Raw genomic sequence first — 63,464 nt, 5'->3', positions numbered from 1 at the left:
CCTCACACCTCCCTCCCAGGTAGGCAGAGGACAGAGAGGGATAGAACAAAGGAGAGAGAGAGAGAGAGACAGAGTTAAAGAGGGCATAGTAGGGAGGAGAAGAGGGAGAGATGACGGGAAGGAGAGAGAAATGGTTGATTCAGAGGGATAGGTCGAGAAGGAGGAAGAGAAGGAGGAGGGGGATGGGGGGGAGGGGTGAATCGGTCTTCCCTGGGATGTGGATTTGCGGTTACCACGGAAACCCAGCCTCCACACTGCACGAGGAGACACACAAAGAAAAACAAACACACACGTGCACACACAAACACACACGCGCACACACACACACACACACACACATACGAACACACACAGACACACACACGCACACACATGCACACACACACATTAGAAGCCTCAATGGGTCAGCAGTTTATGCGTTTACACATTCATGAACATTGCACTAAGAAGGTTGCACAACATACACAGGCCAGGGGAATAGTCCTATAGCATGTGTGTGCAGTGGCTTGGGCATGGCCGGATGCTCTGTACATTCACTGCAAGCTGGCCAGCTTTAATTATTCAGCTGATGTATTCTGTGGTGGTTCTGTGTTAGAAGGGCATTCATGCAACATATAGAATGAGAAGATTGTGACGAGGCTGCCTACTGCCCAGTCCCAGCCCTGCCGCTTCACATGACCTGGTTCAGGCTAAACTGCAATAAGTACGAGAACTGCAGTATTTCTTTGAACTATAAGTACGAGAACTGCAGTATTTCTTTGAACGCAATGCTAGTGTACACATCTGTACACTAACGCTAGTGTACTACACAGCTGCAATCTTTCCTACACGGACAATCTCCACTGAGACAAATCAGTCCTAAGAGACGAGAGAAAATAGGGACACATATGCAAGCATACCGCACATGTGCACACACACACACACACACACACACACACACACACACACACACACACACACACACACACACACACGCAGAAACACATACAGAAGGTCCTGCATCATACAGCCAAGGCTCCAGCTGTGGTCTATAGGGGGGAATCATTAATCAACTCAACAACAGATTTCTGCACGTTCCTTTGTCTGCACAGCCCAGTGATTCTGACCTGAGTCTGAATGAATCTGGTGTGTATGTACTGCTAAAGGGTTGGGTTAGTAGGGTTAGGATTTAACACAACACAGTGATTCTGGCCAGAGTCTGGATTGATCTGGTGTGTGTACCGCAAAAGGGATGGGTTAGGGTCTAACACAGCCCAGTAATTAAGGCCAGAGACTGGGTGAATCTGGTGTGTGTGTACCATTAAAGATCTGACGCTCACTGAAGTACAGTAAGACAGATGGCATGGAAAGTGCTCAGGGCAACGTAAGGTGCAACACAGTGTACAGTCTGCCTGACCGAGCTCTCTGAACCGTGTGGTCAGTGGACTCCTCGCTGTGGGTGTGTTCTGTGGCTAGCTGTATACTTGGACAGGTTTAAAAAAAGGTGCACTTTAAACTGGCCTAATAAAGCTATAATTAATGTCCACACGCTGTAAATGATGCTCACCAGAGCATTGGCAAGCTAATGTCGAGCAATACAGTATAATGCTTGGCTTACTATTTTTTTCTCACATTAGTCACGATCTAAGCACAAGAGCCAAGGACACACAACAGTCGTCTAGAAGGACATTGGCTTCACTGACTAAACAAGGACTGTTATGCTTTCTAGAGGCCATATGCAGAGGCTGTTCAATAAGCCCTGAATGTCTGACTGTGTCTCCGCCAGCAGGTGACCTGGTCTCAGGTCTTTATCTCCCAGCAGGTGGCCTGGTCTGCTCATGAACAGGGTCCAGGTGAGCAGGGCTGTCTGGGAGATATGCGAGGCCCTGTGCGAAATAGGCATTGCGAGGCCTTTATGCACTATGCATGCACATATGTTTTCCCCCACATGGCACAAAATCACAAGCAACCCCCCCCCCTCCCGTCTGACGCGAGGCCTTCTAAAGCGCGAGGCCCGGTGCAACCGCCCCTACATCTACATCTTACCACAGGAGGGTAACCTATTGTAGCCTACATTTTACCACAGGATAGGGTAACCTACATCTACAGCATAGAAGGCTAGGGTAACCTACATCTTACCGCAGGATGGTAAGCTACATCTTACCACAGGGGTGGGGTTCTGATTGGGCGGCGCTGCCATTGAAGTGGTCCCGGGAGGCCGTAGAGGGAGATGAGTGACAGGTAGCCTACAATAGGCTAGTCAATAGCCAACCTGCACCTCAAAGTACTGGCGGGAACACCACGCACTGTCTGTCCATGTTGGAGGAATAACAAGCAGCAAACACACATAAACACACACACACACATACACACTGGTGCAGTAATTACCACCAAAAGCAAGCATGTTTGGGCTGATAGAGTGACACACACCGGAGGGAAGTCTGTCCTCAGTCCAGGCTGGCACACAGCGCAGCCCCTCTGGATCACACAGCCATCCAGCCCACCTGGGACACCAGAGCATGACGCAGGGGCTCAACCATTGCCTTTTATTCTTAACAGCCATCATTAGCTTACAAAGGAAGTTGTAAAAGCATACATAATTTAATATAGGCCTAGTTTTTGTTCATTTTTGGCATCTGGATGTCATTTAGGCAATTTAACTGTTGGTCGGTCCTAAAGCTGCAACCTCACCTCCTTTCACAATCTATGGTGAAACTGTAACCGCTTTGCTTAGGGATTCACTACTAGGCTATATAAAATGGGCGACCTGTCCTACCGTAAACAGAAAACTTTAGGCTAATCTAAAAAAAATCGTTTCCTAAACCAGTCGTGTTGTGGTGGGCGGATGAAACGGCACGAGCGCGTTCCTGGTTAATGTTTCCCACGGAGGCTCGTGGACACTGGGGCGCGCGCAGCGCTGCGGTCACTCCCACCGACACCAGCTGCATCTGGACGAACTTCAGCACACTTTTCACACTTTTCACCAGTCAGTTTTCACCAGTTTTCGGCCACAGAACCTCGTAGGAAAGCCTCCGAGTGCAGCAAGGGCTAACTAGAGCCTAATGTGAATGTCACAGCAGAGCTCTTAACTTTGTCAGTTCGAATCCCCGGGGTGCAATTTACATTCCACCGACGTGGTTCGCAGCCTTACGCCAGCTGAAATCACATTACGCAAGGTAAGACCCGTCCTGCTTTCATTCTTTCTATAGCCTATTTTATCATAATTTTGTTTATAGCAAGTCTAGTTACCTCCCATTCCAACTGGCTGAGACACATCCCATTGTTGTCACACGACTTTGACTTGACGTTGACTTCACTGACACTCGTTGTTCTGCCCCTCTGAAGCTGACAGTCAGCAGTATGAGCAGAGGTGTAGTGGAGAGGAGCTACACGTATCCAACCACCACTTATGTAAACTGTAGCATTTCATCAGAGTAGCCTATCCACTTCTTTTGTCACCACTGCACCCCCGGCTGTAAGATTCTGTCTTCAGTGAACGAATACAGGTAGCCTACAGGCGTTATAATAGACTGATATCAAGATTTAAGATATCCGATGATCAAAAACACATTCTGGTGTATTTGTATGCACCAGTTTGTACTGGACTAGCCTGTCTGCTGCTAGTTAGCTATCTTGAATGCCAACATGACCATTTATTTAGCTAATAAATACATGTATTTAATTGTATAAATGTCCAAAAGCCAGGGAGCCACTGCAGAGGAGCTTAAGAGCTGCAGGTCTATAGGCTAACCCTAATAACCCTATAGCTGATACATTAACAGGCCTTCCTCAATGCTGTTAAACGCTCTGTCAGTCACAGATAGCTTGAAATATATTGTCTACACTGAGGCTCTCAAGGTGGTCGATGGCAGCACAGCCACAGCGCACACACACACACACACACACACACACACACACACACACACACACACACACACACACACACACTCACACACACACAGTTGATGACAACAAAGACCACTGAAATGACTGAACTGCTTAAGGAGACAAATTGCGGTGGGATCCTCCAGCCAGCCAGGGCACGAGAATCCAATTTAGTGTCATTGGTGTTATTAAGACCTGACACACAAACAAACACACACACACACACACACACGCACACACTCATTAACTGCAGGCTTCTGCAGGGGCAGGGTTGCAGGCAGCCCATCTCAGCCCATCTCTAATAGTAATACACAATATATATATATATATATATATATATATATATATATATATATATATATATATATATATATATATATATATATATATATAATATACATCCTAGTTGCTGGGAGGTAACAAAGCAAAGCAGCCAGTTAAAGGACTGTAGGCTACTGCGAGTGAAATGCTAAATGCTAAATAAAACCCGATCGGAAGCATTCTTTGTGGTGATTTTTTTGCCAGAACATCAACGGACACTAGAGATCACGCGGTGAGTTTCCTGTCTTTGAAAACAAGAATTTATGGTGTTTTTGAGGGATTTTGTCTAGATGCACCTATGAATCCATTGAGTGTGCTGGCGGCGATGGGCTATATTTCGAGAGTGCATCGTTTGACAAATTTCTTATGTCGGCCATTGTATATGATCGTAAATAACCTTATAACATGGCTTATAATGGTAAATTCCGAATCTGTCTTTTAACATTAGATATAACTGATCTTGTTAGATAATATAGTCTAGCTAGCATAGTCTACAGCCAAACGGCTGACTAACTAGCTAGGTGTAGCTGCTTAAGGCTTAAGCTAGCCAGCTATTCTAGCTACTAGCTTGCTACCTTCTTCTTTGTTGTTTGGGCAGTTGTTTCTCCTCTCCCCCCCCCAGGCTTGGGGCCGAGGGGCTATCCTTTTACCACCCTGAGCCTGGGTGAGGGATCACCCGGGCTATATATCCGGGCACACCTCCAGGAGCCATGTCACCGTTTTGTCATCCACAACCGTCAGGCCACGCATTCCATTGGGTGCCCGATATATCGGACAGTCCTGGATGACGTGATCTATGGTTTGTTCCTCGGTGCCACACTTGCATGCCGCACGGGATGCCAAGCCCCATCTGTGCATTGATGAGCGGAAGCGTCCAACGCCGGTCCGGAGACCATTAAGCCTCACCCACGCCGGCCTGGGTAGGTCCATCCCGGTAGGGGAAGCACCGGTAGCCGGGATAAAATCATGGAGTCTGGAGGTGTTTGCCTCCCACTCCACACGGCAGGTTTGGTCAGCCCATCCTGCCTCACTGATGTTAAGATCTCTGCATTGCTGCAGGAGATCCCGCGTGGCAGACATAAATGGGTGTCTCGACTTGAGACGCCGGGGAGGCTCCGCTGTTGCAGTGAGTCTGTCATAGAGCAGGTGGCTAAGCTCCACGGCCCGGTAGGCGAGACATGCAGTGGTTCCTGTGCAGTGGAGGCCAGCGGGCTGCATGCCTGCATGGATGGGAAGGTTGTCCACAGGAGTGGGACGCAGGCATCCTGTCACAATGCACAAGGCTTCGTTGATGGGAGGATCGATGAGGCGAGTGTGAGCGCTGCAACACCACACCGGTGCGCAATATTCACTGGTTGAGTAGACCAGGGCTAGGGCTGCCGTACGCAGTGTTTTTGCGCCGGCACCCCAGCCTGATCGGACCAGTCGCCTCATCAACGCCACACGAGCTGTTAACTTCTTTCGCAGTGACTCGAAGTGTCGGCGGAACGTGAGCGACCTGTCCAGAGTCACGCTGAGATAGGTTGGTTCAGCGCAGCATGGCAGGAGTGTTCCATCGATGTGCACTCGGAGCTCACGTTTGGCTTCCTTGTTGTTAAGGTGGAAGTCTGCCCACACCATCTTTGCCTTGCTGAGCTTCAATCTCCATTTCTGGAGGTATGTTGCTAGTGTCTGCATGTCCTGGCTCAAGGTCTCCTCCACGGCCTGCCAGTCTCCAGCGGAGTACACCAGCGCAAGGTCGTCCGCTATCGGTGGTGAGGGTGAAGCTGCGGTTTCGGACAAACTCCATGATCATGCTGACCATGTGCCTGTCCGGCAGCAGGCGGAGCAGCTTGCAGGTGAGGCCGCGGTGCCATACGGTGTCGTAGGCAGTCATCAGTTCTATAAAGACAGCTCCGGCCTTCTTTTTAGCCGAAAAGCTGTCCTCGATGTCTTGAGTCATCAAAGTGACTTAATCTACGGTCGAACTCCCACGTCGGAACCCGGCCTGCTCCTGTGGGAGCAGTGGGTCGATGATTGGTTCGACGCAGGCGTAGATTAAACGCTTGAGGATCTTGAATGGGATACATAACAGAGAGATGGGGCGGGAACTCTTGGGGTCCCCTTCAGGCTTGTTCGGCTTAGGGATTGCGACAACTAGGGCTCTTCTCCAGATTTTGGGGATCTTGAATTGGCGCAAGCAGGAAGAGAGAAACGCTAATGACATTCACAGGAACATGGAAGTCAGGCCATGCATGTAATCACATGTAATTAGTGTGTAATAGTGGTACACGGCATCAGACTGTAATCAGACTTCAAGTCACATCATACGACTGGCATGCATTGGTCTCTGAGTGTGTGTGTTTGAGTACGTGTGTTTGTGTGTGTAAGTACTGTACAGTACTGTAGGTGTGTTTGTGTGTGTGTGTGAGTATAGCAGGTGTGTATGTGAGAGAGTAAATGAAAGTGTGTGTGTGAGAGAGAGTAGGTGGGTGTGTGTGTGTGTGTGTGTGTGTGTCTAAGTGTGTGTATGTACGTGTGAGAGTGTGTATGTGTGTGTGTGTGTGTGTGAGAGTAGGTGTGTGCATGTGTGTGTGTGTGTATCTGAGAGAATGATGTGGAGTAGGCAGCAGTCTGAGGGGCTGCAGTGTTATGAGGAGCCAGATTGGCCCTGAGGCTGAGAGCCTCTCTGAGAGACACCCACATGCTGCAGCACAGAGTTGCATTAGACACGACACAGGGGGGAGAGAGGAAAGGAGGAGAAGAGAGGAGAGGAGGAAGGAGGAGACGGCGATTATGGGAAGGAAAAGGGAGGAGAAGCACGAAGGAGAAAGGGATGTCAGGTTGCAGCCGATCACCCTCTCAGCAAGAGAAGGCATAGGGACAGGGGGAGTAGGGATAGGGACAGGGGGAGTACGGTTAGGGATAGGGTTAGGCTGGGTAGCTCAGGTACAGTCCCTCTGATACTGATCCAGTTCTACTGAATATTTGATATTAACCAGTTGCATTAGATTAGAGAATGACTCCAGATGCCTCTGGGTTCGTGGCTTAGACCTCCTTCCCTCTCATAAGAGAAGCTGTGTTGTCCCTTCGGTCAGGCAGTCAGTCTCATGTCGTGCTGTCAGTCAGTCTCATGTTATCCTCTCAGGCAGTCTCATGTTGTCAGCATAGCCAGTGAGCCTGCCGGTCGACGCCCTGCTATGACAGAGCCATGCGTACCAACACTGTGACCTCATCCATGTGTTCCGCCCTGACAATCTAAACAGTCTGGACTCACTAAGAGGAGGGCAAGGATGGAGGGAAGGCATGTGATCATGGTTCAGGACATATTTCTCTATCAGTATCATCAGATAGTGTGTGTGTGTGTGTGTGTGTGTGTGTGTGTGTGTAAGTGTGTGTGTGTGTATGTGTGTGTGTGTGTGTGTGTGTATGTGTGTGTGTGTGTTAGGGCTGTCAAAAAAAATTCGAAGTTCGAAATATATTCGAATTTATTTAAAATAAATAAGTTCGAACCTAAATTTGAGAATTCGAATATTATTAATAATTAATATTATATATAAATTGTATGCAGCGAATCATGTTCATGCACGAAAAGTTCATTTCCTGCGCGCCAGAAATACGTTTGTTAGTGAGAAAAGTGAAAATGGAGGAAGAGCTGGTCCCATTAGCTAGCAGTAGGAGCCCTGTTTGGGATTTTTTTGGATTCGTGGCCATCAATGGCGAGGTCAAAGATAAGAAACGGGTTATATGCAAGCTCTGCAGAGCAAGCGTGGTATATTCCAATACCACAAGCAACCTGAGGAGCCTCCTACGGTCCAAGCAGGCCCTGCTGGGACTCCCACAACACAAACTCATCAACGACTGTCCAACTCGCTGGAATAGCACCTATGATATGGTCTGCCGCGCATCTGAACAACAGGCGGCTGTTGCTGCAGTTATTCTGGAGAAAAAAATATCCCGCCTTGAATTGACAACAAATGAATGGAGAATGCTGGAACAAGTTAGAGAGGTTCTGAAGCCATTCAAGGTGGCAACCGAAGCTTTGTCAACGGACAAATACCCCACAGCATCCGCTGTATTGCCATTGCAGCACATCCTTCTGTCACAGCTACGAAAACCTCTCCCTGATGAACTCCCGGCAGTGCGAGACATGAGGAAAAAAATGACTGAAGATCTCGGAAAGCGGTATAATAAGGAGGATGAGAGCGAAACGGTCCTGCTTTTAAATGTAGCAAGCTACCTTGATCCTCGCTTTCACAAACTAGTGCATCTGTGTGATGACGAGAAGGAGAACGTGTATAGTACTATTCGGGCTGAGATTGCTCTCGCACGAGCCGGGACAGAGGCGGAGATGGAGACAGAGACGGAGAGAGAGCCAGCTGACCCAGCACCACTCACTGCGCTGTCCGCTATGTGCGACCTCTTCGGGGAGACATACAGGGAGAATGTTGCACCTGCCCCCCAGCCGAGTACCCTCTTAGAGGAAGAGATGAAACGCTACCAGAGCGAGACACCACTACGAGCCGACCAGGATCCACTCTTGTGGTGGAAAACGACAGGCTCACTAAAGTACCCAAACATTGCTCAGCTAGCGAGGCAGAAGTTGGTCATCCCTGGCACTTCGGTGAGATCAGAACGGGTGTTTTCCTCCGCTGGAAACATTGTCAACAAAAAACGTTCTGCCCTGGACCCGGAGCAAGTGGATCGTCTCGTTTTCCTTGCCAATAACCTCCAGTGATAGCCTACTTTCGGCTCCAAATGGACATGGACACCTATTTGTTGTTTTAATCAGTACCATAGGCTGGCTACTCAACCCACACACTGACATGTAGGCTAAGTTAAAAGTGCTTATTTAGTTATAAGTCCAACAACGACATTATTGTTTAGTGGTGATATAGCCTAGGCTAAACAAGGCTATGCCTCTCTGTTCTCAATAGTTCTATACAATTGGATGATAAAAGAAGAAGAAAAAAACCTAAACAGAATGTAATTTAGGTTTATGTTTTAGGGTAGCCGTTTGAATACTTTTTGTGTTAAGAAATAAACGGGGGTTTCCTATTTATTATTTCCATATTATTGTGTGATTAATAAATGCCGAGTTGTGGCAAATTACATCCACGAGAAAGTGCTTTATTCACTTGCGCATTTGGCTATATAAACTGCAGAGGGCTCATTTTAAAAATGATCTTGCATGGTTGGTAGGCTAAGTCAAGTGAATTAGAGTCACAACCATTTTGGTCCACACAGTTGATCTAAAATATGTTTATAGGCTACACGAGAGGCCCCATATGTAGGCCTCTAGGCTTTGTAGGCCTCTAGGCCTGTTAAATTAGTAAGTTCACCAACGTCCTCTATTCTACTGCCCCTTTGTGGAAAATAACGCGCAGGCCAGTTTAGAGGCAGCGTCACCATATTGCGCAAACAATAAGTATCTTATTTTTGTGAATTATGATAGATTTTTTTTTTGTGGATTTTTTTTATTTTTTATAGTAGGACCTATAATATTCGAATATTATTCGAACCCTAATAAATAAATTCGAATATATTCGAACTCAATTTCCTGGCACTTTTGACAGCCCTAGTGTGTGTGTGTGTATGTGTGTGTGTGTGTGTGTGTGTGTGTGTGTGTGTGTGTGTGTGTGTGTGTGTGCGCGTGTGTGGATTAAGTGGAATAGGATTGCCATGTCCTGCCAGATTCTGTTGGATGTGTGGGAGGATACAATCAAGACGGTGCTGCATAATTGATCTGTGTGTGTCAGGAGTGTAGTATGTGTGTTTGTGTGTACTGTTCAGTCCTGTGTGTGTGTGTGTGTTTACTGTTCACTCATGTGTGTGTAGGGATGGGTATCGGAAACCGGTATTTTTTAGTACCGTACGTCATTGGGTCAGTACCAAAATATCAATAAGCTCATGGACAAACAGTGCTGCTATCTGTATGGACAAACGTTTGTTTCATAAATCAGTCAACGCAGCTGGCATCCGTCCCCTAATCATGACGAAGCTGCTGGTGAGAGGCCATGGCATTTTTATTGTTTGCCTCTCTCTAGTACAGTAGGCCACTTGAGGAAGTAGGCATGGCAGACAGGGCAAAACGGTACTTTACCAAGTCTACCGACGGTGCTAAATGCAATTCATGTAAAAACTAAGTTGTGTCCAAAGGGGGTAACACCAGTAACCTCATGAAACTAAATGTGAAGCAGTGCAGCGTGTTTGACTGCTTTAATGAAGCTGCTAATGCTAATGCTGGTGGCGCTGATAGCAATGCTGCAGCAGCAGATGAGCCAGGCTACAGATGCAGGTAACACTCATCATCGTTATTATAAATAAGTCTGTACAATGTTTCCCTAACCATTGAAAGACACCCCCAAAAATGAATGCCAACAATTGTGGATGTTTTTGTGCGTGGCTGTAAGCCAGCGCACCAAAGACAGCAAATGTCTGGTTGTCACTCTCTTCCTCCGTTGGGTTGTTGACCTGCAGTTCTATGTTGCTACCACAAGAGGCAGTGGTCCGCCTTCCATGCCAAAGGTTGCGGGTTCAAGCCTCGCAGGTTCAAGCCTCGGTGTGGACAATATTTTGTCACTGGATGTTTTATCATCATTAGGTCGTCCTCAGACGAGCTTGACAGCGAAGTCTCCAATCATCTCGGTCGTCCATACATCCAGCCAGTTCCGCAGAACTCTCCACTCCTGCGTCCCTCCTCAGTACATCCACGTATGTTGGTGTGGGACATCCTCTTAATCGGTGCCCGTGTGTTGGCTCCCAAAGCACCAGCTTGCTGGCTGGGAGTTCATGATGTCTGTGGCAGTGGACAGCAAGTTTCAGGGCCCTCCATGCCAGCACTTTTCTCACCTTAAGGTCCTGTTCTGATGAGTTGACCCAGGAACCCAGATATTTGAAGTCGCTAACTTCTGCTAGAGCATTGCCCCCTGCTGTATTGAGAGGTGGGTGGTCCAGGTGGGTGTTGTAAGTGATTGCCTCGGTCTTCTTTGTATTCAACCTGAGGCCAACCCTGGCACATTCTGCCTCTACTCTGTTCAAGAGCTCCTGTGCCTGCTCCACACGGTTGGGCATCAGACAGATGTCGTCTGCATAGTCCAGGTCTGCCAGGACTACAGCAGGGTTTCTTCTAGACTTCCTAGGTGTTATTATGAAGCCAAGCTCCTGCTCCTGCCCACTGATGGCTTTCCTAAGCGTGTAGTCCAGGGCTACAAGGAAGAGGAAGGGGGCAAGAGTGTCCCCCTGTAGTACTCCTGCTAGGATGTCAAACTCCTCACTGTTGTCATCCGGGGTTACCACTCTGGCTCTTGTGCCCCTGTACATGGCCTCTATGGCCCGGAGTAGGTTAGGAGGGACCCCGTAGGCCTTCAAGATTTTCACCATCTCTGTGTATTGAGTCAAATGCTTTTTTGAAATCAATAAAACACAGGACTGCTGTTGGTTGTTCTTTTTCACCTCCTCGATGATCCTCCTTAAGGCCAGGATGTGGGCTACAGTGGTGGGGGCAGGTGGGTGGCCCGGAGAGAGGTACATTGTCCACGACCAGCTCTGACCAGAGGGAGCGGAGTCTTGCCATCACGCCAGTATCACGCCACAGATCCCACAACTCAGCCCGAGTGGGCTAGAGACCCACGGTCTTTGCCAGTGGGTGCAAGGAGATTGCCCAGAGGTCACTGTACTGCACACAATCAGCTCTGACCCAAGCGGGCGGAGTCTCGCCACCACGCCACTATCCATGCCATGAACTCCACAACTCAGCCCCTGAGCGGGCTAGAGACACACGGTTTTCACCAGTGGGTGTATGGAGATTGCCCGGAAGTAACTGCACTACACCCGAACCGCCCTGACCCGAGGGGGCGGAGTCTCGCTGCCATGCACCCCACAACTCAGCCCCTGAGAGGGCTAGAGATACAGTCTTCACCGGTGGGGGCAGGTGGGTAGCCCAGAGAGGGGTCCACAGCGCCCAACCCAATATGACGCGAGGGGGCGGAGTCTTGCCACCACGCCACTCTCAACGCCACGGACCCCACAAATTAGCCCCTGAGAGGGCTAGAGAAACACGGTCTTCACTGGTTGGGGCAGGTGGGTAGCCAGGAGAGGGCACCACTGCCCCCGACCCAATATGAACCGAGGGGGCGGAGTCTCGCCACCACGTCACGGACCCCACGCCTCAACCCTTGACTGGGCTAGAGACACAGGGTCTTCACTGGTGGGGGCAGGAGGGTGGCCCGGAGAGAGGTACACTGTCCACGACCAGCTCTGCCCCGAGGGGGCGGAGTCTCGCCATCACGCCACTATCCATGCCACGGATCCCACAACTCAGCCCCTGAGTGGGCTAGAGAGACACAGTTTTCACTAGTGAGTACATGGAGATTTTCAAGAAGTAACTGGACTAACCCTGAACTGCTCTGACCCGAGGGAGTGGAGTCTCGCCACTATCCACGCTACAGATCCCACAACTCAGCCCCTGAGTGGTCTGCTGGGTGCATGGAGATTGCCCGGAGGGCTCTGCACTGCCCCTGACCCATTCTGTCCCAAGGGGGCGGAGTCTCACGTCCACTCCACACGGGAAACCTGTGTACCCCTACCTCTCCTATGTGATGGATTAGCATTGAAGGCATTGGAACTGATGTGTCCAGGCGACAAGACCTATCTTAATTTATCAGACATTATTTAATATCATTGTAATTCACAGCTATTTCAGTGGCATGACTAGCTTCTGTCGACCAGTCCTGAACAGAAACAAGCCAGCCACGCACATAGGCCAGGCTGGATCTGGCCTGGTTAGCATACTGTAAGTCAATGGAGGTTAACATAGCGGAAATTAGCATTGCGATTAGCGGACATTTTCTGACTGGGAATGAGAGATGATGTAATGAAAATATTTTCAGTTGCTGTAGCTAGCTACATAAGCAATGTAGCCACAGTTCAGTCTGTATTCTGATGTTAGTAACTGTTACTGTTAACGGTTAGTTGTTACAGTAGTGATATGACCACAGCCCTTAACCCCAGTAACCACCCCCCTTCCAGAGGCACATAATCAGACACCCTCATACCTGCTTGGCTTGCAGTTGAAAAGAGAAACATCATAGGTGAGCTTGCCAATGTGGCAAAGGTTGCCATAACCAGTGATGGAAGGCCAACTGAGACCGAAACATTGACCCAGGCAGTGTATGAGTCCCAAAGTGTATCGATAAGAGTATCGATATAAGTACCGGCATTGATAAGTACCTGTATCGATACCGATATCGATAAAATCCTAATGATACCCATCCCTATGTGTGTGTGTGTGTATGATGGTCCTCATTTGTGCACAGTACAGTGTTTTTTAAGAGGTGTGCATGCCAGCATGTATGGACCCAGCTGTGTGTGTGTGTGTGTGTGTGTACTGTATGAGTGATGTGAGTAATTACCTCCGTCCAGGACGAAGTCCGGGGGAGGAGATTATGTTTTCGGGGGGGGTCCCCTGTGTCTCGTGAGTCTGAGTCAGCAGGATTACACAAAAACTACCAGACCGATTTTCCTGGAACTTGGTGGAGGGGTGAAACATGGGCCAAGGAAGAAACCAGTAAATTTTGGAGTGGATCACACACACACACACACACACACACACACATACACACACACACACGCACACACACACACACACACCTGCATCCACAGTTAACTCCGACACATGTTCTGACAGGAGTACACTTCACCTCAACACTTTGACCCTGGATTGATAGCTCACTTTTACCACCTCCAGCTAACTCTGTCAGTCCATGATGTGTCTGGAAATGAAAGTTCGATCACTTTTACTGCAGCAGTCGTCACAACAGCATGAGACTTCCAGTCCCTGTGACATGTGTTGACCTGAGGCAGGCATAGAGGCTGTGGTAAAGTCCTGAGGCAGGTATAGAGGCTGTGGGTAGAGTCTTCAGGCAAGTATAGAGGCTGTGGTAGAGTCCTGAGGCAGGTATAGAGGCTGTGGTAGAGTCCTGAGGCAAGTATAGAGGTTGTGGTAGAGTCCTGAGGCAGGGATAGAGGCTGTGGGTAGAGTCCTCAGGCAAGTATAGAGGCTGTTGGTAGAGTCCTGAGGCAGGTAGAGGCTGTGGGTAGAGTCCTGAGCAAAGACATTACCGAACGGGCCTACCGGGCCCAGGGGCCCAAGACCTCACGGGGCCTTTTGCATTTCTTGTTGCAGGGACACTGATAGAAATTTAGGGTGAGATTCCTTACTCAAACATAAAAAAAACATTAATATTTTGAACAGTTTATAGGGGCCCACGTCTTTTAAAAAAAGAGAGAAGCTTGTGTGAGCTACATATTTTCTATAGCCGTTAATCTAATGGGTGGGAATGTAGGCTACCTTTCCATAGATTAATGAATAGGCTATAAAACTAGTCTATAGAGGGCACTATTAAAGTTTGTGAACGTGAGACAGATCACACAGGTGCAGGTCATAAGGTCAATTGGTTCAATCTGTTTGTTCTTGACAAAGAACCGTACATGTAAAATGGAGCACCGTCACATATTAAGTGGAGCAGCAAAACGACAGATTTGAAAAGAAAAAGAGACAGTAAGATGCTTTACAGCAGGTTCCTCACATTTCCTTTTTTTTTTTAAGAAAACAAACTGAGAACAACAGTGTTGCGGCCGAGGCTGTAGGGGGGTGGAGGGGAGCTGGTAGGGAGGGGGCCCCTCTACACATCCAGGCCCAGGGGCCCATTTTTTCATGATCCGTTTATGGTCCTGAGGCAGGTATAGAGGCTGTGGTAGAGTCCTGAGGCAGGTAGAGGCTGTGGTAGAGTCCTCAAGCAGGTATAGAGGCTGTGGTAGAGTCCTGAGGCAGGTAGAGGCTGTGGAAGAGTCCTCAGGCAAGTATAGAGGCTGTTGGTAGAGTCCTAAGGCAGGTATGTGGGTAGAGTGTAGACCCGTGTCTTGTGGTTATTAATGCCTGGCTGAGAGAAGACAACTGCTCATGTTTCCACTAATCCCAACCCCAAACACTTATATTTTTAGACCGCCTGAACGCCTCACGTGGGGTCACCAATTATATTAAAAGCCCGGGTTTTAACTATTCACAAGAGAGAGAGAGACAGAGAGAAAGACAGAGAGATAGAGAGAGGCAGAGAGAGAGAGAGAGGCGGTGTATTTTTGACCATCATTATGCAGAATACTGCAGTCCCACAATGCTGTGTTGCAGCTTGATGTGGCCCTAGCCTACCTTAGCTGAGGAGAGCACATTGTTTCCGCCTGCTTGTGTACACATCCTGGTGTAACTGTGGCCATGTGCATCCATGTGTGAACTCTACTGTACATATGAGCTGCATATGAACTATGTGTGCCCTATACTGTATATGACCTGTATGTGTATCCATGTGTGTAGGGTTAGGGTTATAGCTAACTATGTGTGAGGATCATGGTGGCTGTCCTCTCCCCTCCTCTCCTTCCCTCCTCTCCTCTTCCCTTCTCTCCTCTCACTTCCCCTCCTCTCCTCTCCTCTCCTTCCCTGGCCCTCCTCTCCTCCCCTCCTCCCCCCTCCGCTCCTTCCCTGGCCCTCCTCTCCTCACCTCCTCTCCTCTCTTCTCCTCTCCTTCCCTCCTCTCCCCTCTTCTCCTCTCCACTCCACTCCCCCCTCTCCTCTCCTTCCCTCCCCTCCTCTCCTTTTAGCTCTCCTCTCCTCCTCTACCCTCCTCTCCTTCCCTCCCCTCCTCTTCTCTCCTCTCCTACCCTCCTCTCTCTCCTCTCCCCTCCTCTCCTTTTCTCTCTCTACTCCTCTCACCTCCTCTCCCCTCCTCTCCTCTTCTCTCCCCTCCCCTCCTATTCTCTTCTCTTCTCTTTTCTCTCCTCTCTCAAATTCAAATTTTATTTGTCACATACACAATTATACAGAGTACAATGCACAGTGAAATGCTTAAAATACCCATCCGGCAAACACAAGTACAAAGAATAATGGTGCTGCTGCCCATCCAAGTGGGGATGCTCCCTGACAGAATGCTCTCAATGGTGCAGGTGTAAAAGTTCTTGAGCACCTTGGGGGGAGCTTGAAGTCCCGCAGATGTCTGAGATGGTAGAGACGCTGTCGGGCCTTCTTTACCAGGGAGCTGATGTGGCAGGAACCATGTTAGGTCCTGCGTAATGGTCACCCCAAGGTATTTAAAACCGTCCACCCTCTCCACCTGGGCCCCGCTGATGCTGAGTGGATGGTAATCCCTCTGCTGCTTCCTGCTAAAGTTTACTATCATTATTCCTTGGTTTTGCTGATGTTCAGCATGAGGTTCTTCTATTGGCACCAGTTCTCGAGGTGGTTGATCTCCATCAGGTAGTCCTTCTCGTCGTTGTTAGAGATCAGGCCCACCACAGCTGTGTCATCAGCAAACTTCACAATGGTGTTGGAGTCTGAAGCGGCCGTGCAGTCGTGGGTGTATAATGAATACAGCAGAGGGCTCAGCACGCAGCCTTGGGGGGCTCCGGTGTTGAGGGCGAGAGGGGACGAGACATGGTGGCCTACTCGTTCTACCTGTGGTCTGCCGGTCAGGAAGTTAAAGACCCAGCTGCACAGGGAGGGGGGTAGACCAAGGTCTCTCAGCTGGGTAACTAGTATTGAGGGGGTTATTGTATTGAAAGCTGAACTGTAATCGACAGTTTTCTATCATAGTCACCCCTCCTGGTGTCTAGGTGGGCTAGAACGGTGTGTAGTATGTAGGCTATGGCGTCGTCTGTCGATCTATTGGGGCGACGTGCGAATTGCAAAGGGTCTAGGTTTGCAGGCAGGGAGGCTATGATTAGGTTTTTGATCATCCTCTCAAAGCACTTCATCACTACAGATGTAAGGGCTATGGGGTGATAGTCATTCAGACAGCTGGGCTTGGGCTTCTTAGGGACAGGGACTATAATCGAGTCTCCCCTCCTCTTCTCTCCTTCCCTTCCCTCTTCCCCTCCTCTCCCTTCTTCTCCTCTCCACTCCTCTCCCCCTCTCCTCTCCTCCTCTCCCCTACTTTCCTTCCCTCCCCTCCTCTCCTACCCTCCTCTCTCTTTTCTCCCTTCCTCTCCTTTCCTCTCTCTCCTCCCCCCTTCTCTCCTCTCTCTCCTCTCCTCTTGTCTCCTCTCCTCTCCTGGGTTTAGTTTGATTGGCCACGGTTACCATGGCAGAGTGTCCTGATGGGGTGTGAAATTTCAGAGCGGGGGCGTTTTAAGACAGCCGAGTGGTGACATCAGGAGAGAGTGTGAAATCCACGCTTACTGACACACACACACAGCAGACAAAATATCAACATCAACTGCTCAAGGTCAAGCAGATGGCCGTTCTTGTCATGGCCCTACCCAGTAACTATGACTCACAGTGGAATTCTCTGTCTAGGAAATGAGAAGGTGTCTCTGCATGTGTGTACTGTGTTTTGGGAAAGCATGCGTTCAAGTGTGTGTGTGTGTGTGTGTGTGTTTGTTTGTGTGTGTGAGTGTGTGTGCGTGCGTGCGTGAGTGTGTGTGTGTATGTGTGTGTGTGTGTGTGTTTGTTTGTGTGTGAGTGTGTGTGCGTGCGTGCGTGTGTGTGTGTGTATGTGTGTGTGTGTATTTTTTTATATATATATTTATATGTTATGTACTGTTTTTACTATGCGGGCCACGAGCCTGTAATAAAGTTTATATATATTTGAGCTGCTGAGAAGTGAACGGCTGAATGTCCCGTTTCAGCCAGCCGACTCAGCATCGTGTTTCCTTCCTCTGACGATCAATCAGGACGTGACAGACACCGTCAGACACACAGAGCTAGTGGAGCGGAGTGGATATCTGTGGATATGTGCTATTTAAAGGATAAACATGGTGGTTCAATGTAACACTTTCCAGATATCTTTAGGCAACAACAAAACAAATTTGTATAACTATTTTAGAATTCATCCATAAAAAATATTTTCAAACATGTTTTTATAGGTCTGAATCTGCCACTCAAAACTGGGCTGACAGTTCTCTGAGCAAATGACCAACTGGAATCATTATGATTGACAGGCGCGGGCCCGGTACCATAGCTACCACCACTCCGAGCTAGACCGCACAAGAGCTAGATCGCACAACAGACAGATCAATAGCCAACATACAGAAGGTGACTGTCCAGTAATGGTATGCTAACCAGGGGAAAGCACAACTATTGTCTTTATGAAAGTAACTAGCTTAGCTAGCTAGCTAACTTCATGATGAGCGTATGGGGAATATAAAATTAGATAATGTTAGCTACTAGCTAATAATCCACGAACGTTAGCTGTCACCATTCGAACGCACGATGGGTAATGAACGTAGGTACAGTAAATTTATATAGCTAGCTAACCAGATAGTCCAGTCCTTTCAACGCATTAATATATACATTTATTCAAGTTTAATTTAAATTTACTTTACATGCCAAGTTAAACAGTCAAATGATTGTAACCCATAATTCTACTAGAAGCAGCATATTCAAGACACTACAATAGTAGTGAAGTGGCTCTCAAGCACCACATTGTGGCCATGAAGGAGTAACGTTATTTGGAGATGGAGTGTATTATAGTCTGGTGATCCCCTTGCCAGTGAGCCAGTGCAGTGGTCATTTATATAGCATGCTGTCATTCGCGAATCAAATGAGGTGTAACGTTAGCCCTTTTACACACAGCGTTCAAGCTGTCAAATTACACTGATAAAGTTGTAGTAGACCTACACAGGTGTGGCTGCATAACAATATAATAGGAGAGGGGGGGGGGGTGGCAGTGGTTCAATACAGTAACAAGTGCTACTATTACTACCCCCCAGTGATCAGTCAATTAGTCAGTCTAGTGAAAAAATGGCACATATATTCTAAGAGTTCTAGCTGTGTCACATTGAGATTGCACTGCTGACTGTCCATGTTAAAACATGATTACATTATATGTCTTTATTGCCCACTAGGTAAATTTGCCTGAGTCAGACAAATAAAACCCATCACAGTACATCACATCACAATACAAATCACAAAAAGGCAAGAGGTAGGGTCTCTAAAAAGAATTTTGCGCAGAAGTGCTTGTGCATTGTGTTTGTGTCCACATAGGGGGTGTTGGCACACCGGGGCCAGTTCATCCACTCATAGGTGGGGGGGGGATTATGTTTGTTCGGGAGCCTTATCACAGAAGGGATGAAGCTGGCCCTGCCTGTTTGTTTTAAATACAGTTCCTACCAGAGGGCAGGATCTGTAAGCAGGTGCTAAAGTTGTTAGTTGAGTGTCTTGTGATTTTACTTGCTTTCTTCACCGCCCTCTGGTCGTAGAGCTGCTGGAGGGTTGAGCACTGCACCCCGCGGAGCTCCGCCCCCAGGGTGATCACCCTCCGCAGTTTGGCCTTGTTGGTCTCTGAGAGCCCCTCATACCAAACATCACAAGAGGGTTCAACATTAGACCTATTATCTAACATGGATTGGTTATGAAAGGAAAAAAGGCAATATGCATTCTTTCAATGTATTACATTGTTCCTCAACAAGGGAGAGGAGGGGGGGTGGCAGGGGACCCAAAAGCAGACACAGCAGGCAGGTGTAGTGGAAAAGCCCATGTATGAGCTTAATTGGAGGCAGGTGATGGTCGGGCTACGACAGGACAGTCAGACGGATAAGGTTTGGCAGGAGCGAGGATCTCAGACTGACGAGGGTCACAGCGGGAACAGGCAAGTCAGACAGGACAAAGCACAGATGTGAGACTGGGGAATTTTCCAGGCGGTTCACGTTGGTGTTGAGACAAGTAGGTGTCAAGCAGTTGAATGAGGTAGTCCAGGCAGGCAATGGTTGAGGCAGGTCAGACTAGGATGAAGGAAAAACAAAGGGTAAGGCAGGGTTAAAAATATAGACAGGCTTATTTGAGAGCGCTAGAGATGTGTGCCCACTAGGTTGGTCAACGATCTGGTATCGACTTGAGCGGACCGGCTTCTTATACTGTCAGAAATGGGTTGACCATGTTGATTGACTTATGCTGCACGCAACCAGGTTGCTCTGAGTCTGAGGGAGCGGGCTGACGAGGGCAGGGCTGGCGAGGCTGACTGAAGCGTGACACATAGCCAGCTATAGCATCAGCCTTCATGGGTTTGTTGTACTGTGCATTCAGGTTGTCTGGTACAGGCATCTGGATCATCTCGGCTCGGTACGGCTCAGGCATTTGGAATACCTCGTCGAAGAACTTGGTCATTACTACAGTGTTGGAAATGTATGCTGCAAAAGGATAAAAAATATACAATATATTAGTAAAAGCTTAGCTCTTTTGCATCAAATACATGTAACATAAATGGCATTATAACAGTACCAGACTGCCAGGTAGACCTACTAACCTCAGTCACCAGAATCCTGTTTGCCCCCCCAACCCCCATGCCCCCCCCCCCCCACCCTTAGTTTCTCCCTCCATCCTGTTTCAGAGGGGGAGGTTCTTAGGGAACTGTCAGCGCTAGACCCAAAAAAATCTGTTGGGCCCGATGAGATTGTTGCATTTTTTGTTAAAACTGCAGCCCCCATCATTGCAGCTCCTTTAGCAGACCTTTTCAACCTCTCCCTCCATACGGCTGAAATACCTGCAGACTGGAAGGAAGCATTGTGCTTCCCTTGTTTAAGGGCGGTGAGAAATCTGACCCTAATAATTACAGGCTTACAGCAAGACTATCTGGACGTGTATGGCATGTTATCTGAGGTGCAGTCTGGTTTTCGTGCTGGGTATGGGTGCACTACAGCTACCCTCAAGGTTCTAAATGACATTACATCTGCTTTAGATGTCAAACAACACTGTGCTGCAATATTCATTGACCTTGCGAAAGCTTTTGACACTGTTGACCACACCATTCTTATCAGCAGGCTGAGCAGTATTGGGGTCACAAATCACTATCTTTCCCACCGGGTGCAACACGTAAGGTTTAATAGCTGTCTCACACCCCCTCCCAGTCACCAAGGGTGTCCCTCAGGGTTCCATACTTGGTCCTACCCTGTTTTCCATCTACATCAATACCACTGGCTGCTGGCAACTCACTCATTCATCTTTATGCCAACGACACAATTCTTTATGCCACAGGCCCCTCCCCCACCACTGTTCAATCCACTCTCCAGGATAGCTTCCTCCAGGTACAACATGCCTTTACCCAACTCAAGCTGTCACTAAAGTCATCTAAGACAAAGGCCATGTGGTTCAACGGGAAGGGTGCTGCATCCCCTTCACCTTTAAACATCACTACCTCTGAGGGAGCTATCCTGGATCACGTCACCACCTATAAATACCTGGGCATCTGGTTGGACTCCACTCTATCTTTTTCTCACCACATCTCAAAGCTACAGTCTAAGGTCAAGCCAAACTAGGGTTCCTCTACAGAAATCATTCCTCCTTCACCTCCTCCGCCAAACTCAGCCTTATCAATATGACCATCCTCCCCACACTTGACTTTGGTGACACAATATATAGGTCTGCATGTAAGGACACACTCTCCAAACTCGACACTCTTTACCACACTGTCTGCTATCCGCTTTGCCACAAACGCCCCCTTCAACACGCACCACTGCACTCTTTACTCCCTGTTAAACTGGCCCTCACTACACACCCGACGCAAAATTCACTGGCTCACCCACATCTATAAGACCCTTCTTCACCGGTCACAGCAGGCGAGACACCTACCTGTCTCGCCTGCTGCATCCTCTCCCTGTCACACACAACACCCGGTCCTCTCTCTACATCCAACTGAAAATACCCAACTCCAAAACCTCTCTGGGTCTTGCATCATTCCAGACTGCTGCTGCCTCTGAGTGGAATGCTCTGCAAAAGACTCTAAAACTGGACAAATTGATCTCTATTCCCACCTTCAAAAATGCCATCTCACTCACTCTCGCAGATTCGTGTAAATGCTTTTCCACCATATAACATCCTCCCTCAGTTGTTTTGCCATTCAGCCTTGTACTCCTCTTCTGTGTTATGCCTGTTTTACCATGCCTGTGTGATGCTCTGTGTTGTGTTCTGTGTAATTGTATGCTGCATGTTATGTTATATTTGTGTTGTGATGCTTCAATGTGTGCTGTCTTTTAACTGTTTGCGTGTTTCCTGCGTGTTTGCTGAAGAGTTTGTAGTGGTGATGCTTAGTTGTATGCTGTATGTTCCATAGGTATTGTGATGCTTCCATGTATGCTGTCTTTTACCTGTCTTGCATGTTTGCTGATAATTTGCTGCTGCTGTATGTCTGTGCTGGTGATTGCTCATTTTAGTGTTGCATGTTGTTTTATATATGTGTTGTGATGTGTCAATGTATGCTGTTTTTCTTGAACTTTCTTATATTTAACAATGTTTTATTTTTCAGCCCCCTAACCCCCTTCCCTCAAGAGGCTTTTTGCTTTTTGCCAGGCCGCCTTTGTAATTAAGAACTTGTTCTTAAACGCCTGCCTGGTTAAATAAAGGTTAAATAAAAAATAAAAAAAACTCACTAGCACCAACATGACCACACACAGGTCAAACAGACCCTTTTCCAAGCGGCCTTGTTGAGGTGTCATAGCAGGGTAAACACAGGTGCAATTAATAACAAAATTATGGCCCTGTTCCATTTAGGATTTAGGAGAGCCAAGATCCTGATATTGTGCAGTGGCTCACTGGAATGGCTGACACAATAAACAGAATGGGACATTAATATGTTTGGTCATCCCTAAGCTAGTTAACTAAGGTTAGTTAATATCAGCACTAACGTTATATAGGCTCTGATCTATGGCTTAAAATAAATCGTGTCACGACGGTCACGTTAGAGACCAGTTATTGAGAGCTAACGTTAGCATGCTAAGATAACTAACACAGCTAAGCTAGCTACCGTACCTAACATAAGGATAGCTAACTCAACATGCTGGATAAAGACAGATAGCTTGCTGGATCAGTTAGTTTTTTTTGTAACTGTTGCCAATTACAGCCAACGTTATGATTTGTTTATCTAACATTAGCTAGGTTGGCTACTAATCAGACACAGAGATCATGGTAAAAACTTCCCAATTTGTATGACAAGCACAAATACAGTTATAAAATGTCTGTACAAATTATTAAAATTAGAGGTGGCCATCATTGAGACTGCAATTATTCTATTATTCTCAAGATGAGGAGAAAAGGTTCAGAGCTTACTGTGTTGGATAGATGGTGAAATGGCGCAAAGACAGCAGGTGTGCAAGCCAGACAGATTTCTGTTGAGGGTGGGGGTAGGGGAGTAGGGGTGGGTTTTTCACTCTTTAGTGTGACATCAAGAAAGGGAAAAATATCACGAAAGGGGAGCATTTTCAACCCGAATGAAACTGAAAATGTTAAGCTTCCAGTTTCTCCACAACTACAAAACTGATATATTTAATGTTTTTATTGTGTTTCTTCAATGTCCTCTTGTGCAAATAGCACTTACAAACTCAAAAAAAGTGAAAATGACCATGTTATACCTTTAAGTGCAAAATGTTGCTTTTCATATGAAAGGCAGGGGGCTACACAGTAGCCACCTCAGAGAAAAGGCTTTCATCTTTCAGAAAATTTCTTCACTTCGGTGAGTAATAAAATAATATTGTCTGGAGATGCAGTAATGTAGGTCAAGTGAAAAAGTCTATGGTGCAATTAAATGGTCCCTGGCAGGGCGGTATACCGGGACATAGCCCCGAATAGTATACCGACCTGGACCAGGGCTAGAGTTCCACATGGTGTGTGTGTTCCATGCGTGTTCCATGGTGTGTGTTCCATGGTGTTCCATAAGTTGCTTTGGATAAAATAATTTAATGACTGTAATGTAATGAATGAATGCATGCATGAATGAATGAATGAATGAATGAATGAATGAATGAATGAATGAATTGAATTGAATATCGGAGGCCCTTTCACTTTCAACTAACGTTAAAATGCAGCACTATGTAGTAGCAGGATTACATCCAAAATATATTATCCATACCAGAAACTCATGGTTGATCACAGAAGCGGCTGTGAGTCTACAACGCTCTTATCGACATGTTTGTTTATGTTTAATGCAAACAATTTGGAACTATCTTAAAACGCTGTTCAAATTTAACTGTACAAAGAAAACATCACCATGAAAGTTTGCCTCAGTCTGCTGAATTTGAACACAGCCCAGGCGAGAACTAGAACTTACTTTCTTTCTTTCTTTCTTTCTTTCTTTCTTTCTTTCTTTCTTTCTTTCTTTCTTTCTTTCTTTCTTTCTTTCTTTCTTTCTTTCTTTCTTTCTCTCTCTCTTTCTACAGTACCACCCTCTTTCTTTCTACCATTCTCACTCTTTCTTTCAACCACTCTCTCTCTTTTTCTACCTATCTCTCTCTCTTCTACATGATAAATGACTGCATGTAATGTACTAACCCAACATAGCTGTGGTTGGTTCAGGCCAGGGTTCAGTATGGCCTTGAAGGGTGACTGAAATGTGTCCCTTAGCGATATAATGGCTTTGAAACAGTTGAATTCATATTCATATGCACTTTCTAGATGTCCTGATTTTGGTTCTAAGTTACAAGTTATTTCTGCTCTAAAGCATAGGACTACAATAACCAAAACCACACCTGACTAAAACTAATATGGTAACCAAGTAACCCTAGCCCTAACCAATACTATAACCATAACTCTCCTATCTGTTGCAGGGCCAGGATGGACGAGGCAGAGAAGTACCAGCAGAGGCTGCAGGCCATAGCAGTGAGTCATCTAACCCCTAACCCTGACTCATAACCCCTGACCCCTAACTCTAACCCTCACCCCGTCCATAGCAGTCCTCTAACCCTGTGTGTGTGACATGAGGCAAAGGTCCATCACACATTGGTAAATGGACTGCACTTATACTGTATAGTGCTTTTATCCAAAGCGCTTTACAATGAAGGCCTCTCATTCACCCATTTACACACACATTCACACACCAATGGTGGCAGCTGCCATGCAAGGTGCCAACCTGCCCATTGGGAGCAATTTGGGGTTCAGTGTCTTGCCCAAGGACACTTAAGCCCAGTTCACATACAAGATTCGCAACGCGACGAAACCGTTTTAGAATGTTGCAGAGGAAAATTGCAGCGTTGTGAATTACCCCGTCGCAGGTCGGCTGAAGCCGGCTGATTGAGTCTCAAGAGATTCGACTTGTCCAATTTCAAGCAACAAGTTTTAGAATGTACCATAATGTCAGGGCCATTGTTACGATTTTCGAACCAATCAGCGACTGAACAATTTGTGCCCGTGTGCTGGCGCGAGCGTGTACACAACAATGTGTCAGGCTAGTAGGCTACCGGTTAGTTAGTAACCAGTAACGGCTTGTTCACGTTAACAAGAGGCTACTGTACACTGATTTTAGAACAGAAAAGGCAGACGATTGCGGAATAGACTAAACAAATGCGGACAAAATATAATAATAACGGGTTGCTGTATAAGGAAATAGGTTGAGTGACAAGAGCTGTTGTTATGGAAACGGTAAATGGTAAACGGTCTGCGCTCGTTGCTTTGGTGTGAATAGTTCAGTTTTAGATTGTTGCAAAGCACAGCTTTAGGTTACTGTTGCAGGTGGTTGCAAGTTGCAACCAGTCTTGTTGCGAATCTTGTATGTGAACTGGGCTTTAGGGTTGTGGTTGCTGGTCAGAGGAGATGAGCTCCACAGACTCTTTTAGAAGTCTGAAGAGGTCAGCCAGAGACACTGACCAGAGACCATGGAGCTAGAGAGAGAGAGAGAGAGAGAGAGAGTGTGTGTGTGTAGCAGCTTATCACATACAGTGTTATCTTTACTATACAATAACTGTACTACCACAAACACTTACATCATATCAACCGTCTGATGTACAGACTGTTGGGTGAGCCAGACAGGGTTGGGAGAAGATAGAAGTGACTGCATAGTAAATGTGAAAAAAAATATTAACTTTAGTTAATATTTCACTTAGGAAACCATTCACTGCAGTTTGTAGTGTAGAATTATTACTGAGACATGGTAGCAATGAACCCTCTCTCAGTAGAACATGTACAGTGGTGTTAGGAAAGCAACTGAACGTCATCTGAATGTCAGCAAGACAAAGGAGATTCTGGTGGACTTTGGGAGGAAGCAGGAGAGAAACTACACCCCTCTAATCATCAACGGGACATCCTGTAGAGAGAGTGGACAGCTTCAAGTACCTTGGTGTCCAGATGACCAAGGACCTGACATGGTCAACACACATAGACACTATGGTGAGGAAAGCACATCAGAGGCTGTACCAACTCAAATAACTGAGGAAATTCAGAGTGTCCTACCAGATCTGACGGAGCTTCTACTCATCCACGATCGAGAGCAACCTGGCAACAGGATCCAGAGAGACCCCAGCCACTTAATATACTTTTCTCCTATCTCCATCTATCTCTATTTAATATCTTTCTTTCCTATCTCCATCTACAGTATCAATCTCTTGAATCTTTTTCCCCTGTCTCCATCTTTCAATCTATTTTTCTCCTGTCTCCATCTTTCAATCTCTTTAATCTCTTTCCCTCCTATCTCCATCTATCAATCGCTTTCATCTCTTTCTCTCTCCTGTCTCCATATATCAGTCTCTTTAATCTCTCTCCCACCTCCATCTATCTCTCTTTAATCTCTTGCTCTCCTATCTCCATCTAGCAATCTCTTTAATCTCTTTCTCTCCTAACTCCATCTATCCAGGAGAAGCGGCGCCAGCAGGAGGAGGAGGAGAGAACCAGGAGAGAAACAGAGGAGGAGTTGCTGAAACTGGCCCAGCGCCAGGTCTCTCTCTCTCTCTCACACACACACACACACACACACACACACACACACACACACACACACACTCACTCACTCACTCACACATAGACACTCACTCACACACTCTCAAACACTCACTCACTCACTCACTCACTCACTCACTCACTCACTCACTCACCCACTCACACACACAAACACACACACATTACATTACAGTCATTTAGCTCTTTTATGCAAAGCAACTTACAATAATTGCATTTAACGTAGTAAAAGTAAGTGTACTACTACTTGCCAGAACTCAAAAGTGTATCTCCTTTCTAAAACAAGTGACTAAGAGCATAATCTAGTGCTGAAGGCAAAGTGAAGAATAGCTAACTGAAAATACAATAGGTGCTTAAGAGGGAGGATCCTGGTAGTAGGTACTTCTTGAAGAGGTGAGCTTTGAGCCTGCGGTGAAAGATGGACAGCAACTCCTAACGTCAGTGGACAGTTCATTCTACTACTGCGGAGCCAGGACAGAGAAGAGCCATGACCGTGTCGATCGACCGCAGGGGCCTCGGAGTGACGGGGCAACCAGTCGCCCCAAGGTGGAAGGCTGTTCCTTTCATTGCCCTGTAGGCTACAGTAGTACTAGAGTTTTAAACTGGATGCGAGCCGCTATAGGGAGCCAGTGTAGGGAACGGAGAAGGGAAGTTGTGTGGGAGAACTCGGGGTGGTTGAACACCAGGCGAGCAGCAGCTTTCTGGACATACTCCAGAGGTTTAATGGCCGACGCCGGGGCCCCAGCAAGGAAGGAGTAGTCCAGTTGTCCAGGTGGGAGATGACAAAAGCCTGGATGAGCACCTGCACCGTTTCGTCAGTGAGGAAAGGAATTCTCTGGATGTTGTAGAGCAAGAATCTGCAAGAGCATGTAACGGATGTAATATGTGCGGAGAACAACAGTTGGTCATCCAGGGTCCCACCCAGATTCCTTGCAGTCCGAGGAACACACACTCAAACACACACACACAAACACACACAGTTTGGCTCACATGCACCTGGGTGGGGCCCTCCTATGACATAACTCAGTTAACCTTCCTCGGCAATACTGAAAACATCCCAGAGACGTCAGTCGTGGTTCAACATTCACTGGGGCGCTCCTGCGTCCACTCAGAGGGAGGTTCATAACAGGTCAGGGTTAGGTCCGGGATGTTTCCACTCAGAGGGAGGTTCATAACGGGTCAGGGTTAGGTCTGGGATGTTTCCACTCAGAGGGAGGTTCATAACGGGTCAGGGTTAGGTCCGGGATGTTTCCACTCAGAGGGAGGTTCATAACGGGTCAGGGTTAGGTCCGGGATGTTTCCACTCAGAGGGAGGTTCATAACGGGTCAGGGTTAGGTCCGGGATGTTTCCTCTCAGAGGGAGGTTCATAACGGGTCAGGGTTAGGTCTGGGATGTTTCCACTCAGAGGGAGGTTCATAACGGGTCAGGGTTAGGTCCGGGATGTTTCCACTCAGAGGGAGGTTCATAACTCGCTCTCTCAGTAGAACATGTACAATATCAGACTCTCTCTCTCTCTCTCTCTCCTTAATCTCTCACACTCTTTCTCTCTTTCTCTCTCTCTTTCAGAGGAAGTCATTGAGAGACCAATGGTTGATGGAACCTGCTCCTTCCCCAGCTCCCCCCTCTCTCTCAGCAGACAACCCTGGGACAGACGATCACACTGAGTGAGACACCCTACGCACACACACACACATACACACGCACACACCCACACACTGTAAACTCACACTGACTCACAGCCTATCTCTCCCCAAGGCCTCTGGCTGGCCTCAGCCGTTCCTGGCCAGGACATGTCTTCTTCCCTCAGGCGCTGACATCGTGTTGAAAATGTAACCGATCCATCTCCCCTAGGTCCCGATCATTTTGACTTAGTGCACACAAATGGATCTGGTGGTATTTTGAACAAAGTAACTAATTTTATAGACAATGAGTGTGAGGGTGACTCAAAGACCAAGGAGTTCATTAACCTCCTGAATTCCATTGGTCCAGTAACATTGTCAACATGTTACTGGACCCACTCACAACTGAGGCCACGCCCTTGACCTTGTGATCACAAAGGGTCTTAAAACTGTTGTATCTTCTATTAGTGGCCTTAATCTCTCTGACCATTTCTGTATTTTCTTTACAATGTTGCTTCCCAAAGCTGAAATTGGCGGTCAACACTTTGTTAAGAAGCGCTATCTTAACTCTGCAGCAGCTGATCATTTTAAAATAATGAATGCTCATGAATTCATGAATCAAAAATGATTGAGGAGATAAATAAACTTAACTTAATAGAATGTGTAGGAGAGCTGAACGCACATGGAGGAAGACCAAGTTGCAGGTCCACTGCGATATTCTCAAAGAACATCTTTACTTTTTTAAAGCCATAAGAAATGCAAGAGGAGATCACTTCTCAAAATGAATCTCTAGAAATCAAAACAATTCCAGGGCACTTTTCTTAACGATTGGCAACCTTTTAAATCCTGCCTCCTATAAGCCTTTACTGTAAACATGTCCTCTACTTCAAAGTGTGAGGAATTTGTAGCATATTTCACAGACAAGATAACTGGCATTACTGTAGGATGAATATCACCCAGTCTAGATTAAATGTTTTGTTTGATGATGCTCTTCCTTCACAGAGCAGGGTTATGAACTTGTTTACACCAGTTGACACAGAGATTCTGAGCAAAGTGGTGTCACAACTTCGTGAAAAGTCGTTTACCTTGTTTGATCCTATTCCTACCAAGTTCTTCAAGGCTATTTTTAACTCTGTATCTGTCGACACTTTAGCTATTGTAAATTGTTCCCTCAGTACAGGGATTTTCCCATCAGCACTTAAAACTGCCCTGGTAAAACCCATTCTAAAGAAAAACAACTTAGACTCCTCAGTCCTCAGTAATTTTAGACCCATCTCCAACCTCCCATTTTTAAGTAAAATTGTAGAAAAAAATGTTTTCAAACAGGTAAATGATTTCCTAGCTGCAAAGTGTATCATGGACACTTTTCAGTCAGGTTTTCACCAGCATCATAGCACAGAAAGTGCTGGTCAAGGTTGTAAACGACTTCATAATAAATGCTGACTCGAAAAAGCTCTCTGCCCTCTTGGACCTGAGTGCACCGTTTGACACGGTTGACCATGCTATCCTTGTTAGAAGACTGGAGAACTGGGTCGGCCTCTCCGGACCAGTCCTTGACTGGTTCAGAACATATTTAACTGGTCAAGAGTTTTTCGTCGCCCTTGGTGACCAAAAAGTGTTTAGTCAACTCCAACTGATTCAAAATGCTGCAGCACGTGTTCTTACAAAGACCAGAAGGAGGGCTCACATTACACCAGTTTTAAAATCACTGAAAATTGCAATGCAATTTTTAATGCTTTTACTTTTATTGTTTCTTTTAAATCTGTCGTCACTGTGTTTATATGATTTATGTTTTTATCCTTCTTCTTATATGAAAATCACTATGTGCTACATTGATTTGTATGAATGGTGCTATTTAAATAATATTACATTGACAATGACAGTGGCTGGGTTTCCCGAACGAGTTAAGAAGCACTTAACTCCAAAGTACTCCTTAACTCCCATACAAAGGGTTGCTTAAGAAGGTTCTTTATCGAGAAACCCGGCCATTGACATTGACTCCACATGTCATAGTCATGTCAGCAGGCCGTCACACCTGTTTCCTTGTGTCAGGGATCAAGCAGAGATACACTTGTCAACGGAACAGGAGGAGGAGCTGGAGGCCAGACAGGAGGAGGACGCATCCGCCAACACACACCACAATCACAGTCAGGTAGGTCTAACCCTAACACACACCACAATCACAGTCAGGTAGGTCCAACCCTAACACACACCACAATCACAGTCAGGTAGGTCCAACCCTAACACACACCACAATCACAGTCAGGTAGGTCTAACCCTAACACACCACAATCACAGTCAGGTAGGTCTAACCCTAACACACACCACAATCACAGTCAGGTAGGTCTAACCCTAACACACACCACAATCACAGCCAGGTATGTCTAACCCTAACACACACCACAATCACAGCCAGGTATGTCTAAACCTAACACACACCACAATCACAGTCAGGTAGGTCTAACCCTAACACACACCACAATCACAGTCAGGTAGGTCTAACCCTAACACACACTACAATCACAGCCAGGTATGTCTAACCCTAACACACACCACAATCACAGCCAGGTATGTCTAAACCTAACACACACCACAATCACAGTCAGGTAGGTCTAACCCTAACACACACCACAATCACAGTCAGGTAGGTCTAACCCTAACACACACCACAATCACAGTCAGGTAGGTCAGGCACCAACACACACCACAACCACAGTCAGGTACCAACACTAGTGTTTCAGGCGGGATCCCGGGAATCCCGGGTAGGGCACCTGTCATTTCCCTCCCGGGAAATGGCATCGGGACCCGCCTTCCCGGAGGTTGTTTTTTTGGGCTGGAAATTTAACCATTGTGCATTAGTAGCCTAAAACAATTAATAAACACTCAATATATGGTGTGAAATCTATTATTTTCTTCTGAGATAAGTGGGCATATGAGCTATGTTTATTTTATTTTTTGAAGTTATGTGCACAGATTCAAAGAAAAAGAAGCACCGGTTAGTTTAAGCCTTACTATAGCGGTGGATCAGAGGCAAACATGTACTGCATAGTGTGCAGTGTCACTGTCTAATAATAATAATAATAATGTAGGCTAGCCTATTATAATTGCTAATAATACAATTACAACAATAATAGCCTACCAATAGCCTGCTTATGAATACAGGTTAATGATAGCGCGTTATATAGCCTATTCTAGGTATCTCCACAACCCGGTGATAGTCAATCCCGGAGATGAGCTCTTCGCTATGCCCTCCAGATCTATGCTACTGAAGACGGCACTCAGTCTGTTCGAGCGACTTTTTGTTGCCACTGAGGAGCCTTCCCAAGTCCAACCGCGTGCTTTTTTTTACCAACAAACTTCTGCCATAACCACGCCCCCGCGAGTTTTCATTGGACAACCCTAACCCTAATCCTAACCCTAACCCTATCCCTATCCCTAACCCTAAACCTAAACCTAAACCTAAACCTAAACCTAACCCAATGAAAACTCGCGGGGGCGTGGTTATGGCAGAAGTTTGTTGGTAAAAAAAATCACGCAGTCCAACCACCACCAGATCAGGGAACGGAATCAACAGAGTCAAACCCCCCTGAGCCTGCTGGCTGAACTGCAGCAAGCAATCGATGCGTGCAGGAAAAGTCCCGAGCCAAAGGAGAAGTGTGGGAATGACCTGCAGAATATCCTGTCAAAGGAATATGCGCTCTTCAAGGCAACACAAGTGCGCCCCAAAAATCTGCAGCTGCTCTACGCGGCTCTTGGCACTATTCAGTCAACGTCTGTAGAAGCCGAGCGAGCCTTCTCAGTGTGCAGACATCGTCACTAAGCTGAGAAACCGGCTGAGCGACCGCTCCATCAATGCTCTTTGCTTCCTCAAGTCCCACTTTATCAAACAAAGGAAAGTGAAATAGAATAATCGAGATGGGATAGAAATTTGGTTCATTTAAATGTTTAGACTTAGGCCTAGTGTAGCCTACAATGCAAGCGCAATGGATTTTTCCCCCCACATAGCCTACTTTTAAATTGCGAATTTGAGCTCTTTTTCGTTTTCACATGTTGATTTTTATAAATAAAACGTTTAATGTGATACTTTATTATACAATATCACTATTCTGTTGCATTTATTTGTCTACATAGCATAAATCTAATTTTAAAAAGCACTTCCAATTTCTACGGGAAATCCCGGGATGACCCGGGAAGAGGTCCGAAAATTCCCGGGAATTAAAATTGGCTAAATCCGGGAAAATCTGAAACACTAACCAACACACACCACAACCACAGTTAGGTACCAACACACACCACAGCCACAGTCAGGTACCAACACACACCACAACCACAGTCGGGTACCAACACACACCACAGCCACAGTCAGGTACCAACACACACCACAACCACAGTCAGGTAAGTCCATTCTGACATCCCGGAACGACATTGATCTGCGTGGCCACTGGGGGCTCATTATCATGTTCCGGATCACCTCATTGTGTCACTGTGTCCCCATTAACAGTAGGTCTGTAATCACATCTGATCATTCTGATCTTCAAAGAGAGAACTTTGTTTCCCACACTGAGTCACTGATCTTCAGAGAAATACTGTAACTGGGTGTCAGCAGAAGTGCAGGTGTAAACATCTGTTTGGTTAAACAAAGTTCTGAGGTGGGTTTTGTTGAGGGTCTTTAGCTACGCTGTCTATAGTCACAGCACTCTGTTTACAGCAGGAGCGTGGGCTCTCTCCAGAGACAGAGTTTCTCTCTTCAGAGATTGTTTCTCTCTCCAGAGACAGTTTCTCTCTTCAGAGATTGTTTCTCTCTCCAGAGACAGAGTTTCTCTCTTCAGAGACCGTTTCTCTCTTCAGAAACTGTTCCTCTCTTCGGAAACTCTCTTCAGTGCAGAGACTTGAGCTCTATGACATTTACAGACATCCCATACCGCCAGGAGCTTAAAGGGTACAGTAGCATACTGGACATGCATAACCCCATTCCTACTGTAGTCTCCCGCTGTCTGCACCCAGCACTTGAACTTAACATTCTCTAGAAGGCTCCGCTCACGGTCCGTATTCAGCCAGCGTCGTCTAGGAGGGATAGAGCGCTTGAGCTGACTGTTGACCATCTGATGTAATCTAGGACAGGCAGAAGGGTTGAACTGACTGTTGACCATCTCATCTAATCTAGGAGAGGCAGGATGGTTGAACTGACTGTTGACCATCTCATCTGATCTAGGACAGGCAGGGCAGTTGAACTGACTGTTGACCATCTGATCTAGGACAGGCAGGGCAGTTGAACTGACTGTTGACCATCTGATCTAGGACAGGCAGGGCAGTTGAACTGACTGTTGACCATCTGATCTGATCTACGACGCTTGAACTGACTGCTGGCCAACTGATCTAATCTCGGCTGATGTGACGGAGCCTTGCAGAATGCCACAATTCTGCCATGATTACTGTGAAATATGTATGGCAGGAGGCACACAACACACATACACAAACACACACACACACACACACACACAAACACACACACACACACACACACACACACACACACAAACACACACACATACACAAACACACACACAGTAGAATCAGTTGTCCTGACCTGGGGTACCTGCACCACTTTAAATTGTCCTCTCTTTCTACCTGTAGGCCAACGCTGAGGAGGAAGTTATGCAACAAGGTAAGCTCTGTGAAGGGAAGTGAAGATGTATGTGGTAAAGGTAGATGGACTACACTTAAATAGCGCTGTTATCCAAAGCCCTTTACATTGAAGGCCTCTCTTTCTTCCATTCACACACACATACACACACCAAATGGCAGCAGCTGCCATGCAAGGTGCTAGCGTGGTCATTGTGAGATATTTGGGGTTCAGTGTCTTGCCCAGGGACACTTCGAGATGTGGACAGGAGAAGCCGACCCTATGATCTTTGGACGAGCCGCTCTACTGTGACTCCTGAGCCACAGCCGCCCCCTGTGCTTCTGTCACTCCATCACACTTCTCTGTGCTGTAGAGATCATCTTCCATTTAGCTGCATCTTGATCTCCATCTCCACCATGACACTGACAGAATGGAGCCACAGCTGTCAGGACGTTCAGAATCAGCCCCAAACAGCTCTAGTGTATCGCTGACTTTGACTGCAGCACGCCAGCCTCTGACGAACAAAACGAGGAGAAACAGTTTCCTTATTTTGGCCCAGTGTGTGAAGCATATCACTGGAGCGAGAGAACACAATGTACAGAACAATATAAGGGGTTTCTCTGGCTCCATGGCAACGCTGGTCCCTCTGACTGTCTCCTGGGGTGACTGCGTGCAAAAGGCTGTGTGCTGGTACAGGTACTACTGTAACCATGTGTGTGTGTCCTCTGGTAGGGTACTACTGTAACCATGTGTGTGTGTCCTCTGGTAGGGTACTACTGTAACCATGTGTGTGTCCTCTGGTAGGGTACTACTGTAACCATGTGTGTGTGTCCTCTGGTAGGGTACTACTGTAACCATGTGTGTGTGTCCTCTGGTAGGGTACTACTGTAACCATGTGTGTGTGTCCTCTGGTAGGGTACTACTGTAACCATGTGTGTGTGTCCTCTGGTAGGGTACTACTGTAACCATGTGTGTGTGTCCTCTGGTAGGGTACTACTGTAACCATGTGTGTGTGTCCTCTGGTAGGGTACTACTGTAACCATGTGTGTGTGTCCTCTGGTAGGGTACTACTGTAACCATGTGTGTGTCCTCTGGTAGGGTACTACTGTAACCATGTGTGTCCTCTGGTAGGGTACAACCGTAACCATGTGTGTCCTCTGGTAGGGTACAACCGTAACCAGGGCCAGCTCCCCCAGCAGATGATGTCACGGAGGGTGTTGCACGAGAACGGACATGGCGGTAGATCAGGTGACATACGGGGCAGGGGGGTGGGGGGGCTCATCTTCTTTTCCCACGGTCTGTGTTCTACTGTACGTCCACAGCTTGACATTATATCTGGATGAAAAGGCTTGAGAAGAACGCACACATACAGTACACACACACACACACACACACACACACACACACAGAGAAAGCATTAGCTAAATTTAGCCCACTTTGTTATTTGTCTTGGTTAATTTTTGATGCATGCCGGAGGCCAGGAGAACTGAAAGGGTATGTTCTCCTCCGGTCTCTGTTCTTCACTCACGGCTGAGTTGGCTGACATTACCCAGCAGGCCTCTGATGCACACTAACAACATGGCTGGCATTACCCAACAGGCCTCTAACGCACAATAACAACATGGCTGACATTACCCAGCAGGCCTCTGACGCACACTAACAATACTCTTCTCTTTAGGGGAGAATGTATGTGTATAGAGTTTTCTCAGAGTGCAATTAGGCCTAGTTCAGAAGTTAAAATGACTTTCAACTGAGAACCTCAGATGGTTTTACCAGTGGTTCTCTATTGCAATATACAAAAAGTTATGAATTAATTATCTGATCCACTGCATTGGTATTGGGCCGATACTGGCCTAGAACACTGGATTAAAGATCAGAGGGGAGACAGAAATATGATCCGATCTGATGCACGCAGCATGACGTTATAACAACAGTAGTAGTAGAATGAGAGTTAGTAACTACCTGTAGAATAGTCATGTCAGCGGTGAGAAGTATTTCAACCTTGACTTTCTATGAATTCATGCAAATTGAAAGAGATTGTGATTACGATTGTGTTTGGATAAACTCTAGTGCACAGCCTGTGCAAGCAAACCCCCAATATACTGTACTGTAGCAGCATGTTGAAGTGTCTTCTCTCTTAAAGCAACAGTACGCATTTACTGAAAATGTATGATATGCATGCACTATGTTACTCTTGAAACTGATTGAGGTGGGAGAAATAATTGATTTTTAGATGCATCACGATTCTGTCTTGAACGCCATGGCCTGTCACCTCATGGATGTGCTGGAGTATCAGCTTAGACACATGACTACCTTTGGGCAGGATTACTGGATGTTTCATCTCTTCTGGCATGGCTGATCTGCTCAGCCTGCCGCCAGTCCTCAGCACTCCATCCACCACAACTGGGTCTAGTCTGTAAACACAGCTGCTCTTCTTTACTGTGGAATCTTTCTTTAATGCAGCCATTTCATCATGGAAATTGTGCTCTTGCACAAAGCACACAATGGCATCCTCTGCTTGAGTCATGTCATCCACAGAAAGACTTTGAGTGGTCAGTTTATTCTTAAATTGCTTCATGTGGTCCTCCAACTGTGTTTGTGGTTTGTTGCTGTGATCCATTTGTGCACAAAGTGTCTTTTGTGCCATAGCTCTTTCCTGGCACAAGCTTTGAAGCACTTTTCTAACCTTCAAGATCCATGCCACAGCTCTCTTGAGGCTAGTCCACTTGGAGAAGTGTTCCATAAGCTTGCTTGTAGGGTTCTTCTCTCCCTCCACCACTGTGCTGTAAACAGCGATACGGTTTCTCACTTCAGGGTCATCATCAGCGACCTTGCCCGACTCTTCAAAAGAACATGGCCACTGTGACTCTGGCAGTGCGAGGAAGTCTGGACCAGATATCCACCTTTTGGACACCAGAAGAGCACCAGCTCCTAGGCCACGTGACGCATCGTCCGCAGGATTAAGACCTGAGCTGATGTGTCTCCACTGTGACTCTTTGGACATGTCCCGAATGACTGAAACCCGGTTTGCCACAAAGGTTTGGAATCTTGTGGTGGTGTTTGAGATGTACTTCAAGACAGTCATACTATCTGACCAGAACACTGAATCATCCCACATAAATTGCAGCTCTGTCCTCTGCATCCTGTCCATTCTAACCGCCAGAACTGCGGCTGCAAGCTCCAGTCTGGGAATGGTTGTCTGCTTCAATGGCGCCACTCTTGCTTTTCCCATTACTAAAGTAGAATGGACGTCGTTGCTGTAGCTGGTCAATCGAAGGTAAGACACTGTTCCATATCCAACTTCACTGGCATCGCAAAAGTGATGCAGTTGCGCTGCCTTTATCACACCAAAGTCACCTGGTGTAAGACATCGGTCCACACGAAAGTCATCCAGCTGCTGCAATTCAGCAATCCACTGATGCCACTGTTGAGCAATCACCTCTGGGACCTCCTCATCCCATCCAAGCTTGATTTTACACAGGTCCTGTAGAATCCGCTTGCCGGTAAGTATGACTGGTGCAAGGAACCCCAGAGGGTCATACACAGAGTTGACAACTGAGAGTATGCCCCGATCGATGCGAAAAACTCATAATCGATTTTTATTTATTTATTTATAAAAATGTAAAAAAAAAAAAGTTCTGCGCTATTCACGTACATTCATTGTGGCTTAGTAGCAAAATGTTTTTAAAAAATGTTGGCGAATCACAAGGCGACGTAAAGTAGGTAAAATAAGAATGTGCCTTATGTTGTTGCGTAGAGCGTGCAGGTTGTGAGAAAAGAAAACATGGCTGAAGCTGAACAACGAGACATCCGACCGGCACCCGGTTCTCTAAAGCATGTGTGTGGACTGTGGAGGCATTCTGGCTTCTATGAAATCGAGGGGAAAAGAGAGCTGGAGAAGAGCCTTGGTGTGCAAGCTGTGTCGACTTAAGTATTTTGGAAACACAACAAACATGAGGCAGCATATTTTGCGTTGCCACCCGGGACTCAAGCTAGAGGAAAGGCAGCCGGCTGAAGCTGTAACGGCTCAGAGAAGGATCGACCAGGCATTAATAGCCAAGCTTCCGTCGAACTCGGAAAGGGCAAAACAAATCTCTAAGATACTCCGTTCCGTCGCAACGTTTTTTTTTTACTGACACAGCGATCCCCTAGCTCTACATGGAAACCAAAACTGAGGTAATGGAATCACTAAGCATATTTGCTAGTGCTACAGTTTGTTACACGTCCATGCATACTCATGGTTTTCATTGTGGCCTGTTTATTACTGGTATCTCCCATTATCTTTTGTTTTACTAATGTTACATATTTCAAGAGAAAGTCTTATTTTTGTATGAGAGCTGGTACAGAGATGTATATAATTTATATGAAAGCTATTTTTGATTTTGGTATACACAGCAAAATGTTTTGTTGTCAATGTTGTTACAAAAGATAAGTAGACCTATATTTTGGTTTAACAGAATAACTCATGAGAGCTGGTACAGAAATGTATAGAATTTCTATGAATGCTGTTTTTGACTTATTTTATAAACAGCAGCATGTTTTTTGCTGTAACTAATTTGCTACAAGGATGCTGTTTGGGCTAGTAGGTTAATAAAATAAAAACGGAAAATTAATCTGTTTATTTTTATTATGGATCATTACAAATACACTTTTTTTTAAAGTAGCAAGTGCAGAAGTGAAAGATCCTCAATAATCGTTTTAGAATCACATGAGATTGATGCATCGATAATAGTTTTAGAATCGAGAATCGTTTCATAATCGAGAATCGTTTTGTAATCGAATCGGTGCCCTCTGAATCGATTTAGAATCGAATCGTGAGGTGCCCAGAGATTCCCCCCTATTCTCAATGATAATTGAAAGGCTTCAAAAGGAAAGGAATTTTAATTTTACACAGGCATTTAAGACAAAAATAACTACTGTCTTGCTTCCAATGGAAATGTTGTTCAACAAAATCTAAAAAGGCTCAAAAACCTATGTCAAAACGCCTCTGACCTCCATAACACATAACACTGAATTTCCTCCACCCAAGGAGGAGCAGAAAAAGCAGTCTCTTGGATATGAACACAGCTGTGCCTTGAGATTTTGGCATTCTCTATGGTGTGCCTTGGGCACAAAAAGTTTGGAAACCACCACAGCGGTATATAATGTACCTTTTAGCTCAGAGAGTTCTTTATGTAGAATTAATTCAAACGTAGGTCACACTTTACAATAAGGGTCACAAAAAACATTAGTTAACTGTTAACTAATGCTTAATTAGGGTTAGGTTAGGTTACTAATGTTAATTAATACCTTAGGTAAGGTTAGGGTTAGGTGAGTTAACCTTAGTTAACATAAATAACATTAGTAAATGGTTAATAGAGACACTAGTTAACTGTTACTTAATGCTTAATAATGCATTAACTAATGCTTATTAATGTACCCTTATTGTAAAGTGTTACCCAAACGTATATTCCATGAGTCCAGGTGTAGCTGACTGTTGTGTCTCCTCCTCTGGTGCTGCAGTTCTGGGGATGGTGTCAGTGCAGGTGGAGAGGGACCCCAGGACAGGAGCCACCACCATCAGGTCCGTCGTCCCCGTGTCTGCGGATTGCATGCCCGAGGCGGCCAGCGTCCCCCTGGGCGCCACGGTCTTTGACGATGGCAGGAAGAGGGTGCTGGCCGTGGGGGGGGGGCAGCCCAGCGCGGAGGAGCTGGGGCACATCCTGAGCGCCATCGACGAAGTGGGGATGAAGATGGTGCTGGAGGAGGTGACCGCCACGCCACGGGGGAAACAGATGCAGGATAGACGGATGGAGAGAGAGGAGAGACAGATGGAGGACAGTGAGATGGAGAGAGAGGACAGACAGACAGAGGACAAAGGGATGGAGAGAGAGGACAGACAGACAGAGGACAAAGGGATGGAGAGAGAGGACAGACAGATGGAAGACAGTGGGATGGAGAGAGAGGAGAGGGAGGGGAGGAGAGACGTCACCTCTGGTCCTACCCAGGATGGATTGTGGCAGGAGGAGGTGACAGAGAGCAGCTACGAGGGCGCCGGGGGGGAGCTGGAGATAGAGGGATGTCACGAGAGCGGAGGAGAGGAGGAGGAGGAGTACGGAGGGAGGGAGGAGATGGGAGGAGGAGGGGAGCGCAGGACGGAGGAGGAAGGTCCGGTCACGCTCACCTTCCTGGGCTACGCGGAGGCAGAGACAGCCGGCCAGAATCTGGGGTACGCCGACCACGGAGGGCTGCTGAGGGTGGAGCGAGTGGTCATCACAGACCAGGGAGAGGAGGAGGAGCTAGAGCCACACCCCCCCCAGGGAGAGCCAATCAATGAGACCCGTCGCCATGAGAACCCTGCAGACTCAACCTCCAGGGGTGCGGTGAGAGAGGGGGAGGTTGGGGGAGGGGGGGGTGGAGAGGGTCAGGAGGAACGAGGGCAGACAGGGGAGGAGGCCCAGGGTGGGGGCAGGTTCCAGGATGTGCCCCTGGACGGGGCCGGGGCAGAGCTGCACCCCCTGGTAACCCACGCCCAAGCCCCGCCCCCTGCCCAAGCCCCACCCAGCAGAGCAGAGGGAAACGAGACGCCCCCCAAACGCAAGACCTGCCAGTGCTGCTCTGTTATGTGACCAAAGACTGGGAACGATTTATCTCTCTCTTAATCACTCTCCCCTACTGCCTCTCTCTTTCTCTCTCTCTCTCTCTTTCTCTATCTCTCTCTCTCTCTCTTTCTCTGCATTTCAATTCATCGATCAATTCATTGATCTGTGTGGTCTTAATTCACAACCATGTTTCCTTAAAGGACCATACCGGTCTAAGTATGATGTGATCTCCTAAAACTACTCACCCAACGTTTATCACATTACCGCAATCCATTTTCCGAAGTAAAACTCACGCTAAAAGATATTTGCATTTTCACGTTTTACTTACATTTCAAAAGTTGAACGTGATGGCTTCAAAACGTATTTTTAAATTGTTCCCTTGTGCTGACAAACTCGTCCCGGATAGTTTCAAATAATTTTCAGTAGTTATTATTTTCGTTTTAACCCTCTTTGCACAGCCTACGCCAACGGTCTGTCTTCTTCCTGTTTACATGGCAGCCGTTGCTAGGAGCGCTGGGTAGAGAGTCTAGCGTAGGTGGATTCGAGAATATAGCGCAGGAGTTCAACGGATTTGAACGAAAATAATATAACATGAAAACTACTGAAAATTATTTGAAACTAACTGGGACGAGTTTGTCAGCGCAACGAGGGAACAATTAAAAAATATGTTTTAAAGCCATCATCATCATCATCAATCAACTTTTGAAATGTAAGTAAAACACAAAAATGCAAACATCTTTTAACATGAGCTTTACTTCGGAAAATGGATTGCGGTAATGTGATATAGTGACTAGTTTAAGGAGATCAAATCCTATTTAGACAGGTATGGTCCTTTAAGGGCCCCCCACATGACCTGGGTCAGATAAAGAGCTCCCTGTTTTTTCAAGTCCTCAAACAGATATCAACTGATGTCTGGGACTGTTATAAAGCACTTTCGCCTCCTGCTGGGCACATCGGGAAATGCAACCAGGTCTTCTCTGCCAGGGTGAGGGTGAGGGTAACCCAGGTCTTCTCTGCCAGGATGAGAGTAACCCAGGTCTTCTCTGCTAGGGTGAGGGTGAGGGTAACCCAGGTCTTCTCTGCTAGGGTGAGGGTAACCCAGGTGTTCTCTGCCAGGATGAGGGTAACCCAGGTCTTCTCTGCCAGGGTGAGGGTGAGGGTAACCCAGGTCTTCTCTGCTAGGGTGAGGGTAACCCATGTCTTCACTGCTAGGGTGAGGGTTACCCAGGTCTTCTCTACCAGGATGAGGGTGAGGGTAACCCAGGTCTTCTCTGCTAGGGTGAGGGTAACCCATGTCTTCTCTGCCAAGGTGAGGGGGACCAGGGGTTCTCTGCCAGGGTGAGGGTGAGGGTAACCCAGGTCTTCTCTGCCAGGGTAAGGGTGAACAGTGGTTCTCTGCCAGGTGGCCAGCAGAGCCAACTAGACCCTCTCCTCAGCTCCTCACACTCCAGGGGACTCGGTGTACCTCACAAACAGACACCAGTGCCCATAGAAACCTCCGCTTCCTCCAGGAATGAGCCAAATACTGTGAAAATAAGAATCACATTTGTGTTTTTGTCAAAACATTTTTTAAACACTAATCTGATGAGTGCCTGTGGTGCCAATTTTGATTTCAAGCAGCAACTAACTATGAAAGCAATCATACTTGTCTCTGAGATTTATATGATGACCAATACAATATGATTAAGTGCTACCGCTTATATATCTGTTCAGTTCAGTGTGTGTGTGTGTGTGTGTGTGTGTGTGTGTGTGTGTTGATTGACAACATTTTAACAATGATGTATGTCTGTTGATCACAGTGAAAGAAAACCAGGAATGTGGTTTATCATTACAAAAACGAAATATATTTTATACTCTCAACAGTTTTGTTTGTGTCTCTTTTATTTTCATCAGCAGCAAGCAGTAGCCTGCCAGCAGTTATAAAGCAGCTATAAACCACAGCATTCATAACCTGGAAGATCCTGTAACAACCTAGCAGTCTCTATGACTGGGCTGGGTCTAGCATGTGTATGGCTGGGCTGTGTCTAGCGTGTGTATGACTGGGCTGTGTCTAGCATGTGTATGGCTGGGCTGTGTCTAGCGTGTGTATGACTGGGCTGTGTCTAGCATGTGTATGGCTGGGCTGTGTCTAGCGTGTGTATGACTGGGCTGTGTCTAGCATGTGTATGGCTGGGATGGGTCTAGAGTGTGTATGGCTGGGCTGGGTATGAGGCGTAGCTTCTCTCGGGTATTAACTGTGCCTCTCAGGAGCTCCTCACTGGAGCAACCCGGGGAGAAAGGGGGGAGTTGAGGTGTTAGTGTGTCACAAGACGGGGCGGAGCAGGAGGAGAGCACCTCAGCCAGGGGCCTAAGGAGCTCAGCAGCATTTACACCTGTACTACCGTAGCATACTCAGACAACAGTAGCATACCCAGACTACTAGCATACTCAGGCTTGGACACCTGTTACCGTAGCATACTCAGACTACTGTAGCATACTCAGGCTTGGACACCGACACTACAACTGACCACAGCCACAACACAGCTAAAAGGTGGGTACCTCTCTCTCTCTTTCTCTCTTTTTGGACCTCTCCTCAATGATTTGAAAATATTGTTGATGATTGAGTGATTAGATATTGTTTGTCCTCTTAGATGCACGCAGCCACACCATGCGTACACCACAATGTGTCTCTGCAGGACACACCACACATGATAGAATCTACATACTGTAACAGGACTCATATTACACTGACACTTGTAGCCCTGTTGGTAATTTTAGAAGATAAAAAAAAAGAACAGTATCCAATTTACTGATGGGACTTATTTGCAGTGTGAAGGTTAATAGTTTATACATCTTTTTATAACTATAGATTTTATTTGCAGTGTGAAGGATAATAGTTTATAAATCTTTAATAATTGTACAGATCTTATTTGCAAAGTGAAGGTTAATAGTTAATACATCTTTTTTGCTTGTTAAGCAGCAGCCACTGTAGGCAATATCATTACCAAACTCTAATCTCATTAGACCGCATTAATACTGTATGTTGAGTTTATCAGTTCATATGGAGTGGCATGCTGCTAATCTGAGTGAGGAGTGTCTATAATCCCTGGGGTGTAAATATAGCCTTGTAAACCTACACCGAGGTCACCAGATTAGAGTTAGCAACTGTGTAATGAGGTGCTGCTGACACCGCAGTACAATCCGGACGTATGAACGTAACCAATAACAGGGCTCCTGTGTCCAGTGACATTTTGTGCCAACGTGCCAGGCGTGGTGTCGTCATCAGGGATGCAAATTAGCTAATAGCTTAATCTGGCATATTTACATGTTTGTTCATATATAGAGCTCTCTGTGTATGTAAACTTGTCCATTAATGTGCATTGTCCCGACGAAATAAACAAATAAAGTAAAAAGGGGCCTGGGCGTTGCCGCCAGCGACGAACCCAATTCTCACCTCAGTGATTATTTCCATGGATACAGACTGGAATGTGCTTATAGAGGGATAGCTGTAAAACAACATTGATTAGCTTCAGAACAGCCCAAAACAACATCTGACCCATTTCATCCATCTGCATTTAACCCATGCACTGTCCCCGACACTCAGTCAGGTTTGTGGTCACGTACTGTAGAGTGTGTTCAGGTCAGAAGGCTGTGTTCAGGTCAGAAGGCTGTGTTCAGGCCTGTTCAGGTCAGAAGGCTGTGTTCAGGCCTGTTCAGGTCAGAAGGCTGTGTTCAGGCCTGTTCAGGTCAGCAGAATGCGGTGTTCAGGTCAGAACGCTGTGTTCAGGCCTATTCAGGTCAGAAGGCAGTGTTCAGGTGTTGAGGTCACAGCAGGGTTGTGAAGATGTTCCGGTTGAGAAGGTATTGAGGTCACATACCTGGCTACAATAGTACTGTAGGCCTACAGTATACTGGAGTTGAGAGGTAGCATCATTTGACAGTGTTGAATGTGTGTATATTGAGTTTGTGCAGTAGCATTCATACCTGCAGTGTGAGCTGACTGGCTGAAGCTAGCTGCTGATCATTAATCACGTCCTGCGTCCTGGACAGGTGGTGTAGGCCAGGGGAGTAATAGTAGGTCAAAGGTCATCAGGCCTTCCGTCGGCTGGCACAGGTGACTGGTGATGTAGGCCAGTGGTTGTCAAAGTGGGGGCCGGGGCCCCCAGGGGGGCCGGTTGTAAGGGGTTGGAAAAGGGAAAAAGCAAAAATAATTTATAGCCTATATATATATATATATATATATATATTTATATATATATAAAAATCCACTTCAATTAAAATTCAATTCATAATATTATGGCATCGGTTTAAAATAAAATAGGAATTGAATACTGTAAAATCCATTCGTATCGAAATGAGGCAATGCCCTTTCAGTCGAGCCCAATCTACGCGTCTGCCTGACAAAAATTCAAAACATCAGCCTACAACACTGCTTGTGCTAGCTAGCTCACGTCATCTTTACCGGATACAAAAAATGCACTAGCACAGAACTCGTGTTATATAGCCTATGGCAGTTTTTTTTTGGGGGGGGGGGGGGGTTTGCCATCTTGTAATAGGGGGCGCTAGCCTGGCATCGCCAGACCCTATTCGCTGTTCACAAATGCGGAGAGAAACAGAATGTGAGCTCACGTCATCAGGATGGCGTTGCCAGGCTAGGGGGCCGCAGCCAGAGGCTACGGTTATTTGGGGGTCCTTGGCATGGAAGTTTGGGAACCCCTGCTTTGTAGGCAGCACCCCTTTCGTGAAAAAAAAGTGAAGAAAAGTGTTTTGTTTTTTGGGGGGCATATAACAAAACTAGAAGTTTTGAAGAAGGTACACAATATAACAAACACAATTTGTAAGATCACTAAATACTATTAATCTGTTAGCAAAATAGACTTGTTTTATTCCCACCCCCACTGCCTGCCTGTCTGAGGTGTGAAAAGCTCTAAATCTTTGATGGGTGATTTCTCAGCTAGATCTACTGAACCAGCATTCAAATAAACATATATTATTCAGCTACTGTCAGATTTCAAAGTATGACGCACCGTTTTAAAGCTTACACTCTGCACTTTCATAATCTGTAAAAAAAAAAAAAAAGGACTTTTCTTGACATGAGGCACAAAACAGCTCCTAGACAGAGGATGTTGGATGTATAAAGGATATTGGATATTTATAAAGGATTTTGCTGAATTCTTACATCACAACAGTTGCCTTTTTCAGATACTAAGGAGAAAAAAAACTACATTCCAAAGTAGAATCCCAGCCACCATGGCAACGACCGAGCCCTTGCCCCGCCCCCCTAGCCCTGTCTCCCAGGACGACGGGATGGAGGCGTGGTCAAACCCGACCGAGGACACAGGCGCTGCTGAGGACAGCCCCTGTCTGGCCCTCATCCCTGAGGAAAGCGCCTGTGAGGATCCTGAGGTCGTAACCCCTCCCCCATCACCAGTCAACACAAGCAGCCTGGAGGATGAGGTGTTCATCCTCCCGCCCCCCTGCAGAGCCCCCTCCCCGCCAGCAGAGGGCAGGAGCAGCACGGCGGGGCCTGATGTCAGAGCTCCAGACCGGGGTAATCCCCAGGGTTTAGATGGAGGGGGTGAGGAGAGCTGGTCTGCAGGAAGGGGCGGAGAAGGAGTAGGAGGAGGAGGAGGGGAGGAGAAGGGAGCCGGACCACACAGAGGAGCAGCTGAGGAGGCCTCTCCACCACAGGACGAAATCACACCAAGAGATCCTCTCCTCCCACAAAAACAGGTGAACGCTTCTATCCCGGCCCGGCCTCAGCCCCACACGGGGGCGAGCTGTCTGACACACACCGATCACGCAGCTTCACAGGCAGCAGGACCAGGACAGCAGAAGAAGCCAGCTGAACCAGAGGACGATGCTTTATCTGAGGAGACGTTCCCTGAACCGCCACCCCCAGCAGAAGACTACCCACCTGAAGACACCGGCAGCCCGACGCAGACACATCCAAACATGGCCGCCGTGACCCAGACCCGCACTGTGCCGCCCTGCGGATCTTCGGAGTTGTGTGAATGTAAACAGACTGCCGAGGAGACCGACAGAGAGACCAGGGAGCCGGAAGGAGCGTCTGGGAGGAGTGGCGGAGGAGGTGCAGAGGAGTGTGTGGACAGAAGACCCCTGGACTACAGCAGGACCAAAGAGCAGTGGCTCAGGGGGAACAGTGACTCCTTCTCCGGGGAGTGTGTGACAGGGCCTGTCCCTGCAGTATCGCGGGACCTCCAGCAGGGGGGGGCACTGCTGCTACATCGCCTCCGCCTGGTACAGCAGAGACAGGACGAGGAGCTGGCGTCCGAGCAGCGGGTAGCCACGGGGACAGCCAATGAGGACGGGGGGCGGTGTGAGGTCGGTAGAGCTGTGTCGGGGGGGGAGGAGGGGGGAGAGGGAGGGGAGGAGCAAGATTGGGGACAGCGTGAACTTCACCCTGCGAACGAGGGAGAGAGAGCGAGTCGGGCGGACGTAGAGAGAGCACGGAGAGCGGAGGAGGGCGCCGGGGGAAGACGGGAGGCGTCCCAGACGTCCTCATCATCCGACCCAATCCTGTCCTCGTCCGCCCTCCCCGTCCAAACCGGCGCCGCCCACATCGCCATCGCCGTGGAGACGGTTGCCACCGGCGATGACCAGAGAGACAGCGGGGTGTCGGCTGACTGCTCCTCTCGCGTTGCCGCCTCAAGCTGGCCCCCCGCCACCGCCGGTGCTGGCGGGACCCCAGCCCTGAGGGAGCAGAGCCCCGGGAGCCCCCAGGAGGACCAGGATGTGGTGGAGATCCCCTTCAAACCCTCAACCCTGCTTACCGGGCCCCTGCAGCCCTCCGGCGTAGGTCCCAGCCTTGGGTCCGGCTGGCCGCTCTCAGACAGGAACAGGCAGAGAGAGATCAGCCAGGATGTGCAGAGAGAGACGCCGCTGGTCACCCTGGGCCAGATCCCCGGCAAAGGCTCAGCCCGCGAGTTGAAGGAGAGGAAGACGCTGTTCGAGGCCTTCCAGCAGGGGGCCACAGAGGGGCCGACCAGACGCAGGAGACCCCCGGCCTCCTCCTCCTCCTCCTCCTCCTCCTCCTCCCCCTCCTCCGCGGGCCTGGGGGGGCGGGGTCACGGCTATCCCTCGGTGCTGGACCGGATGTGCAGCCTGGAGCTTCTGTCCCTCAGGAGCTGCCGTCCATCCCGGACCCACTCCCTGAAGCGCCAGAGCTCTAGGGAAGCCCGCGAGAGGCAGGGAGGCTCGGACAGCAACCCGGGCGTCAGGGTGAGGACGGCGGGCGAGGGGGCGGAGCAGCGGCCGGTCACGGTGGAGGGGGGCGTCACCCTGGTGGCCTCGAACCAAGACAAGCGCCAGCTTCTCTGCAGGAGCCTGGGCTCGCTCCAGCCAGAGCCTGGACAGAGCTGGGTGAGGGGGAGGGGAGGAGGAGGAGGAGGAGAGTGGAACGGAGGCTCGGCCGTCCTGAGGCTCGGCGCCAACCCTTTCTTCAAGCTGCGTCCGGCGCTGTCGCGGGGGGCCGGGGTGGAGAAGGACATCCAGGAGGGAAGGGAACGAGAGGACGAGCTGAGGAGGCAGAGGTGCCGTCTGTACGGGCCAGCAGGGGGCAGCGCTGGGGACCACCACCCGGGGTCGCCCCCCACCAGCAGACAGACAGCTCACTCCTCTGGAACCACAGTGACCACGGCAGGTCAGTCGCTGGGGTCTACAGTACTGTACAACACAGCTATGACGCTGGGGCGGTCGTAAGGGTCTACAGTAACACAGCTATGACGCTGGGGTGGTCGTTAGGGTCTACAGTAACACAGCTATGACGCTGGGGCGGTCGTTAGGGTATACAGTAACACAGCTATGACGCTGGGGCGGTCGTTAGGGTCTACACCTAGCAGCACACACAGGCCTGCACTTACCCCACCTGCCTCTGTGTGTGTGTGTGTGTGTGTGTGTGTGTGTGTGTGTGTGTGTGTGTGTGTGTGTGTGTGTGTGTGTGTGCGTGTGTGTGAGTGAGTGAGTGAGTGAGTGTGAGAGCCCGGGGTGTAGGGAGAGGGGTGCTGGTGGTCAGTGGTGTCATGTCATATTACTGAGCAGGCTATGACTACATGACTGTAGGAGATTGATTGGGCCTGATCTGGTACAGTGATAAACTTAGACAGAGCCTCAGTGGATGGTCGTCCTTCCAGAAACTATCTGGGCCTCCAGTACTTTGAAGTCAAGACACCGAACCCCAAATTGCTCCCAATGAGCAGGTTAGCACCTTGCATGGCAGCTACCGCCATTGGTGTGTGTGAGTGTGTGTGAATGGGTGAATGAGAGGCCATTGTAAAGCGCTTTGAGTGCCGCTAAGCATTTTGGAAGAATGCTATAACGGTACCTCTCTATGTGACAGCCAATCTGTGCATCAGAGTAATCTCTTTCCTAGTTATTAGACTCAAGCGACAGCATTTCAGTGGATTTATAAACCACTGCTATCAAATCATTCTCTCAATGAAGTCTTTAAATACTTCCTTTATCCTCTCCTCTTAGATTTTGGGCAGGTGTCCAAGCTGGATCTCACCTGGCCTCCTCCCCCAACCAGGAGCAGTGAGGAGAGCTCTGGACAAACACAGGTTAGTTTAGCCTAGCAGGCTCACTGACAGACAAGTTAGTTTAGCCTAGACTTTCACTGACAGACAAGTTAGCCTAGCCTAGACTTGCACTGATAGACATGTTAGCCTAGCCTAGACTTTCACTGACCGACATGTTAGCCTAGCCTGTTAGCCTGGCAGCCTCTCTGGAAAACAAGTTAGCCTAGCAGCGTCGCAGACAGACAAGTTAGCCTAGCTTAGACTTTCAGTAAAAAAAAATTTAGCCTTGTCTAGTAAGACTTGTCTGATAAACAACCCTAGGCTATAGCCTGTAGCCATTGACACAAACAATTAATATGCACTTCCCTACTTAAATAAATAACAACAAAGAAACTCTCACTGACAGTTACACACATCAGCTTCTTACAGGCTTACTTACAAACAATATGAGTTGTAACTATGACAAATAATGACTAATACACAAATTATATTATAAATAAAAGTTGGTGGTTAAATGATAACTCCAGATATTGTGACACTGCACAAGTGATGATGTATGTCTCTAAATGCCCTCCCTCACCTGTGCCGCGTCCTGTCTGATCTCTGTTCTCGTGTCCTGTCTGATCTCCGTTCCCCTGGCCACTCGTATCTCCCCAGGGGCCCCGGCCTGGCCAGGCGGAGGGCCAGAAGACTGCACTGTGGCGGCGCTGGGAAGAGGGCATGGTCAACGGGCAGCAGCCCAGGGAGAAGGACTGAAACTGGGCATCACACACTCCAGCAGCCCAGGGAGAAGGACTGAAACTGGGCGTCACACACTCCAGACCCTTCCATCTTGTAACACTCCTATTCCAAACACAGAGCTGTTGGTCACTGTTAGACCTTCTATGGTAAACTGGGGATGAAGAATGATGAAGATGATGATGATGATGATGATGATGAATACTTGAGGTAGTTTTAGCTCGGATGTCCCATGCTCTGTAAGACTCTGGTCTGCTTATGGTCTGCTATACGGTCACTTTTTGATTCATAACATTGTAGCTTTACGAAACACTGTAGACCGTATTCATGTTGTGTGGTGACCACAGACAATGACACCACAAGACTGACTCAGCTGGCTGGCCCTCGGACACCCTGTTCAACCAGCTGACATTCTCAACGTCCCCATCACACGTGGAAAACTGGAAATGCATTAAGATCAGCTGTTCTCTATTAAACCCCATCAACTCAACATCAGCATCTTTGAAACTTTCTGTTGCGTTTTGCTGTAGTCATGCATCAGGTACACACCAGTACACATCTCAGTTCGGTACCACATCTCAGTCTCACCTCACAAAGCTCCACTTATCAGCATTGTTCATTGATACAAATATGAAAGCATTAAATAAATCAAATGTCCTTTGCTGCCATTGCAACAGTTTTTCTCTGGCTCATGGCTGGATATAGTCAGGGTTAGGGAGGGGCTGATCATGGTTGGATATAGTCAGGGTTAGGAAGGGGCTGATCATGGTTGGATATAGTCAGGGTTAGGGAGGGGCTGATCATGGTTGGATATAGTCAGGGTTAGGGAGGGGCTGATCATGGCTGGATATAGTCAGGGTTAGGGAGGGGCTGATCATGGTTGGATATAGTCAGGGTTAGGAAGGGGCTGATCATGGTTGGATATAGTCAGGGTTAGGAAGGGGCTGATCATGGTTGGATATAGTCAGGGTTAGGGAGGGGCTGATCATGGTTGGATATAGTCAGGGTTAGGGAGGGGCTGATCATGGCTGGATATAGTCAGGGTTAGGGAGGGGCTGATCATGGTTGGATATAGTCAGGGTTAGGAAGGGGCTGATCATGGTTGGATATAGTCAGGGTTAGGAAGGGGCTGATCATGGTTGGATATAGTCAGGGTTAGGGAGGGGCTGATCATGGCTGGATATAGTCAGGGTTAGGGAGGGGCTGATCATGGTTGGATATAGTCAGGGTTAGGGAGGGGCTGATCATGGTTGGATATAGTCAGGGTTAGGAAGGGGCTGATCATGGTTGGATATAGTCAGGGTTAGGGAGGGGCTGATCATGGTTGGATATAGTCAGGGTTAGGGAGGGGCTGATCATGGTTGGATATAGTCAGGGTTAGGGAGGGGCTGATCATGGCTGGATATAGTCAGGGTTAGGAAGGGGCTGATCATGGTTGGATATAGTCAGGGTTAGGGAGGGGCTGATCATGGTTGGATATAGTCAGGGTTAGGGAGGGGCTGATCATGGTTGGATATAGTCAGGGTTAGGGAGGGGCTGATCATGGCTGGATATAGTCAGGGTTAGGGAGGGGCTGATCATGGCTGGATATAGTCAGGGTTAGGGAGGGGCTTATCATGGTTGGATATAGTCAGGGTTAGGAAGGGGCTGATCATGGTTGGATATAGTCAGGGTTAGGGAGGGGCTGATCATGGTTGGATATAGTCAGGGTTAGGGAGGGGCTGATCATGGTTGGATATAGTCAGGGTTAGGAAGGGGCTGATCATGGTTGGATATAGTCAGGGTTAGGAAGGGGCTGATCATGGTTGGATATAGTCAGGGTTAGGAAGGGGCTGATCATGGTTGGATATAGTCAGGGTTAGGGAGGGGCTGATCATGGCTGGATATAGTCAGGGTTAGGGAGGGGCTGATGATCATGGTTGGATATAGTCAGGGTTAGGGAGGGGCTGATCATGGCTGGATATAGTCAGGGTTAGGAAGGGGCTGATCATGGTTGGATATAGTCAGGGTTAGGGAGGGGCTGATCATGGCTGGATATAGTCAGGGTAAGGGAGGGGCTGATCATGGTTGGATATAGTCAGGGTTAGGGAGGGGCTGATCATGGCTGGATATAGTCAGGGTAAGGGAGGGGCTGATCATGGTTGGATATAGTCAGGGTTAGGGAGGGGCTGATCATGGCTGGATATAGTCAGGGTAAGGGAGGGGCTGATCATAGTTGTAATCCAGATAAGCTTCGAGACTGTAGTGAATATATTGTATGTGGTGGTGGTTTGAGCCAGGGGTGTGTGAGGCATGAGGTAGCCTTGCCCATCCCTGCTTTACCCAAATATCCACCATGAGACAAAGATCTCTCCTTAGAGGAGATCTTTGTCTTATGGTGGATATTTGGGTACCTGGCCGGTCAAACCAAACATCGACTTTTAAAAACGAATCTTCTCAGGACTCTTGCCATCTCTGTGTTGCATGTAAAGACGTCAAGCTGCTGAGATGGTCAAAGCACCCAAAGTAAACAGCACCTTGTGGTAGATTAGATTCATGTCAATCAGTACTGTAACTACCCTCACTATGACGGTCACATTTAGAGCATGGCAGTCATCTGGTACATAGACCAGCAGGTCTATAAACTACATCAGTCATCTGGTACATACTGTAGACCACCAGGTCTATAAACTACATCAGTCATCTGGTAAATAGACCACCAGGTCTATAAACATGGTTTACCATGTCAGTCATTAACAACATACTACCCCATGAAGTCAACAACAGCAGGACTTTCTCTGTCAATCTGCCATGGTCAGACTGATTGGAGAGAACAGAGCGTTTGTACAGTAGCTATCTGGTATGATCAGACTGACTGGAGAAAACAGAACAGTATTGTGCAGCTCAGTAGCTAATCCTCACGACAGGCTAGCCCACAAAGCTTAGCGTCTCTAAGTACCATCTGTCCTTCCTGGTGCGCAAGGCCGGGTGCTAATGAGCTGCTGTTAACACCATGGAGGTGATGGTCAGCACGGGTTCTAACAAGACAGTCGGCCCAGACTGGCACAGAGACGCCTCAACTAACAAGATGGCTGCCGCTTAACAGTTTCTCTGGCCTCCAACCTCGTGGATATACAGTAGATATAGAGATTTACTGTAGATATAGATGTGTCAGATGTTAAAGTGGGGTGGGTGTAGCTCAGGAGGTAGAGTGGGACGTCCAATGATCGTAGGGTCGGCAGTTCGAATCCTGGAGTCCTTGGGCACTGAACCCCAAATTGCTGCCGCAACTGCTGTGTGAATGGGTGAATGAGAGGCCTCCATTGTAAAGCCCTTTGGGTAAAAGCGCTATAAGTGCAGTCCAGTCCATTAAAGTGATAATTAAGCATTTATACAATTCCATCATTTGAAGGGCTTTTAGATTGATCTAGTTATAGTTAGACTGATCTTATGGAATATTACTGTGATCTAGTTACAGTTAGATTGATCGTATAGAATATTAGTGATCTTATAGAATATTTGATTAGGGTACATGATGCACATGCACCTGTAAGTATGAACACAAGAACAGACACACTGCACACACAGTTATGGACCTTCAGTCCTGGATTTATTTGAGTGGCACAATGATGCTCATGTCATGTGACGTTACTCACCCACCAACCCAGCAGCAGCCCACCTGCAGATCTCTACAGTGTTTGAATGTTCTGGTGCTAGTGCTGCTTGTGGTGCTGGGTCTGGTGCTGGTTCTGTTGTCGTTGGAGCCGGTGGTGGCGTGGGTGTCTGTGGCCGGGCTGCTCCGCCTGCCTGTGGCAGACCTGGGCCAGGTAGGGGAGCAGGGAAGAGAGCGCCGCCCTCAGGGCCAGCAGGAGGAACAGCAGCAAGATGAAGGCACTGAGGACCTCCCACTGGGAGGAGCTGCGTAAGAGCAGCGTGAGCTCGGGAGAGGCCCACAGCAGAGCGGAGTTGAGGAGCACGGCCAGGACCTCGAAGCCCCCAAACACCCGCTCCCACACCCCAGCGCCCGCCCCGGGTGACGCCCGGGGGAAGGCCCGGCGCTCGCCGCAGCACAGCCGCCACACTTCCAGCCGGGACCGGGCCGCCAGGGTAAGCAGGCACCAGAGGGCGCACTGAGGGTAGACCCCGGAGAAGAACATGACGGTGCAGTAGGACAGCAGCAGCTCCAGGTAGCTCCGGGTCAGGCCGCTGTCGCACGCCGGCCTCCGGCTCTGCTCCTGGATCTGCCTCAGCACCGGGGCCTGCCATTCCCGCTGTGCCCTGCCAGGGGGCGCCCTCGTTCCGCTCGCCAGGCAAGGCAGCAGGGCGGCAGAGAGCAGCGTCAGCCCCAGGCGAGTGGCCAGCTGCACGGCCAAGTGGCGCCGGAGCGCGATGAAGTCACCGAGGGCCAGGGCTCTGTAGAAGTGGACGGCGAAGTGGTTGAAGAGGTGCGAGAGGATGAGTTCGGGGAGGAGGTAGTGGTGCTGAGGTGGTGGAGGTGCATGTGGAGGAGGCTTAGAAGTCTGGCGTGCGTGGCCCGTCTTGGGGCCGAGGCGGAAGGCCAGGCGGAGGGCCAGGTAGTCCGTCGCGGCCGAGGCCAGCGTCAGGGCCACCTCGGGGAGGCGGGAGAAGACGGCGGCGTCTTTCCGTCTGAAGGGGAGGTCTGCCAGCAGGTCATCCACGCGGAGGTAGATGAAGATGAGGGTGGAGGAAAGGAGGAGGGTGGCGGCCAGGAAGGCCAGGGAGTGCTGAAGCCTCCGCCAGCTCCTCTCCCCCAGGAAGGGGTACTCCCTCGCCTGTCCCGGGCCTGGGTCAGCCAGTTCTGCTGGTGCTAAAGAACTAAAGATAGGTATCTAAAGAACATGTAATAATAATACAAAAAGTAATTCATTGTATTTATAAAGCACTTTTCTTTGTGAAACGTGAAACAATCTCAATGTAACAAACAGGGATTAGCTACAAGTAACAAGATCTATGATTCAGGGGGTAGCTGTGGCTCAGGAGGTAGAGCGGGTCGTCCAATGATCGTAGTGTCGGCAGTTTGAATTCCGGCTCCTCCTCTCCACATGTTTAACTGTCCTTGTGCAAGCTGCCGCCATTTGTCTGTGAGTGTGTGTGTGTGTGTGTGAATGTGTAAATAAGAGGCCATTGTGGATAAAAGTGCTATATACAGTTAGGTCCATAAATACAGGTATTTGGACATTGACACAATTTTCATCTTTTGGCTCTGTAACCACCACAATGGATTTGAAATGAAACAGTCAAGATGTGCTTTAAGTATGGACGTTCAGCTTTGATTTGAGGGTATTTACAGGAGGGTATTTATTGTGGTGGATGACAGAATAATTATTTCCCTGAAGGAGAAAGACCCCTTGACAACAGTTCAAGAATGCTCCCCAGGAGGCGTATCTGTGTCAAAATCAACAAACAAGAGAAGACTTCACCAGAGTAAATACAGATGGTTCACCATGAGATGTAAACCGGTCGGTGAGCCTCAACAACAGGAAGAGCAGATTAGAGTTTGCCAAAACACATCTAAAAAAGTACAGTTGTGGAACAACATCCTATGAGACAAAGATCAACTTGTACTAGAATGATGGGAAGAGAAGAGTATGGAGAAGGGAAGGAACTGCTCATGATCCAAAGCATACAGTACCATCTCATCAGTGAAGCATAATGGTGGTAGTGTTATGGGGTTGGCATGTATGGCTGCCAATGGAACTGGTTCCCTTGTATTTATGATGATGTGAATGCTGACAAAAGCAGCAGGATGAAATCAGCCAAATGCCTCAGAACTCGCCTCGCTTCACAGTGCAGATGGACAATGATCCAAAGCATACTGTGAAAGCAACCAAATAGTTTTTCAAGGAAAATAAGTGGAATTTTCTGCAATGGCTAAGTCAATCACCTGACCTGAATCTAGTTGAGCATGTATTTCACTTGCTGAAGACAAAACTGAAGGGAAACTGCCCAAAGAGCAAGCAGGGACAAAACCTGCCATCTGGTGATGTCTATGGGTTCCAGACTTCAGGCTGTCATTGACTACAAAGAATTTGTAACCAAATATTTAAAATGACAATATGATTATGTTAGTTTTCCCAATTACTTTTGGTTCATTAAAAAGGGACCCCGCCATTTGTTGTAATTCCTACACCGTTCATCTGATTGGGATGTAAATACCCTCAAATCAAAGCTGAAAGTCTGCACTTAAAACTCAATGAGATAACTTTTTCATACTTTAATATTCACCTTTACTTGCTATTAGTTTATGAATTGGCCTTAGCAAGACCCCAAAAATCGTTTTCATGACATGAAATTGCATGAGACCCTGTGAATTTATTATTTTATAATTTTGGTGTACTGGCTAGTACACTGGTGGGAAATCTTGTGGTGGAAGCGGAAGTGACACGTTTTGCGTGTCACAATATCAGGAAGACAACACTTTGCCCAGTGAATTTATCTACATCCACATAAAAGAAAGAAGATATTTACCTGCATTTAAGCCATCCTTCCAGAAAGTCAATTGAAGTAGCTACAATCTTCCAATCCAGTCTGCTCCACGCACGTTTGTTCATCATATTTTTTCCCATCATTACAGCGAGAGAGTTAGGAACTGTGGGAAGTGTGGTTCTTAAAACGCAGTACCGATTTTATCACGACCAGAGGGGCCGCCAAAGTGCCGAGATATCTAAAGTAGCTTTAAAGCAAAGAGCCAAAATTATGAAAACTGTGTCAGTGTCCAAATATCTATGGACCTAACTGTAAGTGCAGTCCATTTACCATTTACAGAGATGCAGTACCGTCGTTCACCAGGAGAAGGTAGTGTTGCCCTGATAACCAGGAAAAAGAACTGTGGAACTACATTTCAGATTGTTTCACAAAGTCAGTGCAAGGACAGTGTACAGTACATGTACATCCCTGATGCAAATACACACCAGCTATGACTCACTCATTGAATATGCAGTGCTAGAACAGCCAATGTGAAGTATGTAGATAATGTAAAAGAGTTCACCGAGAACATATTTCTTTGATGTTCAGATGCTCCTTGATAAAGTTCTGCCCAAGCTCCTGACTCATAAATCTAGGCAACCTAAGAGTCTGTAAACCCAGCCCACAGAGTTCTCTAGTGTTGGACAGGTTCATGAAAACTTTGAGGGTTTGATTTGAGGTAGAGGAAGTTGGGGGCTGTAATCCAGTCTCACTGGCAAGTTAAAATGCCAGTTTAGTGGGCAACAGGGGAGAGGAATTAAAAAGTATGAGAAATGGAGTACAGAGTGGTGTGTGTGTGTGTGTGTGTGTGTGTGTTTGTGTGTGTGTGTAGTGTGTGTGTGTGTGTGTGTGTGTGTGTGTGTGTCTGGCAGAGAATCAGTACAGAATTAATTCCTGTTCTTCTCAGGGCTGTGTGGGGTGGGAATGGGGTGTATCAATACTAGGTACTGTGAATGGGGTGTATCAATACTAGGTACTGTGAATGGGGTGTATCAATACTAGGTACTGTGAATGATATGTATCGATACTAGGTACTGTGAATGGGGTGTATCGATACTAGGTACTGTGAATGGGGTGTATCATCAGAGACGGATTACGGACCGGGCCAATGGGGCCGGCGCCCAGGGGCCCTTGACTACCACTTTGCGAAGCCCATCAACAATCTTTTTTGTTTTTTTGATGCCAATTCTATAGGGCCGTCTGACTACCAGGGCCCCTGGCCCTCTATAGAGCCCTCTGACTACTAGGACCCCCAGCCCTTCAAATACCCATCCTATTCTAGTCAGAGGGCCTGAGACGGTGGCCCTGGTAGTAAGAGGGTCGAGTAGAGGGCCAGATGCCCTGATAGTCAGAGGGCTTTATAGGAGGGCCGGGGGCCCTGGTAGTCAGAGGGCCCTATAGGAGGGCCGGGGGCCCTGGTAGTCAGAGGGCCCTATAGGAGGGCCAGGGGCCCTGGTAGTCAGAGGGCCCTATAGAAGGGTCGGGGGCCCTGGTAGTCAGAGGGTTCTAGTGCCCCTAGCCCTCCTAAAAAGCCCTCTGACCTCTCAGTTGTGCACAATGTCTCCAAGCTGTCGACAGCATTGACGCCAACTAAATTCAGGGAATGCGCTGCGCACGGGACATAATGGATCAGTGGGTTTTTTCGTTTAAGATGTGCTTGGACCCTATTGTACTTTCCAGACATGTTACTCGCATTATCGTATGACAGGCCCCTACAGTTGGACAGGTCCAGCCCCAGACTGTCCACCACAGCAATAAGGTGTTCAGCTAAGAATGGATCAAACTTTGCCAATAGCTCTAGGATGCCCAGGAAATTTCCATTGTGAGATGACCCTAGTAGTTCATCATCCCCCCTGAAAGCAAGCCCTCTCTCCCCTAAAAATTGTATCACAGCCACAACTCTTCTTAAAACCTCCCTCCAGTACTGCCTCTCTCCATCAATTTGTTTAACTAGCTCAGAATCAGTTGTTGCTGTGCCCCTGGAGCGCTGGTGTAAGACCAGCATGCAAGCGCTATGTTCCACCTTTCTTTTGTTGATGGATTTTTCCAATCACAAAATCCATCAACAAAAGTATTGTACTTGCACGCAAAACTATAAACGCAGCCTGTTGACAGGGAGTAGAGCAGCCACTGTCAAGACACAGTCTGTGCATTCGGTAAAGAACAGCTGAGAAATGATTTAGTAAAACTTCTACTGTTACCCCCAATAGCTCTATTGCTGACAGAGGCTGGGTAGCCTACTTGGCACGTTGATTTTGGAATGGAGCTGCTCCTCTTGCAACAAGAATGGACTTGGCTTGGTCGCTGATAGTATTTCACCATAATGCAGGGTCAGTGACTGTGTCGCACCACAAATTGGGGTCCTCCTCCTCCGAATGCTGCTTGCTGCTCTGCTGGCGGGTCTAATGCGGCCACGGTTGTGTCCAGTGGATTATGCGTTTTCTAGCCTACAGTATGACTATTTGTTTGCTTGATGAAGGCCTGAGGTTGGGCCTAGCCTACTTGTAACTCAAATAGGCCATGACTGGCACATGTGCTACAAGGTTGTGCCTTTTAATTTTGGTGACATATTATTTGTCATTTTGGCCAGAGAGGCAGCATATTTGCATGGTTTTATTTTAACACTGTCTGGCACTGTCTATACTGCAACTTTATGTCTGTTGTATAGCTAGTGCTATACAACTTGTTTGTATAAATTCAAAATAGTACAAATTGTTTTAGCTTGGCTTAGCCGGCCTGAGCGCAGCTGTTCGGCGATATGACAATATCAAATTCGAATTGTCAGTTGTAGGAGAACACCTGATTGCCTTGTTACCATTATGTCAAGCCAAGAGGCAGTTTATTCAGTATCTTGCCAGCAACCAAAAATATTGTAAAACAGTTAGCGCATCCTCCTTTTTGGCTTGCCGTTGTATAATAGGCAATTACACGCAAATATTAATACCAAATATGCTGTAAATATATCATGTAAGTCCTGCATGACACAATGTCTACAGGTGCTTTCTGGATGCATAGGCTACGTACTGAAATGGATTTAGGAGGGAAGGGGGGCCCCTCCACGGACGCCTGTCCCAGGGGCCCACACACCCCATAATCCATCCATGTGTATCAGTACTAGGTACTGTGAATGTATTGTGTGTGAATAGGATGTATCAATACTAGGTACTGTGTATTTGCTGTATGGGTGCAGGCCAGCATACTGTATTTTGTGCAACATTAGAACATTTGCCATCTGGGAGTCGGTCTTCCCTGTTCTGGGTCACTGGGGAGACATGAATAACTACAGGCTTGGACAAGCAACATGAGGTCCAGACAAGTCAACATTCTCAGTGGGCCCTGCTGTTCTCACCCTACCTCATCTCTCCTCCCCCTCCCTTTCATCTCTCTTCCCCCTCTCCTCCATCTCTCCTCCACCCCCCCCTCTCCTCCAACTCTCCTCCATCTCTCCTACCCCTCTCCATCCCCTCTCCTCCCCCTCTCCTCCCATCTCTCCTCCCATCTTTCCATCCCCTCTCCTCCATCTCTCCTCCCCCTCTCCTGCCCCTTGATGAAAATGTACAAGAGCTGGCTGCTAGAAAGAACTGTCAATCATTAACATTATCAGCTGGTTCCAGTTTGTGTGTGTGTATGACTCCTGTATGACTGCCCCAGGGTTCCTGGAGACGGAGGTTACGACAGGGGGAGTCATGCTGCTACCCAAGGGGGGTCTAGGCATGGGGACGGGTCCCCACCTGATAGCTGTATATGTCCCTAAGGTAAGGGTGACAGTCTCTCATGTGGTGTACAAACACCGACTCTTTAGATACAAGGGCGTCAGTCGCCTCACCCTATCTTAGTTGCAAGGCCGCATGATTGAGAAGAGAGAGAAACAGCTTTGTCTAGAAGGACGCAGGGGGGTGTGGGACACCCACCCCTCCCTCTCCTCCGTTGGGGGTTAAAACCACTGTTCAGTCTGTATGTTCTTTGATTTGGGTTCAGCCAGCATCCAGACAGGTCATCTGTGCATTAGACATCGCCATGTTCTTTTGTATGTTATACCTTCTGGAATAAATCGCTTTGCTTGAGACTCAAATCCCGTGTTAGAGAGCTTCATTTGGAACACCTGAGAAAGGAGACACTGGACTGTGTGGTATATTGGAATTGGGGTCAGTCTTTTATTGGAAACGAAAAACACAACGCAGAGCTAATTAAGGACAATAAAGAAAAGACAACGAGATTCAACACCCTCTCCATCCCCTCTCTTCCATCTCTCCTCCCCATCTCCTCCCTCTCTCCCTTTCTGGCTTACAAGAAAAACACAATCATCCAATTGAATCAAACCACATTACAAGGGTCAACAAAGAGCCTAGTGGTGTGGAGGGATGTTTGTTCTCAGAGGCCAGCTGGGAGCGTTCTCTCTCTCTCTCTCTCTCTCTCTCTCTCTCTCTCTCTCTCTCTCTCCTCCCTCTCTCTCTCCCTCTCTCCCTCCCCCTCTCTCTCTCTCTCTCTCTCTGTGGTGATCTTTTCTCAACATTCTCCAACACATCCACATCAAACACTCATTCTGAGCTTTGGAAAAAATCACCCTAAAAGGGTAACAGAAGGGGTTTCTCAAATACGCCAAATTATTCCATAAGACGAACAAGAGAGGCTGCATACCACCCATTGTCTCTTCATCTCAATTACAAGCGCACGCACTGCAGTCTGGGGTCACAACATCCCACAACACATCTTCACACACACTTTCCCAACATCATAGCGGGAGTACTGCAGTGCATCTACGGACAAGTGAATATTAAGTGGGTGAAAGCTGAGAAGCTGCTTTGGGGAACAATCAAATCAGAGAGAGAGAGAAAAGAGAAAGAGAGAGAAGTCAAAAGGAGAGGAGATGAGTGGAGTACTTTAAGGTCACAAGCTGAGCATTGGGATCATTTTGGGACAAATCTCATTACTGACCAACCAGAGCATGACTCTCTGTCCTGGCTGCTGGCGTGTGGTTGGCTATTGGGGCCAGGAGTCAGTTTGGGTTAAGCTAGTACAGCCAACTGTTCAAAGCTGTTTTTCTCAGTGTGTTTTGCTTGTGCACTGCTGCCTCAGCTCTATTCCAGGACTGAGGAAGGGTGGTGTTTCTACCTATGACTCCTCAGGCTGCAGAAGCCTCACCGAAAACTAGAGATCCCTTTGTTTACAATTACTAGTCACACAGTGATTCCATCACTGGAAAACGGGGTTATCTAACAAAACAATACACCACACACAAACAAACAAGCAAACAAAAACAAAACAAAAAACACCTCGCACAAACAAACAAAGTATACACCTCATACCATATTTCTCTCCCCGCGCCCTTCTCTCTCTCTCTCTCTCTCTCTCTCTCTCTCTCTCTCGCTCTCGCTCTCTCTCTCTCTCCCCCACTGCACCACGGTCTGCAACAGAGGCACTTGAAGACTGCCACATGTGCGCCAGCAGTAAGAGAACACAGTTCCTCAGTCAGGAGTTCAATATTCTAGAGATTCAGAGAGTGAGTCAGACGTCAGGGGGAGTGATGGACCACATGCTGGTCTGCAGAGACAATCACCATCTCCACTTCTATACAGCAGCTCTTCGTTAGTACTGTCTCTATATTAGTACTGTCTCTATGTTAGTACTGTCTCTATGTTTGTACTGTCTCTATATTAGTACTGTCTCTATGTTTGTACTGTCTCTATGTTAGTACTGTCTCTATGTTAGTACTCTCTCTACATTAGTACTGTCTCTATGTTAGTACTGTCTCTACATTAGTACTGTCTCTATGTTAGTACTGTCTCTATGTTAGTACTGTCTCTACGTTAGTACTGTCTCTATGTTTGTACTGTCTCTATATTAGTACTGTCTCTATGTTTGTACTGTCTCTATGTTAGTACTGTCTCTATGTTAGTACTCTCTCTACATTAGTACTGTCTCTATGTTAGTACTGTCTCTACATTAGTACTGTCTCTATGTTAGTACTGTCTCTATGTTAGTACTCCCTCTACGTTAGTACTGTCTCTATGTTAGTACTGTCTCTACGTTAGTACTGTCTCTACGTTAGTACTATCTCTACGTTGGTACTCTCTCTACGTTAGTACTCTCTCTACGTTAGTACTGTCTCTTCGTTAGTACTGTCTCTATGTTAGTACTGTCTCTACACTTGTACTGTCTCTACTTTAGTACTCTCTATGTTAGTACTGTCTCTACGTTAGTACTGTCTCTACGTTAGTACTGTCTCTATGTTAGTACTGTCTCTACTAAGTACTCTCTATGTTAGTACTCTCTCTACGTTAGTACTGTCTCTACGTTAGTACTGTCTCTATGTTAGTACTCTCTCTACGTTAGTACTGTCTCTATGTTAGTACTGTCTCTACTTTAGTACCCTCTATATTAGTACTCTCTCTACGTTAGTACTGTCTCTACGTTAGTACTGTCTCTATGTTAGTACTCTCTCTACGTTAGTACTGTCTCTGTGTTAGTACTGTCTCTATGTTAGTACTCTCTCTACGTTAGTACTGTCTCTATGTTAGTACTCTCTCTACGTTAGTACTGTCTCTGTGTTAGTACTGTCTCTGTGTTAGTACTGTCTCTATGTTAGTACTCTCTCTACGTTAGTACTGTCTCTATGTTAGTACTCTCTCTAAGTTAGTACTGTCCCTATGTTAGTACTGTCTCTACGTTAGTGCTGTCTCTAAGTTAGTACTGTCTCTACGTTAGTACTGTCTCTATGTTAGTACTGTCTCTACATTAGTACTGTCTCTATGTTAGTACTGTCTCTACGTTAGTACTGTCTCTATGTTAGTACTAACTCTACATTAGTAATGTCTCTATGTAAGTACAGTACTGTCTCTATGTTAGTACTCTCTCTACGTTAGTACTGTCTCTACGTTAGTACTGTCTCTACGTTAGTACTGTCTCTATGTTAGTACTGTCTCTACATTAGTACTGTCTCTATGTTAGTACTGTCTCTACGTTAGTACTGTCTCTATGTTAGTACTCTCTCTACGTTAGTACTGTCTCTATGTTAGTACTGTCTCTACATTAGTACTGTCTCTACGTTAGTACTGTCT

At 47.4% G+C, this 63,464-nt stretch overlaps 1 protein-coding gene across 1 annotated transcript; it reads left to right on the top strand.

Moving 5' to 3' along the window:
• Window positions 1–3,026: 3,026 nt before the first annotated feature.
• On the top strand, window positions 3,027–42,110 carry LOC311309695 (uncharacterized protein; the record flags this gene model as incomplete). The annotated part of the gene is made up of 7 exons (XM_084439019.1): window positions 3,027–3,155; window positions 24,745–24,796; window positions 26,763–26,843; window positions 34,118–34,148; window positions 35,271–35,354; window positions 39,609–39,853; window positions 42,090–42,110. Exons 2-7 carry the CDS (start codon window positions 24,752–24,754, stop codon window positions 42,108–42,110), a joined length of 507 nt encoding a protein of 168 aa, XP_084295145.1. The 5' UTR covers window positions 3,027–3,155; window positions 24,745–24,751.
• Window positions 42,111–63,464: the final 21,354 nt, after the last annotated feature.

This window comes from Borostomias antarcticus, assembly GCF_949987555.1.
Source record: "Borostomias antarcticus genome assembly, chromosome: 5".
Lineage (NCBI taxonomy): Eukaryota > Metazoa > Chordata > Actinopteri > Stomiiformes > Stomiidae > Borostomias > Borostomias antarcticus.
This window is presented reverse-complemented; position numbering and strand designations above follow the sequence as displayed.